The sequence below is a fragment of the Crinia signifera genome, chromosome 1 (assembly GCF_055691185.1).
Source record: "Crinia signifera chromosome 1, ASM5569118v1, whole genome shotgun sequence".
Classification (NCBI taxonomy): domain Eukaryota; kingdom Metazoa; phylum Chordata; class Amphibia; order Anura; family Myobatrachidae; genus Crinia; species Crinia signifera.
Genome location: NC_139217.1, coordinates 307,577,359 through 307,649,447, shown reverse-complemented (window position 1 = coordinate 307,649,447; position 72,089 = coordinate 307,577,359). Strand labels below are relative to the sequence as shown.

General features: G+C 42.8%; 1 protein-coding gene across 1 annotated transcript; it reads right to left on the bottom strand.

Moving 5' to 3' along the window:
• Positions 1-37,005: 37,005 nt before the first annotated feature.
• OSTF1 (osteoclast stimulating factor 1) lies at positions 37,006-71,703 on the bottom strand. The gene is made up of 10 exons (XM_083186121.1): positions 71,502-71,703; positions 55,832-55,878; positions 54,823-54,873; positions 52,637-52,700; positions 50,724-50,777; positions 48,660-48,767; positions 41,460-41,509; positions 40,816-40,894; positions 39,178-39,276; positions 37,006-37,496 (listed from the first exon to the last, which is right to left on the bottom strand). Exons 1-10 carry the CDS (start codon positions 71,533-71,535, stop codon positions 37,438-37,440), a joined length of 645 nt encoding a protein of 214 aa, XP_083042247.1. The 5' UTR covers positions 71,536-71,703; the 3' UTR covers positions 37,006-37,437.
• Positions 71,704-72,089: the final 386 nt, after the last annotated feature.

Here is a 72,089-nt window from a genome sequence, read left to right as displayed (position 1 = left end):
TACTACTGCTTCTCTCAAAGAGGGAATGTGTGTGTACGGGTATGATAATATGGCAGTGTTATGTAAACCCCAATAGAAAGCCAGCAGGGTGCTTAACTAGAGGAATGATTTATTGAATACTTGCCTACCCTTCCAGAAGCTGCGGGATACTCCTGATAAATGGGTTAGTCACCTGCTTTCCCAGAAAATGCTTATTATTTGCATCACTATGTGTATTAGATGCACAAGCAGCTTCTGCTTATTAAAATGATATGTGGCATGCCTATCTTCTGTATGTAATGCATCTGCATAGAAAATGTTGTGCTACAGTGTTTTCCATCCACTGTAGTATGACACTTCACACATAATATTGCCATGGCACATATCATTGTATGCAACTATATATGCACTAGTAAGCCCACTCGAAGCAAATGCTTTGAAAGCTAGTAGATGTAGTTTCACTTGCTGCCAACAGATGGCATTGTTTCAGAGTCACACTAGACATATATAGATGATACCAAATAATGTTACAGTGTTTGGATGGAAAACACTGTGGCATAACAAGTTTGATGCAGATACAATCGCAATTACACACAGAATGCAGAATGCTGCCTATAATTTTAATAAGTAGAAAGTGTGTGTCCGATTTGCACAGCAATGCGCGTAAGAAAAATGGGGGGAGAGTGGAAAAATTAAGTTTTTTTTATTCATTTTGAAAATGATAAATAATTAAAAATATTTATTTGTTACAAATTTGGAATAATAAAGGAACTGAAGTATAGTAAAATATTAATTTAATATTCAATCAACATGTGACAGCTAGTAGCCAATAAGATTCCACTTTGATACCAAGTACATCCATGTAAATCCAAATCTGCACATCTCTTTTTTAAATATTTCTATATTAATGAGATCAATGACTGAGGTCACACAAATGTTAAAAGATCTTTTTCTTACTTCTGGATGAGATCACATATTTTTTTAAATACTTATTAAACAAAGGCTATAGCATCTCAAAAGGTACTAGATTCCTTTATTTAATATTACACCTTTTGTAAGTGACTAATTAACAAATTAAAGTATAGACTGTAAGCTCCAATAAGGCAGACATACTGTATGATGAGGTCTTTGGTTTGGTGTAATTTGTGACTAACTTCACTCCATATGTTCTCACCTTCAGGCCTCCAAGATATTGCAGACAGTCCTGAGGAAGCTGCTGAGGACCCACATAGGCAAAGAAACGCGTAATTAAGTTGGCACACCCGTTTTAAAAGATCTCTATCTCTCCACGAGTTATTCAAATATAGCAGCAAGAGCAGAAGGAGACGTTCCAGCTGTGTCCTGCAGGACTCTGATACATGCTGCAAAGCAGGTAGATATACACTGCAAACTAAATTGAGAACCCCCAGCTAAAACTGCATAAAAACCTGTGGCTATCAGTGCACTGAATGAGAGTATGGACATTCTTTTTTTCATCCGGGCTAATTAAGTAACCTGTGGTAAACTTTATACCATCCAGGCCAGCTAATGATTGAACTATGGTAATGCAGTGGCAAACGCAGGATTTTCAGAAGGGGGTTTCCAGAGGGGCGGAGCAAAGCACGGAGATGGACACTTAGGTGACCCAGTATATGCCGGGTCAGTTAAAGTATTATAGATAGACCAAATGTATATAAATAATAATAATAATATACACACACACATATATATATATATATATATATATATACATAACAGCAGTGTAGACCCCTGGGCATAGCAATGTATTGGGGCCCCTACCGATCCTCCAGCAGTAGGGGTGGGGGAAGTTTTGATGTCCCGCGACTGGTAGGGGGTATTATATCAACCGCTCAGCATGTAGGGCCTGGATCAGTAATTTCCACTAATTGCCCCTTTACTGCACAGATGGTGGGAGATGGGGTGGGAGAAGTGGGGATTTGGCTGAATGAAGGGGCCCTAATACATTACTTCCAGGGTGGTAGAGGATGTTTAATACGCAGAGGAGGGGTGTATAGTGGAGTGGGCTTATTATTCATAATTTTCTGGTGGGAGGACAGCTTGCTTGACTGCAGATATCTCCAGTTCCCAGAAATAGATTTCTTAGATTTTAATGGAATTAAAAACTAGAGAATCCCACCTACCAAATAATGTTGGGGACTAGGGGATCAGAGTTCAGGAGGCAAAGCAATCTGCCAACGAGTATATAAAACTACATACCAGGTGTGTGGAGCTGGAGCAGTAACCAGCTGCTGGAAGGCTGATATCTCTGGTTCTGGGAACAGTATAGACAAGCTACTAGTGTCCATCAAAGGAGGAGAGTCCCAGCTTTTGGAATATATCCTCAGAAAAACTCTAAATCAGACAGAACCTGAAGTATCTGACTGGGAAGAGCAATTAACAGGCTTGGATGGGGACAACTGTTTTGAAGTCAGATATCTCCGGTTCCCAAGGGCCGATTTTTAAAATTCTTGTACCCATGGAAAGAGGAGACCCTCAGCTTTCAGCCTAGGGCCCTTAGACTCCTGGAGAGGTTTCTGAGTACTCAGAAACCCCCCCTGCGTGCGATACTGTAATGAAATACCTTTAAAAAGCCTACATACAATTAAAAGGATTATATCAAGCCATTCATATTGCCATCAATAGCCTATCATATTATTTATCGTTTTCTAGTTTTATTTCTTATGATTGTATGTATATTTAACACCAGCAGTGTCTGCAGTATCAGGGAAAGTAGATAATCCTGCAATGTGAACTGACACTAGTGATGCTGGCAGGCTGAATATAAACAGCAGAAGAGCCACCAGTCCAGGAGCTAGGCCGAGACTAAAGGTTTTGGTGGGTAAAATGTGTTCTTAGCAGTTTATCTCATATACTTTGCCTGCAGTTCTCTTACTGTTGCCCTAAAGGACATTACACCTATTAAATCGTGGTTAAAAACCAAGATAAAAATACATCAGAACTTTTGGTAGTAAAGACTAAGGGCCTGGTTTGGATTCGTATGCAGTGCCAATATTTAGATGGAATAGTGATTATAAGAAGACTCTGCAGCATAAAAATTAAGCAGCCAGTATTTTCCCTGCACAGAAACAAAATAACTCACCCAAATCTAAATCGCTCTGCACATGTTACAATTACCCCCCCCCCCCGCAGCGCATGGTTTTGTCCGTTTGAGAAGGAATTTGCCTTTGTGAGTGAACCAGAATAAGGGCCTTATTAAGCTTGGAGAAGAGATAAACGAGATAAAGCAGAGAAAAGGTAAAAGGAGATAAAGCACCAGCCAATCAGCTGTGTTTGAAAAAGACAGTTGGGAGTTGATTGGCTGGTGCTTTATCTCCTTTTACCTTTTCTCCACTTTATCTCCAGTTTATCTCTTCTCCAAGCTTAATAAATCTGCCCCAGAATCTCAGAATTAGCCAGTCAGAGACCATTTGATTTTCATTAAGGGTAATTAAGGCAAAAAAGCAGGCGTGTCACAAACTTTTTTGGGGTGTGTCCCTACTTTCATCTGCCATTATGCATCCAGATAACATGACACCAGCGTCTAAGCTCTTGCTGTTCTTCAAGATCATTAACTCACTCAGGAGGCTGTGCTTCATTACCTGTCATTTGCCTATTTCTCAGAAGTTATTCAATCTTTTTTTATACAATTATATTACAAATTTGTCTATAAATGTGTTCATTTTCTTATGTGTCTGACAATTGCTTTACTGTAAATATTCAAGGTTATTTTTATAGAACATTTAACTAGATATAAGAGTGGAAATTTCTGTTGTGATCCATTCTCTTAATCACCCCCCTAAAATGTAGTTGTAATCAATCCCAAGGTGCACCACTAACATTGTCCTTAATTCTATACCCAGATATTGTTGGTTAAAATTATTTTATATAAAATACAATTTTACTTGTACAGAATCAAAGCCTTCTGTCGCTGACAGTTCTAGGGAAGGTGTGGAGTCCAGTAAACCCATGCACACCATATACAGACCTAGTGCCCAATCTGCCATTGCACAAGTTTAATGCCAATCTAGCCAAGGACAATTGCTACAGTATATTTAGGACCTAGTGCCCATTGTGCCATGGGCCTACTGCTCAATATCAAGCGGGGGAACCACAGGTCTAAGGGGCAGATTTATTAAGCTTGGAGAAGAGATAAACTGGAGATAACGCGGAGAAAAGGTAAAAGGAGATAACGAACAGCCAATCAACTCCCAACTGTCTTTTTCAAACACAGCTGATTGGCTGGTGCTTTATCTCCTTTTACCTTTTCTCCGCTTTATCTCCAGTTTATCTCTTCTCCAAGCTTAATAAATCTGCCCCTAATTCTTTTAACAATGGTGCCATGCACGTATTCCTCAATTGCTGGTACCATGGGCCTACATTGGTCTCAGGGTAAACAGTTTGATACTTGAGTAGTTTCATGGCGGCAGGCTGCACTACGTTTTCAGCATAAGCTAAGCTACGTTTTCAGCATAGCCTAACGGCTGCCTAGCGTAGTCAGCGTAGTGTCCCCATTAGGCAGCGTAGTCACTGTACTGTCCCCGGGAGCTGCAGCTCTGTCCCTGGCATCCCTGGCAAGCCTAGGGAGTGCCTCTCACACAGCGCCAGTAACCGCCAGATCCCCTGCGCTGGAGGACGCTGGCAGAGAGGCGTGCATGCGGGTGGCAGTGGAGAAGTGCTCTATCTGTCTGAGACACACGAGCATCTCAGTATTTCTTGCAGCAGGGTACAGCAACCCTGCCTGTATCCGCTTCAGGGAGACGGACAGGGTAAGGGATTTGACAGTGTGTGTGTCTCCTGCACAAAGGGGGGGGGGGTGCGCAAGTGCATCTCATGCACAATAGTGGACGCATTTGCCAGTGCTCCATGTTACATAGTGGCAAATATCTCCATTTCAAACCCCCACTACGGCGAGCACTGCGAGCCCCGAGGGGGGCGCAGATTACTTGACGTGTATTCCGCATCCCCTTTCGGGGTGCGCTGCGTTCGCCGTGCTTCTGGCTTGCTGCGCTTTCCATGCTTTATAAAATCAACTCCACACCGATGTGGATAGTGGGGGTATGAACAGGTTGGGAGGACGCGTACCTCATTTGCTCGCCACTCTTCGGGCAGATGTAGATAGTGGGGGTGTTTCAGGAACACATTCACACCTGTCATGTCAGGCAGGTTAAAATGGTCAATGTTCCCATACAATGTAATAAGCGCTGACTGACTACGCTAACTACGTAAGCTCCGGCTATCCGTGAACGGGAGGGAACACTACGCTGATATTGACAGGGATGCTGACTACACTGGCCATGGGAACACTATGCTGATTCTGACAGGGACGCTACGCTGACTACGTAACTGCCGCTGTGAAACTACACAAGTACCAACAGTTTCAAAGGCCAAGTTGGCCTAGTGGCTATCTAATACAGGCCTTACCTGTTCTGGCTAATATATATTCCCACAAAACAAATCTTTGATTTATATACTTCCTTTTACTTGTACAGACTGCTGTTCCTTTATATAAAATGTTGTCCATAAATAGAGATAAAATGGAGAGTGACAAAAAGCCAGCCAATCAGCTCCCAACTTCTATGTACGGCTGGGTTTGAAAAATGACAGGTAGGAGCTGATTGGCTGGTTGTTTATCACTCTCCACTTTATCACTTTTGAAAGCTTGATACATCTGGCCCAGTTTACTTTATTAAAAAGATAAAGTAGATGAACTGTCATAGCAACAATTTTGATTCTAGCTACTGTATCATTAACTTGGTACATTACAGAAAATTATGAATAGAATCTGTTTTTGCTATGCATCTTTCCTTTTTTATTTTTTTCCAGTAAATCTATATATACACATTTGGATCTGCAGTAATAAAATCACAACACTAAAATGGCAAAAATAATTTCAACGTTATCTATACAGATTTAATATTAACTAAATACTAATGTACATACTATGTCGCCATCTTCTTTTGAGAATTTTATCATACCACTCACATCACGTCAGTCTACAGGGGTTATTTTCTCCACTCTTTTACTACCCACAGTTGTATTCTTGAACTATTTTGACAATAGTAAAAAAAATTTTGCTCATTAGTGTGCCAATAACAAGTTTATTTCACATTGTAACCATCAGGTGGTTCTCCACTAGCAATACATTGGAGATTCCACTCCACTTAGAATTTGCTACTATTCCAAAGCTAGGTTTTTTTATTATGTGCTCATATCGGTGTCAATATTTGTAATTACTATAAATATCTTGCAGGCTTCCTGAATACGGGGAATTCTCACTTTTCTCTCCTGACACATAAGAATGCAATTTTGAGAGGTTATTTCCCTCATTTATATTACTGTATTTCTATTTTAGTGTTTTTGTATGTGTTTTTTTGTAAGTATTTTTTTTTTATAATTAATGTTATGTTTTAACTACAAGTGTGCCCCCAAACAAAAGAGAGTACTTTTCTCTGCCCTATTTAAACTTTATGACCTTAGCAGCATTTGTAATGGATTACTAATGGCATTTGTCTTCAACAAATTAATATTCATATACTTTTAATACCTGACCTAAGGTATAACTATAATCCCTTTCCCATTACACCTTTAAGAGATGAGGTATAGATTGAGAAAAGCAGAGGACCTAAGACTGAGCCCTGAAGTACTCCAACTGATAGAGGTAGCGAAGAGGAGGTGGAGTCAGAAAAACAAACACTGAAAGAGAGGTTAGATAGGTAGGATAAGAACCAAAAAAAGGGCTGTGTCTTGAAGACCTAGTGATTGTAGTGTTTGTATGAGTAGAAAATGGTCAACCGTGTCAAAAGCAGCAGAGAGATCTAGAAGAATAAGTGGAAATGGTCTTTAGACAGCAGTGACCAGTGACTTTAGTCAGTGCTGTCTCTGTGGAGCGTTGGGAATGAAAGCCTGACAGAAATGGGTCGAATAAGTTGTGTGAGTTAAGAAAGTGTATGAGGCGAGTGTAGACAAGTCTCTCAAGTAGCTTGGATGTGCATGGAAGCTGAGAGCTGAGACGGTAGTTTGAGAAAAAGCTTAGATCAGAATTGTGGTTTTTTTTTCAGAATGGGAGTAATAACTGCATGTTTGAACAATGAAGGAAAGATACCAGTAGAGAGAGAGAGAGATTACAGATTTTAGTTAAGGTTGTGAGGAGCACAGGAGACAGAGCTTTACTTACATATTTGTGAGGGTAAAGAGTCAAGAGGAGAGGTAGTAGAGTGGGAGGAAGTGATAAGTGCAGCTACTTTCTCTTCATTTGTGGGATCAAATGAAGTGAATGTGCCAGAGGGCCCAGGTATGGCATTGAGCTGATCACTGACTGAGGAAGAGGATACCATTTCATCTCGGATCTTGTCAATCTTATCCCTGAAGTAGAAAGCAAGATGTGGGGTGACATTCTATGGGATGAGATAATCTGACTTTGGCGAATTTTATCGCAAAAACGGCCGTTTTCGCACTTTTTCCCTAATTCGCATATTTAATGAGATGCGAAAATCAGCAAAAAGTGCGGTTTTGCCGCGAAATCGCACTTTTTAAAAGTGCGATTTTTTGTTTTCGCTAGAACTAGCATCCAGATGTTTTCACATTGAAAAGTATCCAATTTGCATATTTAATGAGATGCGAATTTGAAAAATGTGTCTAAAAATCTCAAAAAAATCAGACCAGGTTCTGATATGCGATTTGGCCAGAACCCTGCACAGATCATAGAGATCTGTGCATTGCCCTGTGTTAAAAAATGTGGAAAAGTGTTTTTTGACAAAAAAAATAGCGTGGGGTCCCCCCTCCTGAGCATAACCAGCCCTGGGCTCATTGAGCCGGGGCTGGTTCCAAAAATACGGGGGACAAAAAGCATAAGGGTCCCCCGTATTTCTGAAACCAGCCCCGGACTCTTGGACCGGTCCTGGTTCCAAAAATACGGGGGACAAAAAATCTGGGGGTCCCCCGTATGTTGAAACCAGCACCGGGCTCCAACAGCCCTCGGTGTCATGCCACAGCCGGGGGACACTTTTTATATAAGGTCCCCCGGCCGAAACATGAGCACCGTGGCTGGTCAGCCTTGGACGGGGTACCTGGAGTGGGGACCCCCCCATAAAGGGGGCCCCCCCCCAGGCTTCACCCGTCCAGGGCTGAAGCCCGGGTCTGTCACCGGCGTCCCTGGCCAGTGGACGCCGGCCTGATGGGGTTAAATCTTCCATACATAACATTGCTTGATACAGGAGAACTACAAGTGCCAGCAGACCTCCCCCGCATGCTGGGACTTGGAGAACCACAAGTCCCAGCATGCGGGGCATTAATGGGCCCGCTGGGACTTGTAGTCCACCTGTAAAAAGAATGTTAAAAAAAAACACACACACAGAGAAGTAAAACTTTATTACACACACATTCACACACCTCACTTTTACAACCACATACTTACCGATCCAGGTCCAGCGCTGTCCTCTTCACAGCCGGCTCCCCCCGCACTGACAGTGGGGACAACCGCTGTCTCCGATGCCGGTAACAGCCTCTGTAGCGCTGTCCCAGCGCTACAGAGGCTGAGAGCGTCTTTGGCTTATGCGTCTCCATGGAGACGCATAGCTCAGCCAATCAGGGCTGAGCTATGCGTCTCCATGGAGACGCATCGGCCAATCACGCTCTCAGCCTCTGTAGCGCTGGGACAGCGCGACAGAAGCTGTTAGCTGCATCGGAGACAGCGGTTGTCCCCGCTGTCAGTGCGGGGGGAGCCGGCTGTGAAGAGGACAGCGCTGGACCTGGATCGGTAAGTATGTGGTTGTAAAAGTGAGGTGTGTGAATGTGTGTGTAATAAAGTTTTACTTCTCTGTGTGTGTGTTTTTTTTAACATTCTTTTTACAGGTGGACTACAAGTCCCAGCGGGCCCATTAATGCCCCGCATGCTGGGACTTGTGGTTCTCCAAGTCCCTGCATGCGGGGGAGGTCTGCTGGCACTTGTAGTTCTCCTGTATCAAGCAATGTTATGTATGGAAGATTTAATCAGGCCGGCGTCCACTGGCCAGGGACGCCGGTGACAGCCCCGGGCTTCAGCCCTGGACGGGTGAAGCCTGGGGGGGGACCCCTTTATGGGGGGGTCCCCACTCCTCCAGGTACCCCGTCCAAGGCTGACCAGCTACGGTGCTCATGTTTCGGCCGGGGGGACCTTATATAAAAAGTGTCCCCCGGCTGTGGCATGACACCGAGGGCTGTTGGAGCCCGGTGCTGGTTTCAAAATACGGGGGACCCCCAGATTTTTTGTCCCCCGTATTTTTGGAACCAGGACCGGTCCAAGAGTCCGGGGCTGGTTTCAGAAATACGGGGGACCCCTATGCTTTTTGTCCCCCGTATTTTTGGAACCAGCCCCGGCTCAATGAGCCCGGGGCTGGTTATGCTCAGGAGGGGGGATCCCAAGGCAATTTTTTTTTTTATGAACAAAAAATCGCACATTTCCTTAAATTCGCACATTTTCATGCCTAAAATTCGCACATTTTCATGCCTAAAATTCGCACATTATCGCACTTTTCATTCCAGATTTCGCACCTCATTAAATATGCGAATTCGTGGCAAAAATGCGATATTAAAAAAGTGCGATAATGGGCGATTTTGAAAGTGCGAAAAAATCTCATCCCATAGAATGTCACCCGTGGTGTATGGATAGTGGCTGGTGGCTTGTGTGAGGGAGGGTTGAGAAGTGATTTAAATGTATTGAAAATAGATGGGTGTTTTTAAATATGTTTGTTTGTCAGTTTCCAGGGCAAAACTATAGGACTGGTAGATAGTGTTATATTTGAGAAAGTCCATTTAGCTACGAAATTTAAGCCATTTATGTGTAACTTTCTGTGAGATATTTTGAAGGTGTCTTGTTAATTTGGAGTGCCACGATTGGCGTCTAGGCCTACGTGGAGTGTGCTGGGCAGCTGGAGCCACTTCACAAAGGGATTCAATATTGAATCCCGGCGGTCGGGATCCCGGCGTTCAGAATCCCGACGCCGGAATCCCGACAGCCGAAATGCCGACAAGGGGGGGACGTGGATCGCCCCCCCTTGCGGGCTCGCTGCGCTCGCCACGCAGCGGGCCCGGTGCCTCGCTACGCTCGGCACACTAATTTATTCTCCCTCCAGGGGTGTCGTGGACACCCCAGGAGGGAGAAAGTGTCGGCATTTCGGCGGTCGGGATTCCGGCGTCGGGATTCTGAACGCCGGGATCCCGACCGCCGGGATTTTAACTGCATCCCTCACAAAGGGCTGTCTGTAATCTGGTTCAGGTGTGATACAGCCATCTCAGGAGTAGCAGAAACAGGTGACAGTTGTTGCACAGAAAAAGAGAGTACTTAAAAGTTAATAACATTAAAATGTCTGCAGGTTTGAGGTGGAATGAGGGATTTCAGTGTCCTTAAGTTTGAAGTAATAAAGGAGATTATACAGATGATAAGGTTGTGATCTGAGAGAGGGAAAGCAGTATAGTGAATTCAGAGACTGAGCATAGTTTTGTGAATAAGGCAGTGGCCCTCCTGATGAGTAGTGGAGTCAGTCCATTGGGAGAGGCCGAGAGAGGAGGTTAGAGGGAGTAGTTTGATACTGTCTCTAGGACAGTTTTTCAAGGCGCTACATCGGGCTTTGACTCAAAAATCATCAGATATGGTATAGGGATAGTCAGTCCCTTATAACAAGAGAAAAAAACAGCAATGTATAAATCTGCACTTCAGCGTGCCTAGTTGAAAAATTTAATAGTAACATACATTGACATAATCTTTAAAAAAACCTACACAAATAATTAAAATAAGTGATTATAAAGAAAGGGTTTATTCTTGCTTTGTTTAAATTTGGGTAAAGAGGCTAGGCACCCCTGTTTTCCTCATGATCGGGATCCTGTTCCTATGTCTGGACTGTACTGATGGATAATGGGCAGTTTGTTGGTTATAACACACGATTCTTGGGTAGTACAGTAAGTCCTGCGCTGAATTGCAGATTTTTAGAAAAGACCCTTTGGAGTGGTGCAGACAGCTCTTTATCCTGCTGTCCAGATACTGCTCTTGGTGGTTTAAGTACAAGTCCTGGTTCAGGAATCCATATTTGTAATCCGCATTGGGTTCTTTGAGGAAAGGGTGTCTGTGGCTGAAGCGTTTCGCTAGGAGGGTTTCCAGCTTTTTCAAATGTGTTGAAAAAGCTGGGAACCCTCCTAGCGAAATGCAAGGTTAGCTGAATTAAAATGTTCCTGCGGGTTGCAGGAACAGTTGGCGCCTGGGTTTGATGAAATATCGCCAGCTAATAAAAGCAGTATTTTATTTATTTACAGTTTCTTACATAGTGCAGCGTATTCCGTTTACGCTTTACAATTGGATTAGAGTGTAGCTGTCAGAGGTTTGTGAATGTTTTTTTTATAGTGACAGGTTGTTGATATTACTGTTAATGTAGAGAAATAAGTAAAAATCACTTGAGTGTTAATAATAGGGGAGTAGATAATTGAGGCATAAATTTGTATATAGGGGTGAATTTCAGGGGGTTTAAGGGGTGTGACTGATCTTGAGAGAATACCTTGGAGAGCGTTGCACAGGAGTAATTTGTGGTACATGGCATATTTGAAATAAAGATTTATATACTGTACAGAGTGCAATGACTTGCAATTGTTTATACCTGCTTAATGCTGTTATTCAGATGGTCACTTTCAGACACATTATATGTGAGTACAATCTGACTAGCACATCTGACCCTAGATTGCATACAGTTATATGGCTTGCAGTGAAGTAAATAATAAACTGATAAGAGGTGTACATTTCAAGATGTTCCCAAATCCCATCTGCTGTTGCCGACCCATCAGATGTAGTGTTTAGTTCACATACAATTAGTATCCCTAGCACCAACAGTGTGAAGCTGCGGGAGGTAGATTGTGAGCAGGCTGATCCCTGGCTTAGTAGCTGACGTGGCGCTGCTCTGATTTATACCCTAGTCACCTCATCCAGGTTCCACCTACACTCTTATCTGATCAACAGTGCTCTTTATTGCCCCTAAGTCTTGAGTCTGCTCACATCTCATGGCGGCCAGCCTCACTACAGCTTCAAGTACTAATGAGCCACTTGGATACTGCAGTCTCTGCACCCTCTCACATTTTGCACTCGGGGTACATACACCGCCCATTCAGCTATGACCCTGATCATACCTACTATTTCATGCACCCCTCCAGCAGATTTCAAATTTGAAGGCTATCCAGGGTTCTAGTGTGATGAGGTGTGATGGTGCAGTGTCCAGATCCCTCAGATCCCACGGAGACAGTGGTGTTAGGTGAAAAGGATTCTCCTATATGGTCATCTACTCACCTAGGAGTCAGGGTGCTGTACAATTTTTTTGACCAATTTGGTTGAAAGACATTTCCATTGAACCCAGTGTCCTGGATGGAAGATGTTGACAAAAGATTTTGTCAAGAAACAAACAATGAATGATGATGTGCATACCTGCCAGTTGTTCATCAAGATTGTTCGTCAACTGTGCATGCAGCTCAATTTGAATATCTTTCAAAAAGAGCCTATAAACTGTAGCTAGATCTTTCTTCTTTCGTCTGTCGTTAATATCTTTCATCAACATCTTTAGTCCAGGACACTGGGTTCAATGGAAATGTCTTTCAACCAAATTGGTCAAAAAAATTGTACAGTGTGTATGCACCTTAAGTTTCATGAACAATCCAGGAGAGCAGAAACGTATGGCAGTAATATGGTTGAATTTTTTACAACTGTATGCTACTTATCTTTTGGGGGAACATTATTACAGGATATTATACAAAAATACAATTTCTACAGTCTACCAAGTGATCCGTTTTATGAATACCCATTTCTTTCTCAAGCACTGGCCAGTATTATGTAAAGTTCACATGCAATTTCATCTTGTTTGAACATCTATCAAAGCAGCAACACATAGAGGGAGGAATAACCTGGATGACCTCTCTGTGCATGCAGCTTCACTGATTGCTGATAACAGCAAAATGTGTTTTATTTGAGCTGCAGAGGTTGGAGACCTTTTTCCCCGTAACACATACTGGCCTGAAAGGATTGAACAACTAGTCAGAGCAACTTAAGAAACTTGCTTTTAGTTGAAGGAAAGTTTGCTTTGCTATTATATTTCTGAAATGTATAGGTCAGGCAGGAACGCTCCAGCTGAGATTGTATGATGTAGAACAGGAAATTATATGCAGAGGAATGTAAAACTGTGAAGATTGTGAAACGATAAAAAGGAAAGTGTACCCACAGTGAAAATCTCAGAAGTAATTATGTGATTTGCAACTGATCATTTTTCAATGGGTGGAGGTATAGCTGCTTCTGTCGTGTGCACTTACCTTTTCCTAAGGTCTGTCTATGTGGTTTGATATGTAAAATGGCCCTTTTTACACTTTAAACCCAGTAATTTACCAGTTATGTATCTGTGACACGTGTAGTAGTGCAGTACAAACCACAGATGTTACATGAAAGGATGCCAGACTATCTCTGGAATAAGTTCTACTCCTTTACGTGCTTCTGTTCAACTAAACGCAAGTAATATTTAGGGGGGTATTCAATCTGGAGGTTCACGGCGGTCGACCGAGACCATGCAGGCGGGATTCAATGTCCCGCCTGTAGCAGGACGAAAAGGGGGCATGGTAGTGAGTTTCGGCAGGGAAGAGGCAAGCTGCAGCCGGCAGCTCGTCATTTCCCGGACGTTCTTGGCAGAACGAGCCCGACAGCTTGTGAAGTCGGGCTCGTTCTGCCGAGATACCCTGCTCAATGCTGTCGAGGCAGACAGTATTGAATAGGGCCCGGCGGCCATCTCCCCCGTGGGGAGATGGTCGCCGGTGATTGAATACCTCAATGTAAACTGCACCGTAACCACCCAGAAATTAATAAAAAAATAAACTCAGAGATTCCGTATTTTAAATGTATCTATCAACAAGTAATGTAAAAGTCCTAGGTCATGACTGTAGTGCAAAAAATTAATGTCAAAATAATAGTTTATATATATATATATATATATATATCTATAAAGAGAGAGATAGATGTGCGCTCTATTCACCAATTAATCGTCATACATTGGTATATAAAATGTATATTTATTCAGACTTTTCTTAACAGTATAAATGAAATAATTTTTCAATAAAAACAATGACAGCAATATGGATTCCAGATTCAGATGATTTTCAAGTAAATGACAGGAAGAAGATCCGACTTCAACACAAAATAAACTTCTTTAGTAAACGAAACCCTACGCGTTTCGTCCCTTAGGACTTCATCAGGGGCAAAAATGAACGTCTGAATGTGAATCAAGTCTTGATAGTGCCAAACATAAGCGATTCTTCCAACATTAAAAGCTGGGTATAGATGCTGAGTGGATAAGAAAACTGACCACGTCAGTTCAGGTAAAACCTCTGTCCTGCAGAGGTATAGGACTTTGAAAAAAAGGGGTCCAATTTCAGCCAATATGTTGCTTGAGGTGAAGCTGCTTGACCACAGAAGTCCACGTTAGTGGTTAACAAAAAAACATTTTCAGCCGGTATGTAGCTTGAAATGGAACTGCTCAACCACAGAGGTCCACGTTAGTGGTTAACAGATACAGTAGATAAGTGATATCCAACTCCTGTGGCTGCACACCCACAGGAGTTGGATATCACTTATCTACTGTATCTGTTAACCACTAACGTGGACCTCTGTGGTTGAGCAGTTCCATTTCAAGCTACATACCGGCTGAAAATGTTTTTTTGTTAACCACTAACGTGGACTTCTGTGGTCAAGCAGCTTCACCTCAAGCAACATATTGGCTGAAATTGGACCCCTTTTTTTCAAAGTCCTATACGTATACCTCTGCAGGACAGAGGTTTTACCTGAACTGACGTGGTCAGTTTTCTTATCCACTCAGCATCTATACTCAGCTTTTAATGTTGGAAGAATCTCTTATGTTTGGCACTATCCAGACTTGATTCACATTCAGACGTTCATTTTTGCCCCTGATGAAGTCCTAAGGGACGAAACGCGTAGGGTTTCGTTTACTAAAGAAGTTTATTTTGTGTTGAAGTCGGATCTTCTTCCTGTCATTTAATTGAAAATCATCTGAATCTGGAATCCATATTGCTGTCATTGTTTTTATTGAAAAATTATTTCATTTATACTGTTAAGAAAAGTCTGAATAAATATACATTTTATATACCAATGTATGACGATTAATTGGTGAATAGAGCGCACATCTATCTCTCTCTTTATTTCCACTTTCCCCATCTGGTACCTATATTAACAGCTAGGTACGATAGAAGTGCAGCCCACCACCCGGCGCGGAAAAAGGATCACTAAACCCCATCCCCTTTCGATATAGATATATATATATATATATATATATATATTTTTTTTTTTTTTTTATGGAAACCCCTCACCAATAAAGACTCCTAATTCCTCCAATTCATGGCAAAAATAAATCTTTATTTGCCCAAATGTATCATTTTTGAGAGGCCAGGTTAGGGACTTTGGTAGGAGACATCACAGCAATCAGTGAAAAGTAAAGTGATAGCATTACAAGCACATTGGCAGAAAGGATACAAAAAAATATTGATGGGCCCTCCCAACTCCATGAAAAAGGTGGGCAAGCCTCCCATATGCTCCCAGGCAGCTTCCCTTTCATATCACTTTAGCCCTGCCCCTACAAGTAGACCCATAAATTGTAGAGCACTAGGTCATGGAGCTTGGCTCCTCTAGATCAGGCACAAGTATAGGTCAGAACACGCTGAAGCGGGAAACAACAAAGGAGCGGTGCCCCTTTCAGAGCAGGTGCCCGGAGACAACAAACTTCATTGTCTCTGGAAGTTCCACCTCTGGTGCCAGAAGTTGATGATTTTATTTTGTAGTTCTGGGTTGTTTTCGCCTTTAAATGGAGCATGCAGGTATCCACTATCTCAAAACTCAAAGTTACATATGGCTGCATATTCTACAATACAGTATAAAATGGAAGTTGCTCAATACCCCTCAGGTGCTTGAAAGTGATTATTCTATACAAGAAAAATACACAAAACAGGTTTTCCCCAGTACACCAAGGTGTATCATTTTTCAATGGGTGGAGGTATAGCTGCTTCTGTCGTGTGCACTTACCTTTTCCTAAGGTCTGTCTATGTGGTTTGATATGTAAAATGGCCCTTTTTACACTTTAAACCCAGTAATTTACCAGTTATGTATCTGTGACACGTGTAGTAGTGCAGTACAAACCACAGATGTTACATGAAAGGATGCCAGACTATCTCTGGAATAAGTTCTACTCCTTTACGTGCTTCTGTTCAACTAAACGCAAGTAATATTTAGGGGGGTATTCAATCTGGAGGTTCACGGCGGTCGACCGAGACCATGCAGGCGGGATTCAATGTCCCGCCTGTAGCAGGACGAAAAGGGGGCATGGTAGTGAGTTTCGGCAGGGAAGAGGCAAGCTGCAGCCGGCAGCTCGTCATTTCCCGGACGTTCTTGGCAGAACGAGCCCGACAGCTTGTGAAGTCGGGCTCGTTCTGCCGAGATACCCTGCTCAATGCTGTCGAGGCAGACAGTATTGAATAGGGCCCGGCGGCCATCTCCCCCGTGGGGAGATGGTCGCCGGTGATTGAATACCTCAATGTAAACTGCACCGTAACCACCCAGAAATTAATAAAAAAATAAACTCAGAGATTCCGTATTTTAAATGTATCTATCAACAAGTAATGTAAAAGTCCTAGGTCATGACTGTAGTGCAAAAAATTAATGTCAAAATAATAGTTTATATATATATATATATATATATATATATATATATATATCTATAAAGAGAGAGATAGATGTGCGCTCTATTCACCAATTAATCGTCATACATTGGTATATAAAATGTATATTTATTCAGACTTTTCTTAACAGTATAAATGAAATAATTTTTCAATAAAAACAATGACAGCAATATGGATTCCAGATTCAGATGATTTTCAAGTAAATGACATTTATACTGTTAAGAAAAGTCTGAATAAATATACATTTTATATACCAATGTATGACGATTAATTGGTGAATAGAGCGCACATCTATCTCTCTCTTTATTTCCACTTTCCCCATCTGGTACCTATATTAACAGCTAGGTACGATAGAAGTGCAGCCCACCACCCGGCGCGGAAAAAGGATCACTAAACCCCATCCCCTTTCGATATAGATATATATATATATATATATATATATACAGTATATATATATATTTTTTTTTATGGAAACCCCTCACCAATAAAGACTCCTAATTCCTCCAATTCATGGCAAAAATAAATCTTTATTTGCCCAAATGTATCATTTTTGAGAGGCCAGGTTAGGGACTTTGGTAGGAGACATCACAGCAATCAGTGAAAAGTAAAGTGATAGCATTACAAGCACATTGGCAGAAAGGATACAAAAAAATATTGATGGGCCCTCCCAACTCCATGAAAAAGGTGGGCAAGCCTCCCATATGCTCCCAGGCAGCTTCCCTTTCATATCACTTTAGCCCTGCCCCTACAAGTAGACCCATAAATTGTAGAGCACTAGGTCATGGAGCTTGGCTCCTCTAGATCAGGCACAAGTATAGGTCAGAACACGCTGAAGCAGGAAACAACGAAGGAGCGGTGCCCCTTTCAGAGCAGGTGCCCGGAGACAACCAACTTCATTGTCTCTGGAAGTTCCACCTCTGGTGCCAGAAGTTGATGATTTTATTTTGTAGTTCTGGGTTGTTTTCGCCTTTAAATGGAGCATGCAGGTATCCACTATCTCAAAACTCAAAGTTACATATGGCTGCATATTCTACAATACAGTATAAAATGGAAGTTGCTCAATACCCCTCAGGTGCTTGAAAGTGATTATTCTATACAAGAAAAATACACAAAACAGGTTTTCCCCAGTACACCAAGGTGTACTGTATTAGTGGTCCTAAGGAAGCTTTTTGGGAAGCGTACGCAGACCTCCTACACACTTAGTGTGTCTAATACCCCACTCTCCCTTCCCCACATACCAAATGTTATTTTAATTATCTGTACTAGGGTCCCGATACATACAGAGACTCTGTTAGTGACGTGATCTCAGGTCCCCGAGTGCATCCCCGTGCTGCCTCTGCCTACCCGTATCTGTGAGACTGTGCACACAGTACACGTCTAACCTGGGCTACAGATGGCACACAGCTTCCATCAGCGGCTCCTGTAGGAGAGTGGCAGCTCATATCCCCGTCTAAAGCGCAGTCGGCTCTAACAGTACAGCCGTCTGTGGTCAGACCTCTTTAAAGTATTAACATTTGCAACAATATATAAAATACGATTGCGAGTAAAAGATTGTTACAGGTCTATTTAAAAGTGGGATTAAGGGCACAGTCCCCAGTAACAACGAAAATTGTATACGAATTAAACACACATTTGTTTTTGCACTGCTTTACATCAGACATGGGAGGAATCCAATAGAGTGGGGTCCACTAAGTGAGGATATCTATCCTTTTTATTTCATGTCGTTATATGTTTGTATGTTTGGTTTTATTTCGCAACTATTTTAAAAGTAACCCAATAAAAATTATGTTTTATTAGTCAAGTTTTTCTTCAGGTGCACCAGCCCCAGACACTCTTTTCTATACCCCATATTTTGTATTAGCAATAAGACTTGAACACTACATGGTGGTAGATCACACTGGTTAACGCAAATATTTTTAGTCTGGGTTCTGCATATCTGATTTTTAGGTCTTCCACATTACTAATTAAAGAAAGAATTGTTATTATTTTGACCTTTATTTTAGGAAAAACTAAAACAAACTTTTTTTATGAATTTGAATTACTTTTCTTTACAAAAACAAATGAAAACACAAACAACTACTGTAACAAAATATATAAAAAAGTTTACAAATTAATATTTTTTGCATTTATTCTGTAATTGTGTGGCCTCTCTCTTATTAGCTCTCTCATTGTATTGTCCCTGATAACGATGTTCAAAGTCCATCACATCTTGAGGAAAACGTTAACCTTGCTCTTCCCAATAAGCACCCATGTTATATTTATATTGGTCCAAGTAAGCATGTAAGATATGTATGATTGTAATGAGCATTGTAAAAGGGATAAAAGCAAAGTTTAAAAAAAAAATAACCCAAGTCTTTGGTTATTTTTCAATATAGCAAATCAGAAAATAGTGATTAAAATAAAGACTATATTTTTTGGGGGGTTGTTGACCGTTGTAATTCAGATATTTAGTTACCGTACACATATTTGCAAAGATATGGTTAAGCCTCAGGTCAATGTCATGGCATCTCTGATACTGAAGGTCTCTAACATTGTATGATACCAGTACCCATGTTGATTCATATAACTGGCACCAGTGGCAATTACAATCTATATTCCATAGCACATGTACATGCACACACATTCATTTTGTTTGAAGCCATTTACCTTCCCAGTATATTTTTGGATTGTGGAAGGAATTTAGATTACCCAGAGGAGAGAATGGGGAGAGAATACAAGCTCCACACAGTGGGAATTAAACATATGTCCTTGGTGCTGTAAAGTAGTAATGCTAACCATTACACAGCCCTCTTTATAGTGCAGAGATTGTCGGTGACCACCATATAAAGGTCAGATTGACCTTCATAGATTACAGAGCATAACAGTGACAACCATGTAATGCAGAATGCATCACAGTGACCACCATATTATACAGAGAGAATCAGTGACTACTATACAATACTTAGAGATTCCATGACTACCATATAATGCAGAGCATCTCAGTGACCACCATATTATGCAGAGAGAATCAGTGACTACTATACAATACTTAGAGAATCCATGACTACCATATATAATGCAGAGCATCTCAGTGACCACCATATTATGCAGAGTATCAGTGAGTGCCATATGACACAGATCATTTTAATAAAGACCCGCATCATCCCAATCCATGAAGAACATTAATACACTCTCCCCATACACAAACATTAGCACACAACCCCTACCCACAGACCATATTAATATTGTACACTAACCTAGACAAAACAAAAACACCTCTCCATAACATTAATACAACTACCCCCAGACAAAATCCCCATACAGTACATACACTGACCATTATCTGGAATAATGATCTCTCTGGTCTCTGTGGGGCTCAAGAAAAATTTCCAGAAAAGTGAAACATGCTATAGAGCAGGCATGTTCAACCTGCGGACCTCCAGCTTTTGTGAAGTCCCATCATGTCTTGCCACAGTTTTGCTATTACGGAATGCTAAAAATATTGGCAAGGCAAGCTGGGCTGTGTCTTTTCACAACAGCTGGAGGGCCGCAGGTTTGACATGCCTGCTATAGAGGAAAGGAAGGGGCATCACATCTACCCTTCCCACAGCTTCACTCCTGGGCTCATTGTTTTACTATTAGGTCTTAAACACATGTGGAGGTGCAGCTATGCTAACACCATTCAGGCATCTGCATGGTGACACTCAACCTCGAGGACCTGCAAGAGTCTCATTAGAGATGCCAGGAGTTCCATATGTTCAATCATTGACCTTGTCATCTTATTTAGTCATTTGTGCATTACTACTAAATTTGCTGCTGATGTATCCCTGTTTACTGTTGCGTAATTGCATATTTGGTGGTTACAGCACCATTTTATCTTTTAATGTTATAATTTGGGAATTATTTCCATTTATTCCTATTTCCTGCAATATACTGCTATATATATATATTTTATATTACTAAACAACATTTACACTGTGGGGTTATTTATAGTTGGTTGTGATGTGCAAATTCGCAATCCCATCGATCATCGTATGACTACGCATGCATATGATTGAAGCACGCATGCGCAAAGCCAAATAGCGACAAAAGTTGTGAAAATATCTAATTGAAATTTGATGGATAGGAAGTCGGCATTTGGTGATTGTAACCTGCTGTCTTCTAGGAGTGGCCCAAAAAAAAGCAGGTGTGCCCAAGCGTTTTAAAGGAGGGTACGTGAAGTCAGCAACAGCCTTGATCAGCCTGTCTCTGTCGCAGAGTTGTGGAAGGGTCAGACAGACTTACTCACATTTGCACAGACTAGGAAAAACATTTAATCGTGAGTAAATTGTGTATGGATGTGCGACATGATACCAGATTGTGGAGTTTTTGCAATTCACTCTCAGATTTACACAGAGTGGATATTCACTCTGGGCCTGATTCAGACCTGAACGTGCTAATTTGCAGATCCCTGCTATTAGGTATACGCCATCTCACCAGAGTGCAATCCCACCCATGTAAGACTGCAAATTCCTTAGCATGGCTTTTGAAAATATCCCAGCCCTCCATTTGGCTGCAAGGCGCTCACCATCAAATGATTTTTCCAGTGTGTGTAGACTGTGCGTAGTCAAGGACTTACTCGACGGTCACACAAATTCCCTCAAATGCCTAAGCCAGGGAACATTTTTTACTTTTACCCCCAAATATATTTAGATACGCCAACGTTACCCCCTTGATTTGAAAGGAAGGAAATCATATAATATTATTTGAATTCAAAATGTTATTGAATCTATTCGTTTATTAGTAGAAGCCACATACCTCTCTACCTCCTCCCTAGCCGTAGTGTGCATTCCCAATGTGTATCTCCCACCTGGTGAAATGTGTCAGCCCATCACCGGGAGCAGTGGTCGAGCAGCACTGTAGTGCGCACTACTCACCATGAGGCGGGTCAAGCAGTTTCCACAGTCCGTGTCCTCTGACCTCTTTCGCGACCATCAGTCCACCCTGGTGCACAGAAAGAGGTGTGACGTGGTGACTTTGTGTCGCTCCTCAGACTCCTCTACAGCCGCGTAACTGCAGATCCAAACCTGCTGGAACATAATTAAAGGGTGCGCATATCCCTGAATTTCAAAAACGGGTAAATTATCTGAACTGGAAGAGACACCTGGTGGCTCCGAATCTGCATGACAACCGGTGCCACCCCCCCCCCTTCCCCCCAGACAGGAGGAAGGGGTGTCTGAGGAGACAGAGGATGACATGGGAGGCATTGAGTGATCGGGAGGGTTGCTATATTTATTGGTAGCTGTAATCTATTTGGACTCACTATATTAAACTACCATCAATATGCTCCCAATAGCATGGGTGGAATTTATTCAAATAAGGCTGGGCCCAGAGAAAAGGGAGATGAAGGAATTTCCATTGGGTAGGATTATTTACTGCTGGAGACCAGTGTTTGGGCCCATATCAAAACAGTGTAACTGGCTCAGCTCAAGCTGTGATATTTAGGACTGCACCCATGGTGGCCCCTAATATATTCTGTTCTATGATTATGACATTATCTCCAACCACATGAGCAGTACTGCATCACCACCAGCATATTGGGGGAGTCTACGTCTACCTCATTATTAAGCCATCACTTTTGGGCCCCTTCATAGCATCAGATGCCAGTGGAATGTGTAGTATTTTGTGGTGTACACAAGATGATGAACAGTAGACAACAGCAGAAAGAACTGTTGGAGCACAGCTGTAGCTTTGGCTAATTTGCAGTACCCATTGTGTAGCAGTGCATGCAGATAAACATATGGATAGAGGAACATACAGAAGATCAGCCAGTCAAGTATGTAAGCACTTTTTATTTAGGGTGCCACTTTAAGTTCAGCAATACAAAGCCACATAGTGGCGCTGTGAATCAAAGGCCCCAATTCAGAAGCTATTCCCAGCATAGCGAACAGGTAAACGCCCCTGCTCGTATTCCATAACATGCGAGGGGATGTGTAGGCTAACACATCCCCCCTGCATGCAGCCCCATGGGTATTAAAAAAATAAAAAAACACTCATTGGTTATATTTCACCCGTTCACTAATGAAAGTCAGTCTAGATGGACTATTATTATGCCTGCAGATCGCTAAATTCAATGACGTCAGCCGCCCGCCCCAAGCAGGCATGGCCACACCTGCTTCTGCAAGGGAATAATCAGCATTTTAATGGGGATGCCAATAAAATGCTGGTCACACCCTTCCCTCCCCTCCTCAACTGAACGGCTCAGCAACTGTGAAATTCGTGGAAGCCGTTTGCACCAGGGATTTGAGCATGCAAAGGGCCTAATTCAGACCTGATCACAGGACACATTTGTTCAGAAAATGGAAAAAAACATGTGCAGGTGGGGCTGATGTAACATGTCCAGAGTTAGATTTGGGGGAGTTATTCTGTTTCTGTGCAGGGTGAATATTTATTTATTTACAGTTTCTTACATAGCGCTTTACAATAGTAGACAGTGATAAAACAAACTGGGTAACAACATACAGATTTGGAGGTTAGAGGGCCCTGCTGCAAGCTTATAGCTGCTTTATTTTTACACTGCAATTTAGATTACAGTTTCAACACACCCCACTTAAATCTAACTCTCTCGGCATGTTACATCTGCCCCATATTAGCATGCTTTTGCCTACTTTGAGAATAAAACATTTTTTCCCTGTGATGAAGTCTGCATTATTCCCAAAGTATCAGCAGCCTTCTTGGTTAAATATGGTTCCTTTGTGTAGTCACAGAGGGACATACAGTATGGTATGACATACTACAAACCACTCCCCACTTTGCGAAATTTCCATGTTACACAAACATATAAACATTACTTTCTTGCAGTAACCTGAAATAAAACAGAATAAAAAAGACTGTTTAAATTGTAAGAACTTTATCACGTTTAACCATAGTTGGAAATCTTCAGGAACTAGGAATAGAGATTGTGACATAGGGGGTTATTTTGGCTCACTCTTTCTGACAAATTTCTTCTTAGATCGACAAAACCATGTGCACTGCAGGGGGGGGGGGGGGCAGATGTAACATGTGCAGAGAGAATTAGATTTGGGTGTTGTTTTGTTTCTGTGCAGGGTAAATAATGGCTGCTTTATTTTTACACTGCAATATAGATCTAACTTTGAAGTAAAACCCCACCCAAAACTTATTCTCTCTGCATAAGTTACACCTGCTCCCCTGCAGTGCACATGGTTTTGTCCATCTAAGAAGGAATTTGTCAGAAAGAGTGAACTAGAATAACCCCCATAATCCCTTTTGCAAGTGCATTAGCAGAATTATTCTAACTATGGGGTTGATTCAGAACTGCTCACAGTGGGCCGAATTTGGACCCTTCCCCTATGTTTGGGGTTTGCGTATGCGCATTTATGAGCGGTTCTTAATCAGTAGTTGGTGTTCATCGGGGCGGTGCTTACCTGCTCGCTAGGCACGAGTATATGCTGCCTAGCGCGCAGGTCTGAATCATTTTTTGTCCATTTCCAGATCCAGCACAATATTTTTATTCCATACAACCAATTACAGTAGTTCAGGCCTGGCCAACCTGTGGATCTCCAGCTGTTGTGCAACTACAAGTCCAAGCATGCCTTGCCACATTTTTGCTATTAGAGAATGCTTAAACTGTGGCAAGACATGCTGGGATGTGTAGTGTCACAACAGCTGGAGGACCCCAGGTTGACCAGGCCTGAACTACAGTAGTTGGATGGCTGGATGAAAGTTGGTCTAGTGTATGGCCAGCATAAGACTGGTCGTTATGGGGCAAAAGTGGTGTCAGCAAAGTTATATGTGGGGATACCCCTTCTCCCCATGTATGAATGCAGGGAAGCGTGCTCAGTGACTAGTGACAAGATAGCTTTGCACAGGCAATGTACAAGCACCGACTGTTCCAACACCCGCAGCTATCAATTTTGAGAGCTGAAAATGGTGCCGTTTCAAGGGTGGTTTCTGGGTACACACAGGGCTGCCAAGAGAAATACTGGGCCCCGGTACAACAACTTCCCAGGGCCCCCATGGGGGAAGGGGGGGTGAAACAGCAGTGCTATTTTTGTAGGAAAATAGGTTCAGGAACTGTGGGCGGGGGCAGAAAGTGGGCGGAGATGTGGGAGGAGCTACAAAAGGGGCGGGGCATTACATAAAAAAAGGAGAGAGAAAAAAAAGAAAAGCATAATTCCTCACTCCGTCACGCTTATTATACATATGCCCCACACTGTAACGCTTATTATACATATGCCCCACACTGTAACGCTTATTCTACATATGCCCCACACTGTAACGCTTATTCTACATATGCCCCACACTGTAACGCTTATTATACATATGTCCCACACTGTAACGCTTATTATACATATGCCACTCACAGAGATGCCCGTTATACATTTGCCACTCACAGAGATGCCCGTTATACTGTACATATGCCACTCACAGAGATGCCCGTTATACATATGCCCCACACCGTCAAGCCCATTATACATATGCCCCACACCGTAATGCCCATTATACATATGCCCCACACCGTGATGCCCATTATACATATGCCCCACACCGTGATGCCCATTATACATATGCCCGACACCGTGATGCCCATTATACATATGCCCCACACCGTGATGCCCATTATACATATGCCCCGCTCCGTAACAGTTATTATACATATGCCACACACAGAGATGCCCATTATACATATGCCACACAGAGATGCCCATTATACATATGCCACACACAGAGATGCCCGTTATACATATGCCACACACAGATGCCCGTTATACATATGCCACACACAGATGCCCATTATTCATAAGGCCCACACAGATATGCCCATGTAGCCCACACAGATATGCCCAAACATATGGCCCACACCAAGATGTTTCAGACAGCAACAGCAGTGTTAAAGATAACATTGCATCAATCAGTGAAGTTCAGTAAATTACTGTACCAGGCAATTGAGGCTGCCGCTCCGCTTGAGGGATCACATGGGGCTGGAGAGTAAGCTCCCTTAGGCAGGCAGGCGGAGGGAGAGTGGATCCTGGGGGCACTTCAGACAGGCGGGCGGGCGAGCGGAGCAAGAGAGGCTGGCGGGCTCCCGGCGGGAGAGAGCAACAAGCGAGGCGGGCGGGCGCCGGGCGGGAGAGAGCAACGAGAAGCGGGCGGGCGCAACAGCGTGTCTCGGCGGGTGGAGGGCGCAGGAGTCACCATGGACGCGCACTGACACTGACGTCAGGCGCATCCATGGAGTAGGAGGCCAAGGGGCGGTGGCAGGAAGTACATCTTCCTTGCCACCGCGGAAACAGAGATTATCATTGTAGATAATCTCTGTGGTGCGTGCAGCCTGCGCCCGGCGTTGAACTTCCGGAACGCCGTTCCTGGTGAGGTCATTTTTCAATTGAACTTCAGGAACGGCGTTCCGGACCGTTCCGCCACAAAAATAGCCCTGTGAAACAGCATGTTAGGGGCGTGTTTAGCGCATAAGAAGAACCCACTCACAGGAGCATGGCACACCTCCCAGTAGCTGGGTCATAAGTATTCCCTATTAGAATGACACGACAGCCCCATAAAAGCTGCATTGTTAGCTGGATATATTTTGATGTTATAATGAAACAGACAAAAATTAAAGTGTAACAACTTTATTTTACACATTTTTAGATAAAAACAGCTTACATAAAATAAAACATGTATGCTCACCTCTTTATGTAGTGCAGTACGGTACTTGTTTCCTATCTGGGCGCCCACGATTTTAATCGCGGGCATCGGGGGTAAAATCGGGGCCATCGCGGGCATCGCGGCCTATAAAAAATCGGGTGCGATGGGCCAGACGCGATGCCCACGATTTTCCCATAGAGAACAATGTTAAATGCCTCAATTTACCCGCGATGACCACGATTTACCATAGGAAACAATGTTAAATGGATCAATTTACCCAAATCAGCATAGGAACAATAGTAAATGGGCCAAAAACACCCCTGAACATTGAAATGTCCCCCCAAAAGTAGTTGACGCCACCCCGCCATCAACGTGAACCCGAAGCGTGGCGAGCGCAGCGAGGCCGCGAGGGGCGGCGGTACGCGTCCTCTGACCTTTTCATGCCCTACTATCCACTAGGGCGTGGAGTGAGAATAGAATAGTGTGGCGAGCGTAGCGAGCCACCGAGCCCGAAGCGTGGCGAGCGTGGCCTTCACAGGTAAACGCGTCCCTTCGCGGGCTTCCCAGGTGTCCGCGTCGCCATGGACACCTGGGAAGCCCGCGAGGGGACGCGTATAACTGTGAAGGTATCCGCGTCCCCTCGCCACACTATTCTATTCTCACTCCACGCCCTAGTGGATAGTAGGGCATGAAAAGGTCGGAGGACGCGTACCGCTGCGCTCGCCACGCTTCGGGTTCACGTTGATGGCGGGGTGGCGTCAACTACTTTTGGGGGGACATTTTTATGTTCAGGGGTGTTTTTGCCCCGTTTCCCATTGTTCCCTATGATAATTTGGGGAAATTGATCCATTTAACATTGTTTCCTATGGTAAATCGTGGTCATCGCGGGTCAATTGGGACATTTAACATTGGTCCCTATGTAAAATCGCGGTAATCGCGTCGGTCGCATCGCATGTCATTATAATGGCATGCGATGTACACGCGATGCCCGCGATGGGCGCCCAGATAGGAAACAAGTACCTGCAGTACCATATGTCTGTGCCGGGACAGCCGTCACTTCCGGACGCTGGGGGTGTGCTAATGTGACGTCAACAATTTGTCAGACCGTTGCCCTGGCAACGGATAAACAAATGATCAATAAAGTTATATGAAATGGACAAAACAGAAAAAAACCCTGCCTATTAAAAGGCTGAAACGTCATTGGTATGGCTTTGTGTACTTTTATTGATTAAGACCTGAGTGCCGCGGTCCCCTGTTTGCATATACATTGGGACTCTGCTTATGCAGCGTCCTCTCTGAGGGCACCAGGCAAGAAGCCATCTATGAGGAGCTGAGTGCCGGCATCTATCCATTGTGTATATATATATATATATATATATATATATATATATATATATATATATATATATATATATATAAAATATATATATATATATATATATATATATTATATATTTATACTGTATATATATACAAATACATCATAGATATTAAGCCAGGCAGAGGAGAGGAGACAAGTATACTTACTACTTGCAGCGTTTTTAGACTGGGTGCACAGGGTGTTTTCTGTGTCAGTGTGTCAGACTCAGCACTTGTTCAGTGAGCTCAGCCTCTGAGCTGCTCCGGCTCCACACCGCACCTTCCCTTTCCTGTTGTTGTCAGACTCGCTCCCACAAGCAGGCTGCAGCATCCGGTCCCAGCTGCTGCAGTCTGCAGATCCAGGCAGGAGACCTGCGAGATGATGACATCATCTCGCGAGAGTCTCTTTGCACGGAAGCTCCGCAGCGGTGGAATGCCGCTGCCTGAACAGCACACTACACACAGTGCAGTGTGTGATAGACAGTAAGAAGCCCCCCGCTCACCGCGGCCTCTCCTTTGATGTACTGCCGCCCACGCTCCAAGTCCCGACTCCCGCTACAAGGAACCCGCGCAACGCACCACTTGGAGATAAAAAAATAAAAATAAAAAAAATGTTTTTTATGTGTTATCGGGCCCCGGGCCCCCTGATAGGCCCGGGCCCAGGTAAAATGTACCCTCCCCCCCCCTCTCGGCAGCCATGGGTACACAGAAAGAGGTGCAGTGGGGATGGGTTCCAATGACCCGGCCTGGGCTTGTTGGAGGGTCTTAGAGGGAGCTCGGACAAGCTGCTAAGGTAGAGTAATGGTGTGTACACACAGTGAGATTCCCTGGCTATTCGACTTAAGATTCCAGTGCTATACAATCTTTGCTAACTCTGTGCTTTTAACATACAATTCATACAATCAGCTTTAGATTTGCACTATATAGTCATTGCTGCCCTGTCTATCTGGGTTACCATTTGTGCTGTCATGGGAGCGCGCATCGGGATCGCAAGGTAAAAATCCTGTGCAATCTGCATGCAATCTGCTTGCGATTTTGACTATATAGTCAAAATCAAATGTCAAATCTCACCGTGTGTATACAGCCAGGGGCGGATTGGCCATTAAAATGACCGGAACGTTTCCCGGGAGGCCGATTACATTGAGGCCGAATTGCGGCCGGGTCCCGGCCTCATTACATTTTGTATAGTGTGCAGGATTTCAGTGGCAGCCAGGCGGCAACCCAAGCCTGAGTCCCTAGGCGGCCCCGCCCCTGGATAGAGCAGGGGTGGCCAACCTGCGGCTCTCTCCTTAATGAGGCTGAGCCGCAGGTTGGCCACCACTGCTCAGTCAGAGGAGGTGGGGCCGCCCGGCTCTATGCAGCTCCCTCCCCCAGGCACACTGATCGGCTGCAGACTGCGGAGCACCTCCCCCCTCTCCATATAATTGGAGGACGCTCGGCAACCAGTCAGAGGGGGCGGGGCCGCCGGCTCTATGCAACTCACCCCATCCTCGTCGCAGAAGCTGGGGGCACCCGGCACACCAATCGGCTGCGGTCCGCGGAGCACCTCCCCCCTCTCCATATAATTGGAGGACGCCCGGCATCATTCCCTTCCTGCACAGCGTGTACCACTCACTGCACTCAACTCCCCAGTAAGTTACCCGGGGAAGGAGCGGTGGTCTTGTTGGGTGGGGGGGGGGGGGGTGTTGTGTTAGGGAAAGAGAATATTAAACATCTATGGAGCTGGGGGGGGGGGGTTGTGAGAGGCTGCATATCTGTGTAGCTGCACTATGTTGTGTTTGTGGATGGATGTATATGAGAGAGAGACAGTGTATGTATGGATATATGTATGCATGTCTATATGAAGGAGGCAGTGTATGGATGGATGAGAGGGGTGGTGTATAAATGTGTGCATGTATGAGGGTGGCGGTGTATACATGTATGTATGATTGTTGCGGTGTATAAATGTATGTATGAGGGTGGCTGTGTATAAATGTATGTATGAGAGTGGCTGTGTATAAATGTATGTATGAGGTTTGCGGTGTATAAATGTATCTATGTATGTATGAGGGTGGCGTAAATGTATGCATGTAGGATGTAGCGGTGTATAGATGTATGTATGAGGGTGGCGGTGTATAATTGTATGTATGAGGTGTATAAATGTATGCATGTATGAGGGTGGCGGTGTGTGTATGAGGGTGGTGCTGATAAAGGTGTGTATGAGGGTGGCATTGTAAATGTATGTCTGTATGAGGGGGGCGGTGTTTAAATGTATGTCTGTATGAGGGTGGCGGTGTATACATGTATCTATGTATGTATGAGGGTGGCGTAAATGTATGCGTGTTGGATGGTAGCGGTGTATAAATGTATGTTTGAGGGTGGCAGTGTATAAATGTATGCATGTATGAGGGTGGCGCTGTATAAAGGTATGTATGAGGGTGGCATTGTAAATGTATGTCTGTATGAGGGTGGCGGTGTATACATGTATCTACGTATGTATGAGGGGGGCATAAATGTATGCATGTATGATCGTAGCGGTGTATAAATGTATGCATGAGGGTGGCGGTGTATAAATGTATGTATTATTATTATTATAATTTTATTTAAAAGGCGCCACAAGTGTTTTGCAGCTCCGTACAAAGGAACAATACAGGGAGACAAAGCTTGGCATAACATTGAATAAATAACAAAAATACAGTACAAATAAAGAGCGCCACATTTCAATACACATTACAGCTTGGATATAAGTAGTGAGGACCCAATCAACATACAACTAGAGGCTTGATGCCAATGATGGAGATGAGTATGCGGACGAAGATGGTCACTGTGTGTTTGAGTATAGGAGAGCTGTGAGTGAAATGTGAAGAGAAGTGGGCTTTGACAACAGGAGGGAAGAGGGCCCTACTCGGAGGAGCTTACAATCTAGTAGGAAGGGGAGACAGACAGATTACAAGAGGTGCAAGCAAGTGGGTGGTGGTTAGATAGCAGGATGTAAAAAGGTAAGGGGTCGGAGAACCATCTGGTTTATGCAGTGTAAGGGTACGCTTTGATGAATAGGTGAGTTTTCAGTGCCCGTTTGAAGCTTTGCAAGGTCAGGGAGTATGAGGGTGGCATAAATGTATGCATGTAGGATGGTAGCGGTGTATAAATGTATGTATGAGGGTGGCAGTGTATAAATGTATGCATGTATGAGGGTGGCGGTGTATAAATGTATGCATGTATGAGGGTGGCGGTGTATAAATGTATGCATGTATGAGGGTGGCGGTGTATAAATGTATGCATGTATGAGGGTGGCGGTGTATAAATGTATGCATGTATGAGGGTGGCGGTGTATAAATGTATGCATGTATGAGGGTGGCGGTGTATAAATGTATGCATGTATGAGGGTGGCTGTGTATAAATGTATGAGGCTGGCGGTGTATAAATGTATGCATGAGGGTGGCGTAAATGTATGCATGTAGGATGGTAGCAGTGTATAAATGTATGTATGAGGGTGGCAGTGTATAAATGTATGCATGTATGAGGGTGGCGGTGTATAAATGTATGAGGGTGGCGGTGTATAAATGTATGCATGTATGAGGGTGGCGGTGTATAAATGTATGTATGAGGGTGGTGGTGTATAAATGTATGAGGGTGGCGGTGTATGTATGAGGGTGGCACTGTATAAATGTATGTCTGTATGAGGGTGGTGGTGTTTAAATGTATGTCTGTATGAGGGTGGTGGTGTATAAAGGTCTGTATGAGGGTGGCGGTGTATGCATGTATGAGGGTGGTGGTGTATAAATGTATGGATCCACATGATGTTGGCTCTTCGGCTTCCCTAAACATATTTCTCTTTGTGTCTAACTGGTTCTGCCATGTGTGCCGTATCAGTCCAGGGGTGCGCCATTTGTGCCGTATCAGTCCAGGGGTGCCGCCATGTGTGTCATCTCAGTCAAGACCAGCTCGCTTTTTTTTATTTATTAAAATAGTGTATTTTTTTTTTTTCTTACTGCAAGTTTGCTGTTAAGTGTGCCATATCAGTCAAGGGGTGCTACCATGTGTGCTGTACAATTTCAAGGGTGCTGCAAGGTGTGCTATATAATTCCAGGGGTGTTCCATGTACGCCGCATCAGTCAAGGGGCACTGCCATGTGTGCCGTCACAGTCCAGGGGAGCTGGCATATATATATGTCCAGGAATCGGCACTCCCAGTAAATTGTAGAACTTGTGCCGGTGCCCTCACAAAGTAGGGTATGTAGGTAGGAATGGTGCGGCACTCTCGGGGTAATAAAGACACTCTTACAAGAGGTGTGATCAATGTTTCAATTTTTATGGAAAAATTGTCATCAGGATAATGCATATATATCCACGTCGAGTTGATTTGATATAGTGTGGCAAGCCCGAAGCGCAGCGAGCCCCGGGAGGGGACGCGGAATACATGTGAAGTTATCCGCGTGCGCTCGCCATGCTTCGGGCACGCTGGCTCGCTGCACTCGCCACACTATGTAAAATCAACTCCACGTGGATAGTGGGGGTATGAAAAGGTCGGAGGACGCATACCGCCTCGCTGCGCTCGCCACGCTTCGGGTTGGCGTTGATAGTGGGGGTGGCGTTAACAATGGGGGTGCATTTAAGGTAGTAATCACCCATTAGGGTGCATGTACAATTAAATCATCGTTTTGATCGCATCGCATGCGATCTGGTCGCATGCGATGCGATCGATGCAATCAAAACGATGTCATAAGACTAAAATCGTGGCCGCCGTGCTAGGAAACAAGTACCAATTCTTACTGCAAGGGTGCTGTTAAGTGTGCCAAATCAGTCAACTGGTGCTGCCATGTGTGCTGTATAGTTTCAGACACTATTGATGCTTTAGTCTTGCCTGTCACCGAAGTATAGTGATGTAGTAATGCTGCATACTGTTATACTGGCTCCACCTATTATTGATTTGTTGCCGCCTACATGAGGCCACTTCCAGGAAATTTCCAGGGCCACTTTTAGTCCCCAATCCGCCCCTGTATACAGCATAAGATTGCCTTTTTTGAAAGTTCATACATTGGCCATAAGCAAAACAAGATTGGAAAACTTTATTTTATGTAGTAAACACTTCTATGTTACACATTTTTTTTCAATTTAAAAATGTAAATCAAAAATGGTTGAGATCACAAGTAACCTTTGTTTGGATACCTGGGATGCATGATTATCAAAAAAAGATTAAACTAATAGTGTTAATAGTGAAAGTGCTTTCAAATACTTCCATGAATACCAGTTTATTATAGGACACTAAATATTTCTAAATTAAATAGTTTTTGCTAAACTTGAAAATGCTCTGGAAAACTAGTAATCTTGCTTGAAATGTTTATATTAAATAAAAAGGTATTGAAAATGTTTAACATAAAAAAGAAAGGTTTACAACATTGTGGATATGGCACTTAGTAATAAATACTCAATATGGATATTTCATTTGGGATTTTCATTTCATTGCGACATGCAAGATAAAATATACAGAGAAAGTAACTAGTGCCACCTAGTGACAATATCTGCAATTGAACGATCTAGTTTCTACTTAAAAAAGTAGAGTAATCTCAAGGTTTGGTTTAATAATTAATAATAATAGTACTTCTATTTCTAATGTTTTATGCATGATAATAGTTAAAGGAAAAGGTGTTAATTATTGGATTTTCTCATTCTGAAATGCATACAAATTGGTAACATTATAACAATAGATAAAATGCAGATGAGGCAGTAAGGATGGTGTAATGGTAAGCATTACTGCCTCACAGCACTGAGGTCATGGGTTCTATACCCACCATGGCCCTAACTGTGCAGAGTTTGTATATTCTCTTTGTGATTGCGTGGGTTTCCTCTGGGTACTCCGGTTTCCTCCCACAATCCAAAAATATACTAGTAGGTTAATTGGCTTCCAACAAAAAAATAATAATAACCCTAGAATGTATGTGTGTGCGTATACATGTGGTACGGAATATAGATTGTAAGCTCCACTGGGAAAGGGACTGGTGTGAATGTTAAAATATTATCTGTAAAGTGCTGCGGAATATGTGTGCCCTATATAAGAAACTTAATAAATAAATAATGTAACGCTGGACTATTAAAAAGGGTAATTCATATTGAATTCTTAGGGGCTTAAAAGAAAAATACAATTTACATTACAGACCGGAGTACCAGACAAGGAATTATTTGAAGGAAGAGAATTTTGTAAAGTGAGAATTGGGATAGATCCAATTTTGCAGATATTCCTGAGCTCCAAGTGTAAACTACACAGACACATATCAATATATGTCTATCATGGCACAAATTGAACAAAAACTGTCAATTTCTAGGACATTAAGTAAAAGGGACAGTGTTAAACAGGCATGGCCAAACTATGGCCCTCCAGCTGCTGTGAAACTACAAGTACCATCATGCTTTGCCACAGTTTTGCTATTAGAGAATGCTAAACCTATTGCAAGGCATGCTGGGATGTGTAGTTTCACAACAGCTGGAGGGCCATAGTTTGGCCATGCCTGGTGTAAAACAAAAAGTTTTTTTTGAAGGGCATGACAGAAATTCTCAGGATACGTGGGGGTTCAACTTTTATACCCCTAAGTAAGTTGAGATTTTCTGTAATTTTTCAGTCCAATTCACATTTACTGAGGAGGCAGGACAGACCTTACCCAATGTATTTATTTGAGGCACCACACATATTTTAGTATTGTAATAAAATAAACATACAGTACAAATGTCCATGCAATGCGGCAAGCATTCTCAATCAGATATAATCTGTGGACACGTTAGGCTCTAGCATATTAGGACTAATTGCTCACACCCTGAAAGAGTTGAGTCAGCAAGTGGACATCTTCTTTAAATTGGCATGAACTATTTGAATTGTGCGTCAAAACAAGGGTATCGTTGTAGAATCCAACAAGTAGAAGATACATTTCTCCAGTCCTCTATCCGCTCGAGAGAAGAAAAAAAAAAGAGGAGATACTGGGAGACACAGAAGGGTCTAAACTGCTAAAACAGTTGATGACAGTGCATTGACATTGAATGTATTCCATTTCTGCATTATTGACACCCTTTAACCAATTACAGGAATGACATTTTGCCTCTTTCAACAACGGGGAAACAAACCAGTACAACAACTCAGTCCTACTAAATCTGATTTGGTCAGATTTACCCTACATGTACCTGTACCACTCATCCCCAAGTATTATTTAAATTGCATCCAAATATTAACGTTGTGTTTGAGTGAAGCAGATTACATTTAAAGTTTGTGCCAGAATTCATAGTTTACATGCAAGATGTCCTGCCCTGACAGGAAAAGTAGATTCCAAATAATTGGAATAAATCTCTACAACGCATGAGAACAGCTAACTTTTACTTTGGCATGAGTCCCTATAGGTAGTCTTTGCCGGCCTCAGAGCAATTTGATGCTCTACTCCTTTGTAATGTAACTACTGCTTTCCAGTAATAACCTGATCACCATACCAACTTGCTATCCAAAGAGAAACCCGATTAATACAATTAGGACCTCATTCTGGTCCGTTCGCAGGCCCAATGATTTTGCATTTCACACGGCACGGCAACCAAACTGGTCGCTGGGTGCAATCACCCATGCTTGCAAATGGAAGGTGGGGGGGATCTGTACCATTAGCATATGGGAACGCTCATTGGACATGCAGGGGGCAGCTGACACTTCCCCCCAAGCATACACACATATATAAGGTTGCTTAGAGCATTCTTACATATGCGTGCACCTTCCACATCTTTCGATGGTCACCGACTAGTGTGGCCAATCCCGGTATCGGCGGGATCCCTGGATTTGGCCTAAAAAAGTCCAGGATTTCAATCCCGGGATTGGAGTATCCAATCCCGGGATTTCGGGATTAGACTGCGCATGCGCAGTCTAATGCCGGGCAGCGTCTGAACACCCGTTCAGGCGCTGCCCAGCTGTTCCCGTAGCCTGACCCCGGCGTGCGGCCTGCGTAGCGTGACAGTAAAGGTCACGCTGCGCAGGCAACACATCACCAGTCACCGCCCGCCTCTTCTCCGCCCACCCGCCTGCCCGCCTCCGCCCGCCTGCCTAATGTAAGTAAATGTGCGGGTCGGCCGGTGTGGGTTTATTGAAAATAATGGCATTTTTGGTGCGGATGCCAATCCCGGGATTGAGCATTTTTCAATCCCGGGATTGAAAAAATGCCCCGGGATTGGCATCCCTATCGCCGACCATCGAACGATGTGGGAGGCTCCCAGAAACATGAGAATGGATGTTTATGTAAAACATCCATTTGCATCCAGTGCGAACATACACACCTTGCGAATGGTGGGCCGGCGTGCCACCATTCACAAGGTGGGATCTGTGTATTTGCAACCGAGCGAATGAACCAGAATACTCCCTTTAGAACATTTTTGCTAGATCCCAGCTGTGTCTGTGGCTCTGTTCTTTGGAAAGCTGCGTAATAATTATATGTGGTTTTTGAAGAGGCTCATTATTAATATTTTTGGTTTGGAAGTCCCCTGTTCTGAAACATAAAATAATGACCATAATTGTTTGACAGGTCACTGCATGTGTAGACATAAGGGAAACACAATGCTGCCACAGTGTTTCATGTTTCTGAAAACTTAACTTTTCTTTTTTGTGTCTTTTGAGACCCTTGATTTACTTGTTGATAAAGTGAACAGTCAAGCACTAGCCCCTGTAATCTAAAATAAGAAATACAAGCTACTAATTAAATGTGGAATACAGTGTATAATCAAAGTTACTGCACTAGTGATAATTACATTTATATAACAGTGGCAGGTTCATTTTAAACCATCAAGCAGAAACACATTTCCATTATAAACCTATCACCTTAAAACTTACCTACTCCTGTCTCTTTACATCGACTGTCAGTTTCAGTGAATGCAACAGAAAATTATATTGGACTAGTCCACTGTGAAGGCTGCATTTGATTATCAGCACTTTTGTTCACGAGACCTACAGAAAATGGTCTCTATTTTATTGTTGCATTATTTATTTGTCTTTCTATAGTAAGTGCCACCTACATCTGCAACAGCTTTATTCTATCGGATCGGTTTTGCTGATCAAAAACACAAATCACAAGCCATCGATGATCAGCAATCTATTGGGGAACCAGGGAAATTATGCGTTCTAATCCTAATAAGTTTTTGGTTGAAATGAAACAAGTCAGATCCCTCAATCCAGGCATCAGAAGATCGCCCCAATCTCTTGCAGATTTATGGGGACCATAAATTTATATCGATATCTGGTCTATAAATATCATATCTGTCAGAAGTAAACATCTTCCATTAAGTCATTTCAAATATTTATTAAATGCAAAAAAGTTTAAATATAACTGAGGTCTGATTATCTAACAATTAAAACATTTTAATTTTTTTAACACTTTTTTTTAAAGCCATTTTCAAATTATTTTGATCAAATTGATGAAATTAGGTACATTAGATATTTCCAGATAATAAAAAAAACCCTAAACAAAAAAAAAAAACATACCAAAAAGTAAAAAAAAAAAAGAGAAAAAAAAGACAAGTAAGCAGTATACATGTATAACAGCAAAATAAGGCATTCATCCTGTTATTCTGTGGATGTACGTAACAAAAACACGGCTTCAGTTTATGTTAAACCTAATACAGAATTAAAAGGCAGATTGTGAATGTTTTGGAAGGTTTCTGGAACACAATCTCATTGCAGTTAGGTCCTTTACAAATGAAGGCGCACACCGGAATGTCAAGTAGCTAAACCGTTCAAATTCATTACTACAGAGGAAAACTAATCTGAGTCTTCATCATCGAGATATTCTTCTGCATTGCTAGATGTCCGTACAATGCCTATGAAAGGAACGATAAAAAAAAATGTATGCAACGTAATTTTTAAAATAGGCTATAATTAAAATAGTAAAATTATCTTCTGATGCTGTACCTATGATTTTTTACACACACACACACACACACACACACACACACACACACACACACACCAGTTCTTTCAGGGGAGACACGCCATATAGAGAAACGATCAGATAAACAGTATTAACTCTTTGAGTGCCAACATCTCTGTGAGAGATGTTCAACATATCCGCTATAAATGCCAGCGTTGCTCACATTTGTTATATAAATTAAAATAAAAAATGTGTAAAAAAGATTATATTTCCTATATAAAAAGGTAAACATTACAGGTCATTATGATGACAAAAAATATTTGCTTGGCAATTTTCACAAATTCACTTTGGCACTCAAAGGGTTAAACAAATTCAGGGACAAGCACATTTGCAAGGCATCACTGCAGCTGGGGCATATGGACCAGCGGATGTCTGTCTGTAAAAGCAACCCTGAAGACAGCATGGGTTTTGTGCAATCAACAATGGTAAAATACATGTAGAAAGAGAGGGTGTGAATCCTATTGTCGACCCGACTTTGGTCGACAGTCATTAGGTCAACACCGTTGGGTCGACAGGCAACTAGGTCGACAGGGTTCTAGGTCGACATGGGACAAGGTCGACATGGGTTTAGGTTGACAAATGCATTAGGTCAACATGGGTTTTTTCACCCGAATGTCGACACAGTTGACTTGGACACAGTTGGAAGTCAACCGCAGCCCCTCGCATCGCTCGCTATGCTTTGGGTAAGGTGCATCAGCACACTATATTATTCCACCACCACGCCCTAGTGGATGGTAGGGCATGAAATACCACCTGTCGGTACATGTCGGCTCCACAAACAGTGAAAAAACCCATGTCGACCTCGTGACCTGTCGATCTAACCCATGTCGAACTAACGCATTTGTCGACCTAAAACCATGTCGACCTGGATACCTGTCGACCTTCATCCATGTCGACCTAGAACCCTTTGCGACCTTGTTGCCTGTCGACCCAACGGTTTCGACCTAATGACTGTCGACCTAAGTCGGGTCGGCAATACGACCGCATCCCGAAAGAGATCAGATCAACCAGTCAGCACACAAATATGAACTGCATTTTCCAACATGAAGCCCTACCAGGATTTTAAAATAATATTTTCACTAAGAAACAGGGAGCACCTGCTTCAGCCAATCAGCACTTACATAATGATATCAATAGGTTAACGCCAGAGAGTTAGAGTTATTGGGGAAGTATATATAAATAATATATTTTATTTTGTCAATACCCTACTGGAAAAGAGGACTGACCGATGCTATGGACAAGATCTGTAGAGTGATGAGTAAATGTAACAAAATATTACTGCTGGTTTATTTTTATTTTTTAATATTACCTTTACATGAAAACTATAGCTGATAGTGGGCTCTTATTGTCCAGGCATTATGGTATGTCTGACATTAAAATGTCAATAAACCCCCCCACATGGGAAGATGTACACAGTGGCTATCTATCTGTTACAGAAACATACTGACACGTCAGACTAGGAAAGTGTGCACATTTATTTAAAATTTAATATATTCAAAAGTAGACCTCCTTACATCAAAGTAAACAAAAAAGGTACAGTATCGCAAAGATAATCAAATAAAACAAATTACCTTGTGCCTGCCTCTTTTTAAGCAGGGTTGCACATTGTGCATTTGTGGCCATATCCAAAGCCAACTTTTTCTCATTATTTCTTAAATCTGTCCTTGATCCTACAAAGTTCAATTCAAACATTAGTGGCACTAAGTGTTTTTATTAAACACCAGACCAACACCAAATGTAGTTATTGAAAGAATTACATTTAGAGGAGACAATACTATTGTGAAAAGTATATTACATTGTAATGTGAATTGCTTAAAAAGGTGCCCATACACGGTACAATTGCCACAATTGGATGCGCGCTCTTGTGCACATCCCATCGCACTGCTCAAGAAGTATGTGCTGCACATACTCTTTGAACTAGATTGCATCTCATTGCATTGCAAAACGTATGTGATGCGATCTAGTCCAAATTGCATCGTGTATGGGCACCTTAACTTAAATTGTGTGAGTGATCAATATAGAATCAGGTTCTCACCTACTTATGAATAGCAGTAGTTTACTTGTTTATCATATGAAAACATTTTCATGTCAATTCTTTAAAAAAATATTCTATTTTCAGATAGACTAAAGGGTACATTTACTAAAGCTTCTAAAAATAAAAAAAAAGGTGATGTTGCGGATAACAAGAAGATCCTGTCTATCAATTTCTAGGAAGCAATCACTATTTATAAAGAGCTAAAGATGCCCATACACGGTGAGATTTTTCCTTTGCGTTTTGTACTAAATTGCATTGCATCGGATCGCATGCGATTTGCCTGCGATGCGATGCGATCCGAAGGCAGTACAAAAACTATGTGCAGCACATACTTTTTGTACTGTGCGATGATATGCCCACGGGAGCACGCATTGCACGTGCATGGGCACCTTAAGTCCTTTTGAGGTGAAGTACTGTCAGTGACCACTAGAGGCTGGACGAACCAAAATACTTCTTAACAGAAGGTGGCACCAAAACTATAGGTTTCAAACTTCCTGGATATGGAGAGAGTGAAGAAAGATATTGGAGGTATTGTAGGAGCAGTTAGGGACTAAGCAGTCATTTTCATGGGCTTTTAACTAGTAGAGAAATAAACAAAAACTGGCCAACATCACCTCTTTTCATTAGAAACTTTAGTACATTTACTCCTATATTTCCAGAAACACCACAAATACAATAAAAACCAATACTAGGTGGAGGTAACATTACTGAGAAAGGAATAAAATAAGTTACAATTATTATTAGAAATAGGCAACTTTGGATCTGAAAATGGGTCAAAAAATACTTTTCCTGGAAAGCTCAGCTGTTACGCATTTTGGATTGCACTGAAATTACAGGAGATTCAAAACGCGAGATCCAAGCTTCTGGAGTAAATATGGTTACCTTACTCTCCCAACCCAAGTTGGTGTGAAAAAACAAAAATTAGTGCCACTCATATCGAACAATCATAGGAATCCTGCTAATAACTTCCCATTACATATTTGTTAAAAACTAAAAAGGTCACCAAACAGTTGGAATAGCAAAGGACAACATTTTAGTTATTCCACTTCAAACATGCATTGTCATTAATGAATATGCCCCTCTGATGGAATCCACCTGGGGGGGTTTCTGTATTTAATGCTGGCGATTATTGTGTTAATAAGTTGAAGAAACAAAACTATTAGAGATATCTCACCTTTCAGGAGCAACAATTCAACAATGTCAGCATACCCTTTCCATGCAGCAGCATGCAGAGCAGTGTCACCGAGCTTGTTCTGAAGATGATCGGATACAAATATATTACCAATCATATACATGTCGCTTTTTGTAGGTTGTCTGGAAAGGCCCTTTAACTGGTTTTCCTAGTGCTAATATGAAGGTAACATTTTATAATAACTCAAGATCTAATTATAATGTTAAGATGTACTATGACAATTGTTTCATAGTTTACTTGATAACTCGTATACAAACTTGGCAACTTAAGTGAGAACTACACAAAGCTGAGCAATAGGTTCAATGATGAATTGGAAGAGAACAAGCCATTCTGTGTTTAGGCACAATGGATGGATCTTTTGTGGACTACAGATGTGTAAACATACACCTATCCTCGGTTTGCCAGATAGCCCTTTTTTGGGGCACCATGGATTTTGCTACATAGCCACTCCATGTGACAGGATTATAAATGATTTCATTATCACAAACTTGCATCAATCAGTAAGTTATAGATGTACACTTTCTGGTTAATGTGCTGTTTTATTGCAGGATTAGACTGCTTACCTTGAAATAACCAATTATTATAGCTACTAAACTGTTATATCTATTAAATATGGAAAAAGTTACCTGTTGGTTGAGTTCAATATTTGGCTGTGAAAGTAAGACCTCCACAACATCTAGAAGATAAAAAAACATTATATATATATGGTAAATGTATTAAAGAAAGGTAATGTAATGCATTCTTTAAAATACTATTTGTTTGTGCTCATGGCACCTACTAATACCCCTTTCAAACATAAGCAAATATCCAGGAATTTGCTGAGACCAGCTTAGGTCTGAAATGGTCAGAGCGGAGTTGTCCTGGGGCCACTACAAGGCTGACACGGGTCACTATAAGACCGGTCTGATGTGATGTTTGACAACCCACAAATAACCTGTGTCTATCACCCAGGGGTGTTGTGCTAAACCTCCTAGATAAATTAGAAACCTATTTACACATTCAAGTTTGTAATTATACGTATCAGAAGACACCACTTTGCCACAGTGTTCGAAAAAAACAATATCCAGAATCTGAGCTGAATGTTATTACATTTGCAGCTCCTTATGTTTAGTGAGAGCACAATTAAGGGCACACAAAAGTAGCAGACCTCTGGAGATTCATCTAAGTTAAACTAGGCTGCAACTCAAGATAAAAAACTTTTAGAAGGCAAACTTATTGCAGATATTACTATAATATATATATATATATATATATATATATATATATATATATATATATATATATATATATATATTTATGGTGGCGGATCGGCACTCCGACGTTCCGATACAAATACCTAGGTGCCCTCCGGATCAGATAGGTAGCAAGAAAGTGGCAGGCAGGCGGCGGCACTCCAATAGGAATTTTTTTATTTGTGCAAAAATATCTCCCAACGTTTCGGGGACTAGCCCCTTTGTCAAGGTGATAGATAGAAAGATAGTCAATTAGCAGAGAGCACTCACCAGGCTGTTTAATCATAAAGAGTATAGGTTTATTCACATATCAAGGGAGAGTCAACGTTTCGGTCCACTTGGGGACCTTTTCCACATCCAGTCTGCCCGGTGGTTTATACATTGCCGAAGATACAGGCCAACTCATTTCAGATATTTCCTGAAGGCTGCGTATTAGCCACTATGGATGTTTGTTCTCTTTATACTGTTATTCCACATAGAGAGGGCATAGCTGCAGTTGAGAAGGCTCTATTGCATGGCCCATATGATGGTCTGCCCATTGAATTTATTTTGTCCTTCCTAACAGTAGTATTGGAGATGAACCACTTCAGGTATCTAGGGAAATACTATATGCAAATTGCAGGAATGGCTATGGGGTCCAATTTGGCCCCTGCTTATGCCAACACCTTTATGAGCTGGTATGAGCATGAATTTTGACGTGTTATACTGGCAACATAGTATTCCTCTGTAGATTTATTGATGACATCCTAGTGATCTATAGAGGTGATAATCTATCGTTTCAAGCAATGGTAGAGACACTCAATGCATTGGACTCACCAAGTTGGTTTACTGCCTGTGCTGATGCAGTTTCTGTTAATTTTCTGGATCTTACATTGTCATTTAAAGATCAGCTGTTGGAGTAAACGTTGTTCAGAAAACCGACTGACCGAACATGCTACTATGGGCCTCTAGCCACCATCCACCACATCTAAAGTCTAGCCTCCCGATATCCAAAATGGTAAGTGTTTTGCGTAATAACTCGGATGAGGTTCAGGCTAAGGTACAGATCAAAGAGTGCCAAGAAAGATTTTTAGACAGAGGCTACAGCAGGACCGTGTTGCGTAGATGCCTCACCAGGGCAAGAAATATTGTTGCCAAGTAGTAGTAGTAGTACGTTTATTTATAAGGCGCCACAGTGTCTGCAGCGCCGTACATAGCAAACAAAAAACTAATTACAAGGTAACGTACAGGGTGTGTTGATAAAATACAGCATAAATAGGGGTATAGCTGGTAGAACTAAAATCAGCATCCGTTCAGAAGTAGGTGTCGAAATTGTCGAGGAGACTGAAGATGAAGTAGAGGAAGGGAAGAACAGGACAGGAGCACAGGTGAGGTAAAGAGGTAGGGTGAGTAAGTAAGGAACGAGGGCACTACTCATAACAGTTAACATACTAAAAGGAGGTGGGTGGACGAATGAAAAACAATAGGATAAGTAGGAACGGATGGGAACGGAGGCAGGATAGGAGGATCAAAAGAGGTTAGGAGGAGGGATAGGCTAGTCAAAAATAGCGGGTTTTGAGGGAGCGCTTGAAGGAGGTAAGGGAATCAGAAAGCCTGATGGGTGGCGGGAGGTTGTTCCAGTGCAGGGGGGGCAGCGGGAGAGAAGTCTTGGACACGGGAGTGGGAGGAGGTGATAAGGTGAGAGGTCAGTCGGCGGTCAGCGATGGAGCGAAGAGGACGGGAGGGAGTGTGGATAGAGATCAGTGAAGAGAGGTAAAGATCGGTGGAGGAGGAGAGAGCCTTGTAGGTGGTGGTGAGGAATTTAAAGAGAACTCGGAAAGGAATGGGGAGCCAGTGAAGAGATAGACAGAGGGGGGAGGCGGAGGTAGAGCGGCGGGAGAGGAAGATGAACCTAGCAGCAGCGTTAAGAATGGATTGGAGAGGTGCGAGGCGGGTGAGAGGTAGCCCAGAGAGAAGGATGTTGCAGTAGTCAAGGCAGGAGATGACGAGAGTGAATGAGAATTTTGGTCGCGGCAGTGGAGAGGAATGGTCTGATTCGTGAGATGTTGCGTAGGTATAACCAACCGAAAACAATCACACCCAGGAGAGCTATCTTGAATGTTAGATGTGACACAAATTTGAGTTTTAGCTAAAGATCTATCAAGAAGCATTGGGACTTGGTCAAAACAGATCCTGCATTTAACAAACTACCAGCTTCCTCACCATTAGTGAGTATCACACAAGATTAACTGGTTAAGCCAAGCCAAAGGTTGTTATCATTGTCTCGGATGTACAGCCTGTAGAGCCATGCAGACTGGCAAGTTCTTTTGTCACCCACAGAGTGGGAAAAAGATATATCTGAAATATAGATTGACATGCCAGCTCGATCAGATCATCTATTTCCTCACCTGCCCCTGTGGGCTTTTTTATGTCGGAAAGACTATTCGGACTTATAGAGTGAGAGTTACTCGACATAGCTCTTCAATTCATTTGGCATACGAAACTAGATTCACCTACAAGCCAGTGGCATCCCACTTTTTGAAGCTCCAACACCAGATCTCTACATTGAGAGGGATGATCATAGATTAGATACCTCTCCCCCAAGTGGTGGAGATAGAGGACTCACCCTACTCAAGGCCGAGGCAAGGTGGATACATAATTTGGAGACAATGTCACCAAAGGGCCTTAATAAGGTGAACCACCTATCAATATTTTTATGATTTAGAAGGTGGTAATACCTATAACCATGGGTCTCAATTACCCCAAAAAATGTACATTTTTTGAAGGAGATTAGAGTTTGAATAATTTTTGTTGTGGATATCTCCTGGATATGGACTGAACTCACAAGTAATATCCCTTGGAAAAATATATATAATTAGGGCTATATAGCTATGAGCAACTGGTGGCGCTGGGCAAATGGCTTTTAATATCTATTTTTTCTAATATTCTTTCAAATATTTTTCCATTTAGGTCCATTTTTTGTATAGATGTGTTTTTCTTGTTTTTATTATAATTAATGCACAATACTTTGGTGATGCTAAATTATGTGTTTGCCCAGACAGCTGGTTGTTACAACTCCCATACCTCTAGTTTATCTATTATCCAACATCGGGGAATTGACTGACTGGAATGTGATCATATTACATACTTCATAAATTTAGGTATTCCCGCTTGAAAAAGTGAGCATCTATAATAGGGTATACTTATATTATTGTTAAAATGCCACTAAATATGTCGATATTACGACGGCCGGGCGTGAAGCTGAAGTAGCGGTGTATGAACCGCACTTTGCGTTCCACCACCACCGAGTGTGTTCGTCGAGCTGGGACGGACAGGATAGTGGTGCCGGCTGATGACGTGCTTCCGGCAGCGTGTGGGTCAACAGTGTGGAACGCATAGTGCGTTCACTGAAATATTCGTTGATTCTTTATGCCCGCTTGAAATAACCGTTTGATGGTAGCAGGTACAAAATGTATATTGTTCTATGTTGAGGTAGAGGTGTCTGGAGCTGATTGGCTGGCTGTTTATCACTTTTGAAGCTTAGTGCATGTGGACCATTGTTTTTAATGAAATACCTACATAAGTGTATAGAGGCCCATTTCCAGCAACCATCACTCCAGTGTTCGAATGGTATATTGTTTGCTAATCGCGTTAGAAGTCTAATGGAGGATTACAAAACTTTTGTGCAAAAATGGGTTTGCTCATTAGAGAAGATATAAAACTGCCCGTCCTTTGAGCTATTTGAGTACCTGGAGCATCACATTTGTGGTTTCGATTATAATCTCCAAATGGACAGAAAAAAAGAGAACGTTCATGAGAAACTTGACAGTCTATTCTTGTTCTTCAAAATGAAGGCTATTACATGCTAGAAATTGCCAAGAAACTCAACATTTCCTACAATGGTGTGTACTACTCCATTCATAGAACAACACAAAAAGGCTCTAACCAGAGTAGAAAGAGAAGTGGGAGGCCTTGGTGCACAAGAAGAAGTACATTACAGTCTCTAGTTTGAGAAATAGATGCCGCACAGGTCCTCAACTGGCTGCTTCATAAAATGGTACCTGCAAAACACCAATGTCAAAGTCTACAGTCAAGAGGCAACTCCTGGATGCTGGCCATCCAGAGTTGCAAAGTAAAAGCCATATCTGAGGCTGGCCAATAAAAGGAAAAGATTAATATGGGCAAAAAAAAAAACAGACATTGGACAGAGGAAGACATTGAAGTTTGAGGTGTTTGGATCACATACAAGAACATTTGTGAGATGCAGAACAAGTGAAGATGCTGGAAGAGTGCTTGACCCCATCTATCAAGTATGGGGGAGGTAATGTGATGGTCTGGGGCTGCTTTGGTGCTGGTAAAGTGGGAGATTTGTACAAGGTAAAAAGGATTTTGACTAAGGAAGATAAAACTCCATTTTGCAACACCATGCCATAAGCTGTGGACAGCGCTTGATTGGAGCCAATTTCCTCCTTCAACAGGACAAAGACCCAAAACACACCTCTAAATTATGGAAGAACTATTTAGGCAAGAAGCAGGCAGCTGGTGCATGGTCTGTAAAGGAGTGGCCAGTGCAGTCATCAGATCTCAAACCCATTGAACTGTTGTGGAAGCAGCTAGATCGTATGGTACTCAAGAAGTGGCCATCAAGCCAAGCCAACTTGTGGGAGGTGCTTCAGGAAGCGTGGAGTGACATTTCTTCAGATTACCTCGACAAATTAATAGCTAGAATGCCAAAGTTCTGCCATGCTGTAATTGCTAAAGAAGAGAGAAAGAAAAAAGGATTCCTACAAGGGGTACTCAAATCTTCTCTCTTTTTTAGTACATATTTGACAGATTCCTGGGAAGCACCTCCATCCATGTGAAATACTGAATTCACAGACACCTCATATTACAGGGATGACCTGGCAAACATACTACTACACTGTGTGGATTAATTCCTCTGTCCATGCTGTAATTGCTGCAAAAGGAGCATTCTTTCACATAGCAAAGTTTGAAGGAAAAAATTATTATTTCAAATAAAAATAATTTCTAACCTTGCCAGGGTCTTGCCTATATGTCCATTTTGCAACTCATTTGATAAATAAGTCAGTTTTCATGTAAAACAACAATTTGTCTATGTGACGCCATACTTTTAGTCGCTCTACAGAACCACCAAGTACATTCTATGTGCAAACACCCAATCCAATGGACATGCATGGAGTAATTCAGAGCAGATGCCGATTATCAATACACTGTTCATGCATACTGTTTGCAGTAAACATGGGCAAGGCTATCTTGCAACTATTTATATGCGTATGCCATTTGCAAGGTGATTAACAGGAAGTAGGCATCAGGAGGTGGAAACCGGACGTTTAGTTGGAGTGCTAAGAAAAATGCAGAGAGCTTCACAGAAAATGCAGGCATGCCCAAGCATTTTAGGGGAGGGTGTGTGTGACATCAGTAGCAGGATATGCCTGTTTTCATCAGAGCAGCTGAGTAAGTCCAGGGCTAAGCAGGACCTGCCAAGAGTTGTGCCCAGTGTAAAAACCATTTATACCCATTTTCCAAAAATATCCCGGGTTTTTGCACATGAACGTGCATCAACCCGGGATTTAGTGTGAAAGGGTCTTTGAGGAATATCCCGTGTTCAGCATTCCGGGATCTCTACCCAGGTCCTGACCTGGGTAGGACCCGGAATCGACACGGGATGCCGTCAGTGTGAATGGTCTCGATCGGGTACACTGGACTTTCCGCTACCAGAATGATTTCAGCAGCCAGTTCCCAGGCCGCCCTTAAGGAATGAAGCCAAATGACGGCGCGGGGCGGGTGGACTCTGAGCCATTTTGAGGACGGTGTCAGTTTCCAGTGTGCGGCTGCAGTGAGCGGAGTGCCCGAGCAGCCCGGATCTCCGTGCACGGCCCGGGCAGAGGTGGCGGAGGAGCAGCGGCATGAAGTGCATAGTAAGGATCAGCGTTAGCCGGCGTGCTCGCTCTGCTTTACAGCACAACCTTTTCCACTTGCAGTCCCGGGTCGATCCCAGGTCTGAATGCAATTGAAAGGGTACATTCCCGGGTAGTGTCCCGGGACTGCAAGTTGAAAAGGGGTATTAATGGGAACCTGTTCTGGTTTTGGACATATTCGCACGTAGGTGAATGGATTTGTAGCCGTACACATCCATTCGCACAGAGAGCATATTAATTTGCAAGGCCGGATTTCACTCTAGCGGGGCGGCGTCTAAACTGAAACTATGGCTGTTCAAAATTGGGGTAATGCGATCTGACTTGGGCTTGTAGTGCATGCACAATATAAAAGAATTGCAAGATCCGTCAGTACTTCATTCCACTCTAGATATGCAACAGATTCTAGTATTAGCTGAGCAGAATATTTAGGGAAAAGGAGTCTGGTTATCTTGTAAAAACAAGCATGGTCTATAATCTAGACGATAAGTTAAAATGATGGTACAAATGTTCAGTTAAACTAAAAAAAGGTACAGCTTTATTTGAAGCAGTTATATGTGAAATTATTTCAACATAGTTTCTTCTGGAAAAAAGTTCAATATTACTTACCTTTAGTCCACTACATACTAAAAATAACATTCTCCCATAGAATATTAAAATAACCCCAATGAGGAAGTACCTTTATGTCCTCCATGGCATGCCCAGTATAAAGCAGTGCTTCCGGCTTTATCCAAACCATTGACCCCAACTCTGTTCTCCAGGCACTCTCTTAACCAGCTTAAGTTACCTAATACGTATGGGAAATATTAGGTCATTTTACATTATACATGAAGATAAATATGCTCTCCTTATCCAGAACATAAAATAATCAGACATTGTTGATGTGCTGACCATAAGGAAATTGATATGGAAACCTACTGTATAATAGTCAAAGAAATCATATATTAATTCTAATGAGAACTGGTAAACTACAGCATGGCATGGTACATCATGTTGTGTGTACACAAGGTACAAAATCTCAAATGGAAGATCGGGCGGGAACACATCATTCTGAGGTGTGTGTAGCCTAGCTCATCATCTCCACCTCACTTTCTAACTTTACAGGAACAGGAAACCTCTGCTGCTATTTTAATATTATTATTCTAGGTGTTGTTACCATGTGATATTAAAATCATTTTAATTTAAATTGATTCACCCTCTCTATCATTTAAGCGCTGCTTTATTTCTTTGTTTTTCTTGTACTTTTAAAGGGACTAACCATCCCCCTCATAGCAGCTGCGTTTAAGGAAGCCACATGTGATTCTAGCGCTCTAGGTTTTTTCAACCTACTGTAGTGTTGAAGTTATCCTTTTTCTCTTTGTCAACTCCTACCTTGACTACTGCAATTGCCTGCATACCCCTCACCAAACTATTGCCACTTTGCAACTCTATGTTCTCACTTTGAGGTAAAACCCCACCCAAATCTAATGCTCTCTGCACAAGTTACATGTGCCTCACCTGCAGTGCACATGGTTTTGTCCATTTGAGAAGGAATTTGCCTTTGCGAGTGAACCAAAATAAGGGCCTTAGGGCAGCATGTATTAATATACATCGCCGCCCCTCTCCGTCTGGCTGCCGCGATACCAGTGCATATGTACTATATGCAGCTGGCATTGCAGTGCAGTGACGGAGGTCCCCCACGATACCTGTAATGTGGTTTGCGGGGGGTCTCTGTCACCTCCTGGACTCTGCGGCGTCCCCGGCCTCTTCTCCTCCCTCCTGCAGCCGGAAGGACATCCCAGCTGCATCATGCTGCTGCGGGATGAGGAGCAGCACGGAGGACAGGGGAGGGGGGGGGGACGCCGGGCAGCGGGAGGCGATAGAAGCCCATAGGCTTCTATAGGGTATCGCCACCCGAAGGTTGGCCTAACTCTCTCATCTCCTACCCTGACTACTGCAATTGCCTGCATACCCCTCACCAAACTATTGCCACATGTTCTCACTTTGAGGTAAAAACCAACCCAAATCTAATTCTCTCTGCACAAGTTACATGTGCCTCACCTGCAGTACACATAGTTTTGTCCATTTGAGTGATCCAAAATAAGGGCCTTAGGGCGGGATGTATTAATATACATCACCGCCTGGCCGCCGCGATACCAGCGCATATGTACTATATGCGGCTGGCATCGCAGTGCGGTAAAAGAGGCCCCACGTGATACCTGTAATGTGGTTTGCGGGGGGTCTCCATCACCTACTGGACTCTGCGGCGTCCCCTCCCTCTTGCAGCCGGAAGGACACTGCAGGTGGAGTCGATTTTATATAGTGTGGCGAGCGCAGCGAGTCCGAAGCGCGGCGAGCGCAGCGAGCCCCGCGAGGGGACGCGGAATACATGTAAAAGTAGTCCGCGTCCCCTCGCCACGCTTCGGGCTCAATGGCTCGCTGTTGTTGCCCAGTTTGTCTTATCACTGTCTACTATTGTAAAGCGCAACGGAATCTGCTGCGCTATATAAGAAACTGTAAATAAATATAAATGTTATTACAGTAGGTGTGAATTTCTTTAATTAAATATTTGATTTTAACTTAATACTGTGATGACGGGTAAAAGGCAGACCTTTTATGGGTTAGAGGGCTGTCTGTGTGGCCAGATGTGTATCAGGGTGGCCAGCACTTAGAAAGTCAGTACTACTTGAAGTGTAAATGAAAGCCTAAAGTCATAGTGGAATGAACAAAGACTGCAGAGAGCATAATCCCCGAAAACACTTACCCCTTTTAGCTGCCTCGTGCAATGGATTGTCAATAGATTCAGCTTGCTCAGCAACTGTGAAGGAAATGTTAAACAATACGTTATCTGCTTATCCTGGTGCCTAGTGGAATAAGCACCCAATTATTAGGATATTGAGGATATACCTCAAAAGGTTGCTATAGGATTTGTAAACCTGTATAAGAACAAAAAGATGGAGGAATTCAGGTTTAATGACATGCAAAACTCATGAAACAATTGGTAAACAGCGTAATCTGAAAAGTAGAATGGTTGTTGGAACTCGCAGAAGCAGCAGCACAAGCTTTAGTAGAATGGCTGCATAGGTGGATTGTTTGAGGACAGCAACAGTTAAAGTGTAAACCCAGTGGTCCAAAACTGGACGGACCAAAACTAGTTAGGAGAGCAAGGCCTTTAGTCCTAAATGGCTAATGGATGCTCAAGTGGAAAGGAGAGTGGGTTGACTTATTCTGTACCAAAGACGGACAACAGTGCATCAAATTACAGATATGAATCAGGAACCAATTCATGTGACCTATCAATGAACAGTACACTGCACATAACATTGTATGGGCTACAGAAACTGAAGGTCTGTCTGTATGTCATTGTGATCTGATGCAAACAGGATGAGGCAACTCATTGTACACTAAATTATTGGAAACTGGTTATGTGGTCTGACAAAAGCATGGATACTTCTTGCATCATCTTCAGGCTGGTGAAGGCAACATTATAGATATGCGTTTCAGCACATTTTGACAAATATTTCCAACAAAACATTCAGAGAGTGAGTAGAATCCAGCCCAGAAAAATTCAAACCATATTAAGGGCAAGCGGTAGCTCAACAAAGCACTAACTCAGTGGTCATAATCAGTAGGACTCTCAGTGTATATATAGCTAATGAATTGCAAATGACAATTTTTAAACACATACAGATAATTATTTCCTAAAATTGGAAAACGACACTTTTTAAATACCACAATGTTTTAATGTATCAAAATCCTTGTGCTATATAGTTATTTAAATCATTTAAAAAAAGTAATTAAAGCTGCTTGTGCGTACCATTCTCGTCACTTTGCGAATTATATTCTTTTTTTCATGGAAAAACTCACACAAAAACACATAGAGCACTACAGAGTCTAGACACAGCATGGTGTTTATTCAAGCCTTATATAACTGAATAAAATTGTTTAACTCAGACACTGCATTCTGCCTATGAAGCAACCATTAAATTCCGGAACATACGGACAATAATAAAACATTAGAAATACATATTAAGATTGCTGAAAGATTAAATTTGGATTTATCAGTTGCAAATATTTTTAGGCCCGTATTCAATGCGGCCGACGAAGGGGTTAAATGGCGGGTATCACAAAAAACAAGCGATCCTCGCTGGTTAACCCCCACGGCGGCCGCTCACTGTATTCAATGTTCCGCGGGAATCCTCACTGTCAGAGGACGGCGAGGATTCCCCCAAACAGCGAGGCTCGGGGCTGATGAGAGCCCACTGCATTTAGCCGCGAGTTTCGCTGTTTCAGCGGCCGCATACGCCGATTCCCACTTGCTCCAAAAATGGAGCAAGGGGGAATCGGCCTATGCAGGGGGGTCAGTTGAATACTGACCGCGCGAGCTGTGACAGCAAGCAGGCAGCACTGATCGCTGTAACAGCTCGCCCCTGGCATGGAGTACACCCCTTAAAGTTATAATCGCCTCTTAATTTAAAAAAACAATCAAACATATTTTTTTGTGATCACTGGAATCACTTCAACTATCTGCCATAGCTAAATCCTGAACGTCATCATGCACATAACGATTTACCAGCAAAATCAAAGGAAAGAAAAGAAAAATAAGCATCTTGGACAAAATGTGTTTTAACCAGTCACAAATCATTGAGTAATATTTGTAAGATAAAAATTTCTTACCATAATTACTTGGCACTAGTCCCGTTTTTCCTTTACAAGTCCCTTTCCACCAATTTGTATCAGTCTTGAGAAATTAAAAAGACGTTTATAAATGGAAATCCAGTACTATGTAACTACCGTCAAGTTAGTTAATGTGCAGTATAATTTTAAAACAATATATCACTATAGATTTGAGCATGTGAGGACACGAGCAGATGTCCAAAGACAATCCATTACAACAGAATCTATTCATTGCCTCATAACAGGTAACAGTAGCAGCCCCTTCCAATCATCTCCACCCAAAACATGAAAACATTTATATTCCAGTTTTATTTATATATTACAAATGATGCACAGCTTATTTACTTCATAAGCACAGTGATTGTTTCCAGATTTCCATATTCAAAATTGGTAAGGGGACAAAAAAAGTGGAGAATTGATTCTGCCGTTGAAATAAAGCGCACAAGCTAACATAAATAAAACAAGAAAACCCAGTATTACCAATTTGTACAAATAAGTTTATAAAATTACTACAGTAATACAAAAGCATGACTGCAACAGTCAGCAAGGATACCTTTTAAGATTCAATTTAAAGCATTAATTTTTCCTCACTTTATACAAGAAATAGCAGCAGCTAATAAATGGAAAAACAATGGATATTTGATTTCTTGACTAAACTGAACTGCCCCATTGGGCATAGAGATGTGATGCAATTTATATACAAGAATAAGGAATCTATAATTATTTGTAAAATGGAAACTATACTTAAAAAACAATGAACATACATGAGGCAACATGGACAATGTAATGGTTAGCATTACTACCTCACAGTGCTGAGGTCATTGGTTAGATTACCACAGTGTCCCTAAATGTACAGAGTTTGTATATTTCCCCTTGCTTGCGTGGGTTTACTGCGGGTACTCCAGTAATTGGCTCCCAACAAAAATGAACCCTAGAATGAATGTGTGTGAGTGTACATGGGTGCTGGACGGGATCCCGACAGTCAGTTACCCGACGTCGGGATCCGACAGTCAAAACCCAGACACACGACTATTCTCCTTCGTGGGGGTCCACGACCCCCATAGAGGGAGAATAGAATATTTGGCGAGCGCAGCGAGCCACCGTGCCCACAGCATGGCAAGCCTGCAAGGGGCTTTGTTGTGCTCACCATGCTATCTGGGTCCGGCCAGTCGGGATCCCGACATCGGGATAATGACTGTCGGGATCCTAAACCACACCGAGAGTACATGTGGTAGGGAATATAATGTAGAATGTAAGCTCCACTGGGGCAGGGACTGATGTAAATGTTCAAATATTCTCTTTAAAGTGCTACAGAATATGTGTGCGCTATATAAGTAACATAATAAATAAATGTTTTATAGAGTTGTGCAATGTGAAATATTTGGGAGCTGGTAAGAGATGGATAAATTTCCTATTGCAGCTATAATCGTTGGAGAATATACAGTAGATGTGCCCAGATACATCTAGCCTCAATATGCCATGCAGAGTAAGCTGTCAGGCAAAACTGAGCTGTAAGGTCCTGTGTGACATTGCTAGCATTGGGCGTCTTGATCATACACAGATATACAAGCATCATATATCAAATGAATGAGCAGAGTCTCACAGTGCACCAGCCACATGGCAGAAAATACTCCAGTCACTAGCAGAAACTCATGGGACCTGGCATGTCGAGAGAGTCTGTTTTGCACATCTTTAGCAATGATATATGAGCACACATGTGTATTTTTCTACAACATACACCAACAGTTTTTTTCTCTGGTGTCTGTACAATATTTACATGCAGCAACTGCATCGCTGACTACATAGTGCAAGACGGGTGAGGGGGCTGGTTATCACATATAAACATACATGCGGAGATGTATGCAACAGATTGTATACAGTATGCTGGCTGCAAGTCTCTGAGGATTGGCAGGGGCTACAGCCATCACTGCTTTACATGTTATCAGTCATGGATGGTTGTGTGCCTAACAAAAGGGAAGTGGTTTTAAAATTTGCACCGTGAGAATACAATTTTGTTGTGGTCTGTGTTTTTTGTTTGTTTGTTCTTGTGGGGGGGGGGGGGGTATAGCTTTAATAGTAAAGAACCCTCTCAATCAATTTATGATCAATATTAGGGGCAACCTGACAGCTGGTGGTGTATTGGTACACTTACACACACATACAGTATAAACTACAATCAAACTCACCATGTCTGAAATGTAAAGAATATCCCCTTCATCAAAATACAGTTCATCAGGCTGAAAATATTAAAGCAAACACATATGTATAGATTAAAATATGAATTAAAGTGACGAGAACCTATTTAACAATTTGGTTAACTATGCAAGCATGACTGATGGCTTGGTAACAGAGCAAGTAGTGGGCAGTACAGAAAAGGAGACTTGTACAAAGATCAGTTTGCACACTGCTGTGTTGGTCTGTGGCCTGAAGAAGAAGCAGCCCTGTTCTTACTTTCCATATGCAAAAATGTACAATTTCTCTTGTTATGCTGTACATACAGTAGGGGGTTATTCTGGTTGATTCACTCGCATGCAAATTGCATCTTTGCGAGTCAACCAGAACCCGAACTGCGAATGGTGGTACGCCGGCCCACTATTTGCATGGCGCGTACGTTCGCATGGCATGCGAATGGATGATTTACATATACATCCATTCGCATGCCAGTGGGAACCTCGAAAGATGTGGTGCGTACACGCATATGTAAAGTGACTCTCAGGTCACTTTTATACGTGTGCACGTTCTCGCGGAAATGGGCGGGCAGCTGACATCCGGTGAGGTCAGCTGCCCGCCCCCAGCACCCATGTCTCCAGGAGATCACCATGGGAACGCCCAGCGTTTTCATGGTTACCCCTGCCCGCCGCCCCAGGCCCTCCCGCCCACAAGCTTGGGTGCGTACACCAAGCGAACAATCTGTTTGCCGTGGCCGCACGCACCCAGCGTATGCACATGTTCAGAAATGCGCATTGTGAAAACATTGGCCCCGAGCGAACAAACACCCACTACTGAATGGACCAGAATAAGGTTCATAGTACATCTCTTTTACAGATAATGGAAAAATGAATGTGACTTATAAGTGAATTTGTTTTGCAAAGGATGTGGCATGAAAGATTTATTCTTATTCTATGAATTAAGACTAAACAATTTCCATTAAGCAAGCAACAAGAATCACTGCAAATGGGGAAAGCAGGGGGTTACCGTTCTAGGTTCAAATGTATACAAAGCCCGGAATACTTTCACTTGTCCTGAAAGAGAATGGAAAGAAGACGATAATAGCCAGAATATTAGTTAACTTTATATAAATAATAATTAATCTTTTTATATATAAAATAAATAATGATATATCAGATGTTTTTATCAATAATTAACATTCAGCCAAAACTGTACTACTACTACTGTACTTCTTAGGTCAGGTGGATAGAGCTCTTTTTAATACATTTCATACAAATATGAAAAACTTTTCTTAGTCTATATAAAAGGTGAAAAGAAATACAATATCCAACTAGAAGCTTACATGTAACATTTAAACATTAATATATGTAAGGCTAATAGTCAATAATAATAATAGTCAATACTGCCTTTGTTTGAATTGTCTTTATTTCACCTTCAATTTTAAACACTGAAAGTACAGCTGCCGAGTGTTTTTCCATTAACTGAATTACATAGTTTTAGGCTTCAGCAATATAAAAGATATTCTACCAACGGTTTAGCATTTAAATTGTGCAACTAATTTCCTCAAACGCCCCAGCTGCCCAAAAAGGCCAACAGCTTCTGCTTGCATAATAAATGATCATCTATCAGACAGCATATTGTTTTTTTCTTCTTCAGTATATACTCTATTATAGCAAAGTATGGGCACATTGTCTGAAAGAGGGGACCCCTCATTTTCAAATGAGGGTGCGCTTTTATTTCTGTGAGTGAGATAGAGGGACTTAAGGTCCCTCCCACCACCACCTCTTTTTTTTTTCTGCAAACGTGACAATGTCGAATATGCGCACTGCCAGCTGCCACCAGTCATCTGGATCGTTGAGGACAAGGTATTTTTTTCATGCCCACATGTCTCTGCTGAGAGAAAGGGAGTTAGGACATAGGGGCATATTCAATTTAAGTCGGATCCATTCCAACATTTTTTTGGTCGGAATGGAACTGACTTGGGCTATTCAATTAGCAGCAAAATCTCCCCTGGCCAGCGCCATGACCAGGTGAGTGACGTAGGTGGGCGGGAGGCGGGTCAGCATCGCGTGAGCTGCTCTCACTCGGCCTGGCAGCAGGACAGGTGAGCGAAGCAGGACCCAGCGAGAGGCAGGCTGGAGGACGGTGTCGGGTAATCTGACTTTTTCAAGTCAGATTGAGATTGCAACACTCTGCCAACTATATTGTATAGGAAGGCATTCCAAAGAGTGGGTGCAGCTTGAAGAAATGCTAATAAACTTTGAATGGGAAGAGGTAATGTGGGTTCATAAGAGATGCAGCTCTAGTTCAAAGTGGATGTCAGGTTGGGATATATTTTGAGAATAGCAAAGAGATGTATGTTGTTCTAGTTTGGGTAATAGTCTTACAGGTGGGTCACGATACATTGTGGCTGCATTGGAAAAATTACCTCATCATAGGAGTGAGAAACCCCTCAAGCAAGAGCCATTTCGTAGACTAGTCAAATGATTTGATGTACTAAATTAAAGTGCTGATTTGGTAAGAAAAACACATGTACTGTATCCACGTGTATTTATCCAAATTGTGACTGTTTTCTACTGCAGTTTTGACTTTTAAAAAGTGAAACTACCGGCTAGAGATGAGTAAAAAATAAATAAAAAGACAGCTAAAAAGCCCGCCATCGAATACTAAAGTCCTATTTTTCAGCTACACGAGAGAAAAAAACAGACTAAATTAAATACAGCCCATAGTGACCAATAAGCAGGTGGTGCTAATATAGGTGCAGCTGTGCTACCTACAAGATACAGGCCAGTCAAGTTCTTTCACATAAACGGGATATGGTATGAGGTCGACATGCATTGGCCATCATGCTGTAGGTCAACACATGAAAGAGGTGGACAGGGTTGGAAGGTCGACACAAGCAATAGGTCGATAGTCAAAAGATCGAGTTTTTCACTTTTTTTTTAAACCAACAGGCTGTATTTCATGCCCTACCGTGGTGGGAGAATAAAATAGTGTGATGGGCATAGCGAGGCACCGTGCCGAAGCATGGTGAGTGTAGCGAGCCATGCGAGGGGACACGGTGTACTTTGACAGTGTCCATGACGACTATGTCACCATTCGGGTAAAAAAAAAAAAAATTAAAACTCATGTCGACCTTTTGACCTTATTTTACTTTGTGTGTTTTAAATAATCTCTATGGGCCCTTAAGGATGAAAGCAGAATTTCAATGTATTGAAAATGCAAGGGAGTGGGAAGTGCCTAATAATAGCTAAATGAGCTGCTATGTGTGATGAAATCTTCAGCAGACTTAAAAACACTTTCTATTTTCAGGAAACAGAACTGTAAAACAATCTGAAAATCATATGATCAATTAGGGTATATAAATAAGGAAATAAAAGTAGTGTAGAAATAAAATGCATGTGTGTACCAGTGCTATTTCCTCCACAACATATTATTTGTCCGAGAGACAATGCTCGTCTTATGGAAAAGTTGTATAAATGCCAAAAGAGCAGGCAGAGGTCTGCCGGATTCAGATTTACAAATGCTAGATTTATGCCAATGCAAAAGCGACCAAAACATGATATACTGCTCAGTGTCCTGATGTGAGCGTCTCTGTGATTTCTCTAATGGATAAACATGCAAAGGTTTTCAGCACCGATAAATGTGCCACTGGATAACATGTCTGTTATTTGCAAAATAGAATTTCCAAAACCTAAACTGTATAAACAATTACATTATAATGTTTTTCTTATAGACCATACGTTGGGTCATGTTTAACGGTGTTTACTATGGTATTTTCAACATGTTTATTAGTATATAAGAGTGGTCCCAAACTGTGAGCCTAGGCACCCTGGGGTGCTGCAAGGTTCTTGCAGGGGTGCCTCGGATTGGTGGTCCAGGACCAAATCAAATTATTTATCGTCAAAGTGATAAGCAAAACCAAGGCTAGTGGCTGCCCTGTGAAAGTTTGGGTCAACCACTGAAGGTCAAAACCGCAAATATGTCGACATGCCTTAGGATGATGGCCATTGTCGACCTAATGTGTGTGTGTCGACCTAAGGTATGTTGACCTATTGGAGGTGTCGAAAATAAGCCATGTCAACATTCAGTGGTCGAGAAAATGCATGTCGACCCTTGTTGTGTCGAGTCGACCCAACGACCGTATACCATAATTCAGATGCTTTCCCTCAGCCTAATCCTAACTGTCCCACTATAACCGCTTTAATGCAGGAATTGAAATTCCCGGGTGAAGTAGATCCACCCAGGAATTTCCTGAAATACACGGGTCCTTTTTCTGTGTGAAAGGGTTACCCCTGCGTAATGGAGCACGCGGTCAAATAACCCAGCGCTTCAAATGCCGGGTAATTGCCGGATTATGACGTGAACGACATAGCGTGTGCAGGGTATAAGGTCATTAGGTCAACAAATATTGGGTGGACCACTGATGGCAGCCATGGCTTAGATCGACACATGAAAATCGGTTGACAGGGTTGAAAGGTTGACATAAGCATTAGGATGACAATGGGTAGGAATGAGTTTTTCACATTTTTTTGCGCCGACAGGTGGTATTTCATGCCCTACCATCCACGAGGGCATGGTAGGAGAATATAATAGTGTGCCGAGGCAGCAAGCCATGCGAGGGGACTCAGTGCACTTTGACAGTGTCCATGTCAACATTTGGGACAAAACATTTTTAAAACACAGGTCAACCTTGTGACTGTCACCCTTGCCATTGTTTACCTAATGCTTGTGTCAACCTTAGCCATGTCTACCCAATGCATGTTGATCTAATGTGAGTTGACCAGTTCTACATATGGAACATTGGGCACTGGTGCAGCTTACACACTAAACATACCTCCTAGGTTGAAATTGTACAGTGTGTACCTAATATAATGGTCCTGTTACAGGCTATGTTTGAGAAATTAGCTAGGAGCTGATTGGCTGGTACTCGCTCTCTCTCTACTTTATCTCCCTAACATCAACATTTTAACTATGTCGAAATCAAAACTTAAATTTTTGGTGTGGTTCTTCACTCCTCATCTCTGTTGCTTAATATATAGATCAGACTCTCGATCCACAGCAATGCACAACAGAAAATTGCAGTGAAATCCCCCTGCCGCTAGGTGATCTGCATGTAGGAGCTCCACTGTAAATAGAAAGCAGGATTAGCATACCTACAATATGGTGTACCTCAGAGCCCAAAGCACACACCTACGCTGTTCTGGAATGGCAAATGGCATCGACCTACATTGCAGGTTTTGCAACCCAGCCCATAAAGGTTTTTTTTTTTACGAGCACCATTCATCATTTTGTTTATTGTTACCTTCCATGGAATTCATAAACCATGCCAAAAAGATGACCCTTTAAACATTGTTGGAGTCATTGCTTTCCTCTGGAAGGGCCCTTCAGATTGTCTCAGGTTTTCCTTCTCTGTTTTCCACAAGTTTCTACAGCATACAGGGCTTAATTCTAACCCGATCAGCAGCCTTATTTGGCCCCGTTCCGATATTGTCTATGCGCATGTGTAAACCCCGGAAGTGAAAGGCATCAGTGACTTTCACACTCGCCGAGCTGTTCGCTACAGAATATATGCTGCCTAGTGAGCAGCTCTGAATCAGGCCCCTAGATACTTACATTTTCCAGAGTTTTTTAATACATTGGTATAAGCAGATTTAGTGGATCAATATCTTGTAGGATAGCAAAAGTCTGATTAGTTAAACCTGTGCAGTTAAAAGATTTTTATCATCAAATTAATCATTTATTTACACTGACTTTTTTTTATTTTGTTTTTATTTGGGAACCCAAAGTAATGGAGCATTTAAATTGTTGCTCTGATCAGGAATTCATTACTTAGGATGCCTCCAAAAAGCACCAGGCTTAGATGCATAAAGAACTTTATGTGCATAAAAAAACTGCCAACGATGCAAAAAGTCCCAGTTGGGTGGACAAACCGGATACTTTTCAAACATTTGTGATTCTGACCAGGGTAGGCTGTGAGCATAAATACCGGTGCCTGCCTGCTGCATTCATGTTCATACGCATAAATACCGGTGCCTGCCTGCTGCATTCATGTTCATACGCCAGAACAACTGAATTGTTGCTGGTAAGATCCCATATAACAATTGAATTGCCCCCTCAGAGTTTATTTTGTTATCCTGCAGGACAACAAATGCTGTTCTTCAATGGAAGGAACACAAATTGTAACCCATAGCAAGAAACAATTTTATGATCGTTTAACTACAGTACATGGTTAAAAAGCACTCTGGGAAGTTTAAAAAACAATACCAAGTAGTTTGATAAGGCTCCAAATGGAAATTTACATAAAAATATATAAGAGAAAGAAAGCAGAAAACATTCAGGCTCCAACAAGCAGCTAATAGTCTATCAGATAAACCAGTGGTTCCCAACCTGGGGTACTAGTACCCCTGGGGGTACTCTGCAGACCAGTTGGGGGTACTTGAAAATAATATTGGTAATGGCGGAAGATGAAAAAGTCTTTCGATGGCAGAAGACCCATTGCCATGGAGACTAACCACGTTGTATCACCTATGGTTATGTCTTTAGTGTCATCAGCGTCTCCTTGTGCTTTTGCCTGACCAGCAATCCACTGGGAGCATCCCATGCTGCCCTCAGACATTAGCAATCATCTGCCCGGCGCTGACACAGGTGGAGGAAGTAGCGGCATTAATCCTACAGGTGTTTGTGGGAACCCTGCAGACAATACACAACCAGCGGGCAGACATGGAAGGGCAGGATTCCTGGCCGTATACTACTCCTCCGCTACTCCTTAATATAAGGACACATTGGTGCAGATTTATAATTTTGCTGGTGGGTGCTCAAGCCAAAACTACAGGGGAGTGGCTTCATGGGGAAGGGGCGTGGCCACAAAATAATACCAATTTATATTACGCAGCGCAGTTGTCTCCAATATTCAAATTAAGACAGCAGAGTTCCCCTTTTTACACATTGCAGCAGCAGAGTACACAGTACAGCACAATGTAACGAAACACACCATGAAATTAATTGAAAGTAATCAATACATTTCTAGTACATTTTTAAGTTACCATCGACGTGGACTACGGTTGTACATAGTAACCCTGAAGCGTGGCAAGCGCGCCAGGGTCTACATTTTGACTAACCGCTGCGACACAGTGTGAAGTGGACATTTTTGGTAAAATGCAATAAGAAAAAAAATGTATTGAACATTTTAATGTTGATCTTTAAACTATGTCGCCCTTTAGACCGTGTCAACCTTTTTGCATGTTGACCACATGGGGCAGACCGGATGACTGTATCCACTTTCTATAAATTTAATATAAAATAATATAATACTGACTACTTAGCCATAGCATTCCCCTCAGAACACAACCAGCAGTGCAGAGAGGGGATAATCATGCTGCACCTAAAAACATCCCAGTACCCCCTAGCATTGCCCCCCCCCCCCCCCCCCCGCCCCCAGTGACACTGCTTTTGCCCCCTACCTGCTCATAACCCCACTACACAACCCTGCTGCACCCAAATATCCCTGTATGCTGGAATTGTCCGCAGTGACTCTGCTTGTGCCCCTACTTGCAGAGCATCCCACCCTGCTGCGCCCAAACATCCCAGTACCCCAGCTCTGCAGCATACAAGATACATTTTTATTAAATATTTGTGGAATGCCACAGTAAGATCAGTAAGATGCCACTGGCCACAGAAACGCACTGGGACTAATTCTGGATAGTGCACAACATCAATCTGCAAAGCCACGGAAGCCACATTTACACACACACACACACACACACATATATATATATATAAAAATAATCATACATTTGATTTGATGTGAGTTTTAGAGTATCTCCTACCTGAGAGTCAGACTGACTGGCAACTGATTTTATGCTGACTGCTGCACCTGCATCATCACATGCCCCAGCCTCTTGTTGTGACACCGCCAGGACATCTGCCTGTCCTGCACAAATGGAGCGCAGAGGAGAGGGAGGTGGTTGGTGCTGGTGGCCCAGACAGTGCCTACCTGTCCTGCACATGGCGCGCGGAGGAGAGGGAGGGGGAGCCGGGAGGTGTTTGGCAGGCGCACAGTGCCTACCTGTCCAGTCCTGCACAATGGCGCGCGGAAGAGAGGGAGCGAGGTGGTCGGTGGGCGCTCAGTGCCTACCTGAGGCTGTCCTGCACAGTGCAAAATGGCGCGCGGAGGAGGAGGTTGTTTCCTTCCTTGCGTTGCCCAAGAAGGCGGGGGAGGGGGGGGGGGAATGATGCCCCAGTTGGGGAGGAGGGGGGGTTGGGGGGGAGGATGCCTCAGTGTGGGGGGGGGGGGGCGAGGGGCGAGGAATGCCTCCTGTTCGGGGTGGTAATGAAGGTACAAATACTGTAAAATTAGAGGAACAAAAACGGCACTGAATCGGTAAAATACCATTTCACATATGCAGTGTGAAAGAGGTATTTAAAAATACCGGGTCAATGCCGTTTTTGCGGTCTGAAAGCAGCTTAAGTGTATGCAGAACAGTATGCCGATTTCACTGTACATAACAAGTCTCTTAGCACACAGCTAAACCTCTTTGTAAGCAGTTGAGCTCCACACCAGTGGTTTAGGAGGATCTAGCAGCACATGACTGAACATGCTCCACAGTCTGTATAACCATCTTACAGGCAAACTTGAGGAGACAAGTTTAGAAACATAGGTAAAAAAGTTGGGAAGGGGACATCTGCCTATAAAAATTACCCTAAAAAACCCATTAACACTCATGATTTAATTAGAACACTGTGAACAGTGCTGACTTGTGTGACAGTACACGTGATGAAACACTTATGCCCGAGTTGTGATGTAAATATAAGATGAATTACTGTATGACAGGAAGTGAAGTAACATGCTGAAACATCTTTTCTATGCTTCAGGCCGGTTCCACCCTTTTCTCGTTACACTATGGACACTAAAGCAACATTTATGCAACTATGTATGCAGCCTTGGATACAGTAAGATCACTTATGCTCCACTAATAAAAAAAAAGGTTGTGAAAATAAAAAAATGTAGTCAATGTAATATCATTAGAATATTTTCTTTACAGTTCACAGGCAATGTCAGGCATCACATACAATAAAACGTAACATTCAATTTTCTTCGTAAATATTAACTCAGGTACATGAACATACAAACATAAAAACATGAATCATAAAAGCTGCATAAGCCAGTATTTCAGATACATGTATCATAAATAGTGTTCATACTAGCACCCTGCATATTTCAAAACACAGGTAGTTAATCTTATACCCCCCTTTCACACCGGCCACCCAGCAATTTTGCAGGGTGCAGCCTGACCCCAATTCACACCACCCGCAAATTACTGGGTTAAAGCTTTTGAACCCGGGAATTGGTGCTTGCTTCTTGCACAAGTCTGGTGTGCATAGCAGTGCTGAAGTACAGACCACACTGTGCTAGAAGCACCACAGCAGAAAGTGACACCCAAGGCAGATCAGGCTAGAATGAACAGTAATAAGGCCTCTATAAGCCAAAATATAACACAGAAAAAACAATGACTATATAGGATAATATCACAATCACATCCATCAAGAAGGCAAGTCTATTGTGACGGGAGCTGTTTAACTGTCACCGGGTGAGAGTTCCACTGGCACCCTAACTTACTGCAGTTGTGCCTAAATACACTGGGATTATCCACATGAAGTGGCTAAATCCATGCAAAATAATGGGCATGCTGATTTTTTGAGCTGTCAAACAGTAGAAATGTGGCAAAAGCATGGCATATCTGCTCATACCTCAGGAGGCTATGGGCAGTAATGGATGCCGGGAGAACTTGTGCTCAGTTCACACACACACACAACTGAATAGCTCCGGTCATTTTAGATGGAAGGTGGAGCCACAAGAAAAAATAAAATGAATCCCCCCCCCTTTATATCCAATTCAGGCACAATAAAATGAATGATGTCCAAGGGGGGTATTCAATGTCAGGGGCACGGCTGTCGAGCTAGCGCGACAGCCATGCCCCTATCCCGTTCTTGGTCAGCTCGCCTGGAGCTCGGCAGTCGGGATTCAATGTCCCGGCCGCCGAGCGGCGAGAAGGGGGCGTGGCCACGAGTTGATGATGGAAATAGACAAGCTCTGGCCCGGGAGCTCGCCTATTTCCGGCTTTTCTCGGCAGAACGAGCCCGACAGCTTGTGATGTCGGGCTCGTTCTGTGGAGAAACTCTGTTCAATGCTGTCGGGGAAGACAGCATTGAATAGGGACCCGCAGCCATCTCCCCCGTCGGGAGATGGCTGCGGGAGGTCGACAAAGATTGAATACCCCCCAAGTGTGTTAGGCAGAAAAACATTGAAGAGAGAACTTGACATTTCTAAAATTAACATTTTACATGTACTACAAATGGGCATATTTTAGGGAAATAGGAAAATGTCTATGTTCTAGCAGGGCACAGGAAATCTGTGTGCAACTTGGTTTCTGAGGGTTGAGCCTTTTTAAACAAATTCCTTTTTTGTGAGACAGAGTAATCATGGAGTAAACACAATAACTGAGCATAGAGCCGTATATCACAACTCTAATGAAGCCATAGTGGAGGATTGATAGAACCTTTTTCTTCCCCTAAAGCAGCCATGCCCAAACTGTGGCCCTCCAGCTGTTGTGAAACTACACATCACAGCATGCCATAGTTTTAGCATTCCCTAATAGCAAAACTGTGGCAAGGCATGAAGGGGGAAATTTACTAAAGGAAATTTGTAAAAAATAGGTGTAAAAATAGGTGTATTTGTATCCAGAAATACCCTTATTGGTACTTGTTTCCTAGCACGGCCACACTGATTCTAATCGGGGGCATCGCAGGTAAAAAAATCTCATCGGTCGCATCGCATGCGTGCTAAAAAATCGCATGCGATGGTCCCGACGCGATGCCCCCGATTTCCCATAGGGAACAATGTTAAATGCCTCAATTTACCCAAATGAACAGGGAACAATGTTAAATGGTCCAGAAACCCCCCAAAACACCCCAGAACAGTGAAATGGCCCCCCAAAATTAGTTAACGCCACCCCACGATCAACGTGAACCCGAAGCGTGGCGAGCGCAGCGAGCCCGCGAGGGGCGGCGGTACGCGTCCTCTGACCTTTTCATACCCCCACTATCCACGTCGGCGTGGAGTTGAGAATAGAATAGTGTGGCGAGCCACCGAGCCCGAAGCGTGGCGAGCCCCGCGAGGGGACGCGGATACCTTCACAGTTATACGCGTCCCCTCGCGGGCTTCACAGGTGTCCGTGGCGACGCAGACACCTGTGAAGCCCGCGAGGGGACGCGTTTACCTGTGAAGGTATCCGCGTGCGCTCGCCACGCTTCGGGCTCGGTGGCTCGCCACACTATTCTATTCTCAACTCCACGCCGACGTGGATAGTGGGGGTATGAAAAGGTCGGAGGATGCGTACCGCCGCCGCTCGCCACGCTTCGGGTTCACGTTGATCGTGGGGTGGCGTTAACTAATTTTGGGGGGCCATTTCACTGTTCTGGGGTGTTTTTGGGGGTTTCTGGACCATTTAACATTGTTCCCTGTTGATTTGGGTAAATTGAGCCATTTAACATTGTTCCCTATGGGAAATCGGGGCCATCGCGTCGGGACCATTTAATGCTTATTTAGCCGCATGCGACGCGACCGACGCGATTTTTTAACTTTTCAATGCATTTCAATGGGAAATCGGGTCCATCGCGTCAGGGGCCATCGCATACCACTATTAAGGGCACAAGATCAATGCAATTGTGGCCGTGCTAAGAAACAAGTACCCACTTATTTTTTACATTTACTATCCCGAAAATACGGCAATTCGTATTTATGTGCTATCAATACGAATATGAATTGCCGTATTTTCGGGATAGTAAATGTCAAAAATAAGTGTATTTCTGGATATACACCTATTTTTTACACATTTCCTTTAGTAAATTTCCCCCGAAGGGAGTTGTAGTTTGCCAGAAGCTGGAGGGCCATAGTTTGAACATGCCTGTCTTAAAGAACCCAAATTTCATAAGCTATGAATTTCACTGATAAATAAAATAGAAAAAAATATTTTTTAAATTTTCTTATTTTATTCATGTACATATTACAGGATGAGTATATTAATATATATTACTATCTTCTAGCTTGTAAAGCGAACAACTTACTTAGTGCCTTTTGCCATGAATTGTGGCCAAGATGGCTATCTAAAAAGTAAATCATGTTCCTGTGTGGTGGAACTGAGCTTGTGGTTACAAAAACCATGGTGTAAGTTGCACATGGATGGCTATAACGACAGCTGCAGTTCTAAAATTTGTCATACGCATGGAATACCTTTTTTGTTGGAAAAGGAGTAAACACTGTTCCAAACCAGGTCTGACCCTGATCTGGATTATTTCCTGATGGCATCCTTCCCACTTCAGCACACCTAGGTCGTTGCCATGTAAAATCCTGCTGCATAGGAAGGATACCAGGGTAACCGGACCCGTGCATTTGTGTGCGATAACCCAGGATTCTCAAGCCAGTGGAAAAGGGGTATTAGGCGCACCATTTAATCCAAATGGATAGAAGTATGGGGTGACTTTATTCCATCAGGTGAGACATGTACATTGCAGTCTACTTGTACAGTAAGGTGCAAATAGTGCTGTGCAAAGTGACCAAAAAGTCACTTTGCACAGCACTATTTGCACCTTACTGTACAAGTCTTGAAGAAAAGACCAGTGGGTCTTGAAACGTCGACTGCAATGTACATGTTTCACCTGATGGAATAAAGTCACCTTTTACTATAAGCCCGTGGAGTGCCGCTTCTACTTGCTGGATCTATCAAGACTAGGGGGTAATTGATATATATCAACCATTTAAGAAGGCACCCAGGCAAGCTGTCCCATCGTCTTGAGTGCCGAACAAACATGTGGATGGAGCGACCAGTGTGCACAGAAATGCCATTCACTTATTAGCCAAATAATGCACCTTGCGGCGATGCTTATGCGGATGCATCACGGCAAAGATGAGTGCCACTTACTTACTAGGTAGCAAATTTCAACATTATCTTAACTTTCCCATAATATCTTCCCATGGAATGCAGTTGAGATCCCAACAGTCCAATGAGGGTTAGTGTTAGCCACTAGGCTGCAGGAGGCAAGGGCAAATTGACCAAGGACATTTCCCTCTTCATCCACTACACCAAATCCCCCCCCCCCCCCCTTTAGCAGGCTGATTCCCGCATATAATATGGGGGAGAGGGAGCTGTGTATATAGCAGTAATATGAAAGTGCTACGTGTATTACGGGTAAATAGAGGTGGGTCTGTATAGATACCAGGGTTGACGACTTTTGTAGTAGGAGAGGAGACTTTCAGCAGACTGGGGGGTAGGGCTTGAGTGGGAGTTAAGCCCCACCCCCAGGAAGGAAAATAACCCAATTTGACGTTCTCCGTGGAGGGAGCTGGGCTAAAACTATGCGATTGCGACACTTTAGCCCGCCCCCCTCCACGGAGATCGGCAGATAGGGTTATTTACATGCCGCAGTCAGGGGGCAGAGCGGGGGTCCCCCAGAATCCGGGAAGGCTGCTCACCTTTCCGGGGAGCCAGGAGGGGGACATGATTTTTGGTATCCTCCCGGGCATTCCGGGAGGGTAGGCAACCCTGATACAGTATATACTGGAATGGAATATGGAGGAGCTATGTGAGCTGAGGGGTAGTATTGGTGAGGGGGCATCTGTGCATACTGGAATAGAATATGGGGGTGCTGTCAGGTCCAAAATTAGAATTTGTCACCTGCCAATCTTTCTGAGTGATCTGACATTAATGTAAGGAAATGGCGAATCAGAATTGCTATCAGTGGATGATCTATAAATCATGATAGATATATATATATATATATATACACACATATACATACATACATACAGGGGTAAATTTACTAAGATGGGAATTCTATTGAAGATAGGATGTTGCCCATAGCAACCAATCAGATTTTATCTATTATCTTCTAGAAGGTGCTAAATAAATAAGTAGAAACTGATTGGTTGCTATGGGCAACATCCCATCTTCAATAGAACTCCATCTTCGTAAATTTACCCCATAGTATCTAAAAAGCACAGTGTGGGTTTTTAGAAGTAAACATGTTGCCCTAAGCAAACAATCAAATTCTGATTGGTTGCTATATGCAACATCACTTCTAAAATCTGCACTTTCCTAAACATACTGAACACCGGGGTGCCGAACGCACGCCAATGGATTTTGGCTACATAGCCAACAACCCGCATGTTCAGCGGCTTCCTGAGGACGTCACTGAACAATATTAGTTGTTGTGTACAGTCAATTCGACCACCCATGGTCACAGCCGATATCATTAACTATATTGTCCACGGCCATCTTGAGTGTGCAATGCTTTAGTATAGGATAATCAAGTCGGCCTACTGAGTAATTTTAGATTCGTTTGGCAGATATATAATATTCGCATAACAAAACTTTGTAACTTGGTAAGAGTTAGCACAACTGCTGCAGACACATAGGGAATAAGTATAGAGACAGTATAGCAGAATGTGAAATCTAGAGGACAGGGGTTGCTGCTTCCTGAGCACTTGTCAATAGTGCAAGTATCTGCTGTCAGATTGGGGCTCCCATAGCCCTGAAGATGCCAGCGCAGTGCTGACATTAGAGACCCACATACTGGGTTATATTCAATGATATTTGCTCGCTGAGACAGCGAGCAGTGCTGCCTGCTCGCAGTCACAGCTCACACGGTCAGTATTCAACTGACCCCCTGCACACATAGGCAGCACTCAACGGACTTGAATTAAATGTTGCTAATGTCCATAGAGTGATGGCTCTCTCTACCATAGGATGTTGCTAGGCAGGGCCGGCGACAGGGGGGGTCAAGGGGGACAAGTGTGACGGGCCCTAGCGATCTGAAGGGCCCCAGAGCTTCCATGCCCCGGCATGACCACTGCCTGTACTAGCTGGCCTGTCAGTGACCCTCGCAGCCCAGCCGTCTACTGTGCGCCATCTGTGTGTGGCTGAGTGTGACTGACTCCCTGTGTGCCACTGCCATCTGTGTGTGTGCCTTGCCACTTGGCGCTCAGAGCCATCTACTCTGTGTGTGCACACGGCCTGGGGCAGCAGACGCACAGCCGTGTAGTCCGCACCTGAATGCAGGCTCTGGAGCAGTGAAAGGTTCAATGAGGCTCATGCAGAAGAGGGTTTTATGGATTTGGGATTAGGTGGGGGCCCCAGAAATATCATTGTACAGGGCCCCAAGATTTCTGTTGCCGGCCCTGTTGCTAGGTCAGGGGTTCCCAAACTTTTTAGAAACACTGTGCCAGAATATTATCCACAGCACTCTTAGGCCAAACGTTTCAGGATGAAAAATTAAACACATTGTGTATTTATCATCTTAAGGTTTAATTATGTAGTGGGGGACAAGATATGTTTGTATTCTGTACACAGATTTTATGGTTTGCAGCCATAAGCATTGGTTTTGCCTATTACGTTGATTGTAATTAATCTGAATTGGTCCTGAACCACAAACCCGAGGCACCCCTGTAAGGGTCTCAAGGTTTGGGAAACACTGTGCTATCTACAGGTGAATCACTGCTATAGTAACTATTAAGGAAGGCACTACTGCACCACTCATCTCCAGAGAGCCAAACTCCATTATGTGAATGTGTATATATATATATATATATATATATATATATATATATATATATATATATATATATATATATATATATACATACATACATACATACATACATACATACATACATACATACATACATACACACACACACACACACACACACACACACACACACACACACACACACACACACCAACATGGCCCATTCCATTAGGTACAAAAAAAAAATATATATATATATATATATATATATATATTTTTATTTTCCAACTGCAGCTTTAATACCATACTTCAGCTTTAAACTGCAGAAAAAGAATTGTGATGCTTCTCAATGAATTGCTATAATACAGTTTACACAGTTGACGTTTCCCAGGTCACCATGGCAATCATACATTAAGAGGAAAGTGCAGGAGCAGAGCATTATGTCCCTCCTGGAGAGGGTCATTTTGGGAGGTATGCAGGAGCGCTGTTTATCCCCAACATATCACAGTTTAAAAATCCACAGGTAACCTGAAAAACATAAACTGAGGACCAAGTTTGAGAGCCTGTGGCTTTAAGTATTCATTTTAAAATACCGTACAATGAAGTAATGGAATATGCTTTTGGCCTTATACAGCAGCAGGTCAGTGCAGGAGGCGCAGACACAGCAGCTGACAGGAGCAGTATTATGGAAAGTGAGTAAGGGGACACCAGACATTACCTCACACTCCCCCCAGCATGTAATCTCCCCAGCCAGGTACTGTAGGTGTGCCACTCATGTACCACACTACTAGGAAGTGGCTCACGCATGCAAACACCAAGCAGAGGAAACAGTGTCATAGTGTCCTCTCATACAAGTGCTGAGTAAGGAGCTGCTCCGGGCATTTCCAGATCAGCTGGCGCTGCCGGAGCGCAGGGATACTATGTACTACAGTATCTGCAGGGTGACGGCTGCTGCAGTGCACACTGCCCACGGAGGAGAAGTAGGGTCAGAGCAGGCTGCGAGAGGTAGGATCACGCCCGTGGCGCTACGCCGGCCGATCAGTGGGCGGAGACGTACATGTGTATGTACAATACTGGGCTTGTAGAGTGTACGGACAGGCTTCTCTCTTACCTGGTTTCACGGGTTTAGGCGGTGGCTTGGACATGGTGCTCCAAACTATTCCCAAGCTCAGCTCGGGACAGAGAGGGCTGGTGTGCTGCTGCTTAGTGGCCCTTTTGCTGCTGCTGCTGTAGGTATGGTAAGGGACGGGTGCCAGTCCCCTGTCCTGAGAATGAGGAAGTGTAGGGACTGCAGGAGGAGGAGTCCTGGCTGTCACCACCCTGGTCCACGCATGCACACATACACACCCACACCGACTGACTGACATACTGTAGGATGAGTACTCAGTACACCACCGCTGGCCTCTTCTCTGCATTGCACATACAGCACAACTTATTTGTTTATTTATTTACAGTTACTATATAGCGCATACATATTCCGCAGCGCTTGCTTCTTTGTATCAATACAATTCTAATAAGAAATTGCCGGGTTTATGTCTACAATAACCTCCAGCTTGTTATTCAGGACAATCACTTTTACAAGGGAAAATGAGAGTTGGACCACAAATTTGACGCCAGAAATCAACACAGAGGGGTCACTTATATATCACCCACTTGCAATTTCTTTTGACCAACAATGATTTGAGCAGAAATCGGGAAA

Coding starts and splice junctions, on each gene's coding strand:
- OSTF1 (XM_083186121.1), bottom strand. CDS start 71,535: ATGTCCAAGCCACCGCCTAAACCCGTGAAACCAG. Junction 50,778..52,636: donor ACTAGTGCCAAGTAATTATG/GTAAGAAATTTT, acceptor TTTCCTTCACAG/TTGCTGAGCAAGCTGAATCT. Junction 41,510..48,659: donor ATGCCATGGAGGACATAAAG/GTACTTCCTCAT, acceptor TTTATCTTCTAG/ATGTTGTGGAGGTCTTACTT.